The sequence below is a fragment of the Xenopus laevis genome, chromosome 7L (assembly GCF_017654675.1).
Source record: "Xenopus laevis strain J_2021 chromosome 7L, Xenopus_laevis_v10.1, whole genome shotgun sequence".
Classification (NCBI taxonomy): domain Eukaryota; kingdom Metazoa; phylum Chordata; class Amphibia; order Anura; family Pipidae; genus Xenopus; species Xenopus laevis.
The window spans coordinates 115,743,060-115,815,148 of record NC_054383.1 but is presented as its reverse complement, the minus strand read 5'-3'; the positions used below and the strand labels follow the sequence as shown (position 1 = coordinate 115,815,148).

The following is a 72,089-nucleotide window of genomic DNA, read 5'->3' as shown; positions in this document are numbered from 1 at the left end:
GCTTTCAGAATGGAAACCAATCAATCCTGCCTGCTTATTGGTTCGCTATGGTTTCCTAGACCTTATCTAAACTCTGCAACTTTTATTACTTTACTCATCACGAGTTACTCGATCAGGTGCAAATTTGGAGCTGCAATTACATTGATTTTGTATTACCTTTATTTCATGTGTTTTTTGTTGTTGATATCCATGTAATACAATGAGTGCCATCTGTCATTCTCTATAAACATGATATTAGTTCTAGCCTTGTTGAGGATGCCAAGTATCAGGGAATAATATTCACAAATGCCATAAAGCAATTTTTCTTTGTGTATGCGGTGGTATTTCCCTGCTACGGTGTCCAGTGGTCAGCTGTGTAATTGAGTTTTATTGCCGAGAACCTACTCCTGCTTCGAGAGTTGAGCTCCAGGGCACCAGTTAGGATATACTCAGCTAATAGCATGAAATGCTGATCTGCAAAAAGACACAATTTATGATATCCTATTTTAGTAAGGCACCAAGCCAGTGGCAATAATTGCTTCCCTCAACATCTGCCTTGATATATTTCATAGGTTCCTTCTTGATGCATTTCAGGAAAAGACTGTGCATTGTCATCCTAAGGCTTTGTATGAGCATTATTTAAAGCAATGGTAATAGTGGCTGCTTTTGACTGCAAACTCCAATTATGGCACTGAGTGTGATCTAAATAAAGGGAACATCTACACAACATTCCAGAATGCTCTACTTAGAAAATGTATCATCTGCTCTATCTCAGCGAAGTTCTCCATGGACAATATTAGGTGCTGTCTCTTTAGGATATAAAAAGGGTGTTTTTAATAAAGGAGTTTTATTCATGTAACGTTCACCACTTCGACACACTTTGTCAGTTCCCATCAGTGTGAAACTGCGTATTTATAAAGCTCCACTTAAGTCAGAGAGAAGTTTAGTATTATTTGGGGTCATAGTAATGGAAGTTTATGTAGAGTAGTTACAGTAATACGATTATTATTTTAGAAGCTCTTCAACAACTCTGAAAAATACCTGATGTGTAAAAAATTTACAACTTCACATAGAAGTTCTTCTTTCTTCTGTAAAAATTAATGAGATCTTGCCAGGTTTAGAATAGAGAAATTTCAACAATGTATTGATTGAAGATGATGAGACCTAATGGCTCTAGTAGGTTGGAATCGGAACCAAGGAGGAAGCTGTATACAGAAAAGTTTGTATCCTAGGGGTTAAGAAAGTTCGTAGTCAAAAGATCAGGCAGCAGGTAGTGAAGTCAACGTCAAAGCAGGAGGTCAGGAACCAAAGAATCAATGCAAGACAGCAATTTAGGAGCACCCAAGAACTTGAACAAGAAAGACCTATATTAAGGCATTGAACCCGGGTCTCCTGTGTCCTTTTGTTTAGAATTTTTGCACCGAAACACAACATGATGATGTCACCCACGCAATGCAGTGCAAAAACATCAGTGCACAACCATGGAGCCTCCATCTTGATGAAGCAGAGCTCACCACAAATGAGCATTCCTGACAGAAGACTAGAGCACGCCAATGTTCTTTAAGTAGGGCAAAATTAGAAAACGCAGTCAATGTTGAAGTTGCGTTAAAGGCATATTGAATTCAAAAATTCCAGGAAATTTAAAGTTTTATAAAAAGGAGGGCAGTACAGACGAGAAGTATTCATTTTCACCAACAGTTGTTCATTCCTTCTGAAATATCAGTTAGTTCAGTCGCCTTTTTCACTTTGGGCCAGATTGTGAGAAAAAGTGACAATCAATTCAATTAAAAGAAACAACTTATCTCATGGTTTATCACATGAAAACTCTGTTGAAGTCTTTGGGAAAAAACTGAAACTGAAAGTTCTCCTCAAACTGAATCTCGTCCATGAGTTTTCACATGATAAACCATGAGATAACTTTTTCTCACTGACTTGAATATGGCCCTTAATGTCGTTCCATACATCTTCCAGAAGTCATTGAGCTCTCTTCCTCAGCCACATCGTTGAGGAATGGAGGGCAGTTTTATACATTATCTAGGGTAGATTATTATCTGGGATATGGGATATTACTTGAAAAATTTAAGCACATCTGTTCACCCACTTTCAGAACACTATTGCCTTTAAGAAGTCCTCTTCAACATTTATCTCTAGTCTAACCATTAGAATATTCTACTCTTAAGGTGTCATAGAATGTTATATAGGGGCCTATTTATTATGCTGTGTAAAATGAAATTCGCCAGAAAACCATGTAAAAAGCTGTGTAAAATAAATGGCAAATTTATCAAGGTGTGTGTTATTTTACGCCATGTGAATGTCAGATTTGCCATTGTTATTTTACACTGCTTTAGACCGTTGTAAGTAAGTTCTGACGGAAGTTACTCAAAGAAAAAACATTACGCCATTTTTACTCTTTTTTTTTTTTTTACACGGAGATGTGTGGCAAATTATTCATCCTCCTCCCCCTCAGCCTAGATGCTACCCTGGGCAAATGCCCCTAAGTATTTACTTATCCCTCCATGCAGATTCTGTCCAGCGGAGTTCACGGGCGCCATCTTCAGCCGCTTCGGTAATCTTCGGAATGAGACTGTTGCTTCTGCAATTTTAGTTAATTTCGGCACATACGCAGTTGTCGCGAAACAGAAAATTGGGCCAACTACGCATGCGCTGCAACGCCGGTCTCATTCCAAAGAGAAGAAGATGGCTGCCCTGAACTCCTATGGACAGAATCTGCAGGGGCATTTGCCTGGGGTAGCAGCTAAGCTGGGGGGGAGGGAGGGGGTCTATATAAGGTAGGGGAGTAGGGGTTTTTTAACTTTAGGGTTTAGTTCTCCTTTAAGTGTTTTGTTCAGGCAGTTTCCCCTATATTTAGACACCTAAGTGGTCATTTGATTACCCTGACAGCTATTATCCTTTTGTCCTGGGTTTATTGTAATTTGATCTAGTTCATTGCTTGCCCAGTCGATGGTAGTGTATAAATGTTTAAAATGGAGAGCACTCAGGGCTCAGGGCTCTTTTCCTGGATCCCACCATGCGGGGAGGTGAGTACAGGGCCAGGTCTGAGCCGTGACAGACCCTAGTTAGGGAAAGTTTATCTAGTGGTAGAAGTTTTTGTAATAGTCGTTCTAGGAGCAAAGCTAGAGGCTTTTAGTGTATTTAGTGAGCAGTTTTTTGGCTCCAACAAAGAGAGTAGTCGGGGTTAGTTAGTAAAATGGTATCCGGGATACACTGGCAGCAAGTCACATTATAATCTCACACTTGTCAAGCCCACACAAAGGTGTGATACAATAGTATCAATGTAAAAAAGAGAATGTCAGGTAGGTGTATTGACCAATGAACAGTAAAGTGAGCCTAATCCTTCAGATGATGCTTGTGGGACCAATAACCAGCTTTCTTATTCGGTCTATATTCTGCTTGTAGAATGAGCACAGTCTCATTAGTCTGTGTGATTGGGGCTTTTGATTTGCATATAAAGAGTACATGTCTTCTACCTATTAATTCTTTTTTTCCATGTGTATTTCTATTGAATGGGGTGGTTGACATTGTGTTTAACGCAGCAACAAAGAGATATGATGTGACTGCTGAATAGCATGCCAAATTCCAGGTCTCTGTGTTGCAAATTTGCAAACAGCGTCTGAACGAGACTGCCAACTAATCACAAACATTTGAAAGGTATGCTCATTCTGCATATGCTGTTTCCATAGAATTTTGAATACCTGCCAGCATAGCGCAAATTCTCTGTTGCATATTGTTCATCAGGAATGTGTAGACAGACATTAAAGCATAAAGCCAATGCTGAGTTAAGTGCAGGGCAAATATTCTCTGTTTTTTTTTTTCCATTTAAGTTTATTACTTTTAAACATGCACATACTTTGGGTTTCCAAATCAAATCCAGCAATCTATCAGGGGCTACATTGTGCCATCACTATGCAGGATAACAATATATACCTAGCAGATACTGCTGCTGTTCATCATTAATCAATCATTTAATAGTTTCACTTGCAAAAAAGTAATGTTATGAAGGGAGACTTACATCAAGGAGGTACACACTCAGGATCACGTAGCACAGACTTTATTAACTGATCCCAAGAGAGACCATTAGCTGCTGACTACCAACAAGAATATCCTGCTAGTGGCCAGTTGTAACATATCATATTGCTACAGGCCTCATCAATAAAACTACCACCCTAGTCATGGGTCTTCAGGTGTCTATATATAAAATATGGTCTTGAGGATAATACGAACCTGTATTGCTGAAAGGTCCCAAACCAGTGACCTACAATCAGTGCAACTAGAAGTTTCTGAACCCCACAACAAAATCTTATTGTTAGTGGCAGTGTCAGACTGGGGGGTCAGGCCCACCAGGGGGTGCCCCCTCAGGGGCCCCACCCCAGCCACAAATCCCCCTCTGTCTCCCTTACCCTCCTTCATGAAATAGGGTGGGGGGGGAGGTCAGGAAGGACTGTAGGAGATGCTGGCTGTGGGGAGTGGGTCCATTCTGACCCTGGTTTTTCCCTTATCTGTTAGTCCATAGCAATCAGTTTACTGCCAGTGTGATAGACCAACAATTGCTATGTGCTGATTCTTTTGAGTTACATGAACTGGAGACAAATGTACTGTCTCCAAGATAATATTTTTAAAACTGGCCTATCAGTAAGGATCTACGTATTTGGCAAGGACACAAACTGATTGTATCTATCCATGATTTGGCCACTCCCTGATACAATGATCAGATCTGTGGACAATGCAGACCATTACCCATGATACCTTGTAACCTGCCTGATAGATATCTTGCTAGTCTTTATGCCAAGCACAGGCCAATAAGCAACTGACTATGGGCCAGATTCAATTCAGTGATACATGAAAGGTCATGGACGAGATTCAAGTTGAGATGCAATTCACAAAAATGTATCTGATGGTTTATCACGTGAAAACTCTTTTGAAGTCTATGGGGAAAAACTGGTACTGAATTTGGAGAAAAGTTTTTTCTCCTTGAATTAAATCTCATCTACGAGTTTTCACATGATAAACCAGGAGATAACTTTTTCTCACTGAAATGAATCCGGCCCTTTGTCTACAGAAATCGTGTTGGCAGCTGAAATCGCCCGTGTAAGGCTAGATTTAGGTGATAATGGGACACTGTCTTATTTTGAGCAGTAGAAGACTAAAACTCTTGATTAGCACCTCATTTGAAAGCACCATTTATAATGTCATTCCTGTTAAGGTGATCCTCACTTTGTGAGAATGGGAGAATGTATTTTGCGATGTGAGATCACTTGAGGATATGATATATATATAAATGGCTCTAGATTTTGCTTAGAGCGGAACAGATCAGAAGTGTGACAGTTGCATTACATAGAACATTTCTCTTTAATTAATTTAATGAAAAAGCATGGATGACAGAATAGATAGAGTCAGTGTCCTCTGATCTGTAACTAGTGGTACAGAAGTAATTTGGTGAGAATTATAATTTATTGTTCCACGCTTGCTTAACACATTTACATAAGTTATTGGAACAGTCAGACTTTATTGCATTGATCTTTAGATTACTCTGTGTGAAATTGTATGCTAGACAAAAAACACATTAATATGATTATTTAAGTAGTATTGGCCATGGTTCTGGTTGTCTAAGCCCTGATATTTGGTTTTAAAAGTATGGGATCTGTTGTCCACAATGCTCGGGACCTGAGGTTTTCCGGATAACATCTTTCCATAACTTCATAGCTTAAGTCTACTAGAAAATCATGTAAATATTAAATAAACGCAATAGGTTGGTTCTTCTTCAAATAAGTATTGATTACAATAAGTCTAATAAGTCTAATTACTAATAAGTCTGGATCAAGTACAAGGTACTGTTTTATTACTAAAATATTATTAAAAATTGGATGATTTGGATAAAATTGAGTCTATGGTAGATGGCCATTCCATAATTTGGCTTTCTAGATAATGGATCCCATACCCGTATATGTGGCTGGCCATATAGTATTTATCTGTATATTTGAATTATTCTAAAAGTGGGAAAGGGATAGAGTCCCTGCATTGTGTCCAACATGTGCATCTGGAGAAGGCTTGGACAAACTGAACTGTCTGTTGGCACATACCAGTTGTATTCAAAGGGATCACAGGATAGTCAGTCAAGGCTGCCCTTCTGATGTGAGCCATACATGGAAATGGTCAAGCAAATTGTAACTAAAGTCTTCATCTTTAATAGCCTTTTTCTTCAATGACCATCTGCCTCTTAGATCTGACCTGACCAATTTGGAGACTATCCCACTAATTGCACTTTAAAACTCCATAGGAGATGTTGCTTACCCAAGCTGACCTAAGCAACCATGGAGTTTAACTTCAACAACAGCAGAAAGGCTGCTGGTAGAACATCCTTGACACAAACACCTATGCTCTTAAAATAAGGATAAAAGCCCAATATAAGCATCTCTTTTTCACCCTACTCTATAGACACATTGCAAACACCCTTGCAAATATAAGGGAATAAAAAAAACCACTCCAACTAATGCTGAACTGAATAGGTTTAGAGACAAATCCAATCGTCTATATAATGTGCCAATTTAGGAGCATATGGAGAGACTGGCAGATGCTCGTTCCCTCCATGACTAATGACTTGCTGTTCATCCTGAAATGACAAGGAATGCATATTTCTCTAAATGTGCAAGAGCTGATCTTTAGCAGATGCAGCTACAATTAAATTTGGAACATTCAGGGAAATAGGCAATGAACTTTACGAAGGGACAGAACACAATTTGTGCATCAGATTGTTATAGATTGTACTTGTGCTGTGTTCCAGGAGATATGAAACATGAGGGATACTGGCATATTAATTTGGGTTGAATAGAATGAATGTATGGAATACTGTGCAGAAAAACTGACATTGTTTTAGACCAGGAGTTCCCATACTTAATTAATGCAGGGTCTGCTTTTAGTGATGTTTTCCCATTATGATTTACATCCATAAAAGCATTATTAGCATTCTGTGGAAAAAATATTAATGGAAAAATATTACTTACATATTGATTTATGAGAAATGTATAGTGTTATATTTAAACATTTATTTGTTATGTAACCTTAACGTAATAAATATCTGAATGAAAAGCATAAAAGAGGAGGATGATTTACACAAGCTGCATGTGGACAGTGTCTTGAGATCTACTGATCACCAACTCAAGGTCTACTGGTAGATCCTGATCTAACTTTTGGACACCCCTGTTTTTGACCATAAAATGGTCCATAAAGTGCTGGGTTAAGACTGTAAGAATGTGAATGATTAAATAGCTTAGATTAGACTGGATGTAACAGAATGGGACTGGACATGCAGGACAGAATGGGTTAGAATATTTCCCATAAAGAACATAGATTGAACTGTGTAGAATGATTCAGGAAGTGAAAGACAATAGCGGATCAACCGGATTCTATAAATGCCAGATGCATTGCATAACGATGTTTTTGTTAAATATGACAGATTGCTATATTTTCTTTTTTTCCAGTTTCTATTAGATGTGAGTTTAAAACACAAGGTTTTAGTTGTTAAAGGCCAAAGGATGAAGGTGGACAATGTTTGTTGTTTGTCAAAACAGCTTTGGACCATGTTTTATTTAGTTTTTTTGAACAAGCAGTTGTGTGCACTCTGGTGACAGAGAGCTTTTTGCCAATCAGATTAAAACCCAGATCTGCCTATGTTCGACATCTTTACAGTTGCCAGCCATACCTACACATATACCCATATACAGCCAGGTAGCATTGACTTTTTTTTCATAGTGCCTAATCTCAGTCCATCTTTAGGCACCTTGGGAGTTAGTCTGCAGAGACTAGGTCAGATTGCCCCATTGATAAGATTATCACTCATCAGAAAATCTGAAAAGAGAGGCTACTGCTGCATTTTAGATCCATTAACATTTACTCATTTTAGTCACCAGCTCTACCATTGGATAAATATTATTTGGCCATCCACATTGAAGGCCCAAATCATACAAGGCATAAGTCAGTTGTCTATCCTGACCATTGACAGTCAGCCTGATGGACATGGACAAATATAGTTAAGATCCATGAATCTTCCATGCCTAGAATACAGCAGAAATACAGGAAAGAAAGTTTCACCATCAGAAACGGAGGACGTTCTTTCTATCAATTTTATTCATACAAAGTAATGATGAGTGGCTTAGTGACTTCTTTAAAATATAGGTGGGATGCCTTAATTTAACAATGGTTGATTTCAATGTACTTTCAATGCCTCTATTAGAATTACATCTAACAGCTAATTATCACAAATAACAATTTGAATATAACAGGTCTTGTTCTTTGCCAAAGAGAGAAGAAAGAACTGACCTATCAGATAAATATATGTGTGTGTGTTTTGTTAAAAGTGTTATTTATTTCATAAGACAAAAGTTCACAATATTTCTTGTAGAGACCCTGAGATTTGGGTGTATTTATCTCAGGCAGTTTCTCCTTGGTAATAGGACACCTAAGGGTCCTTTAGTTAACTCAGGCAGCTATGTCCCTTGCTGGGTCCACACTAGTTCACAGAGATTGTCCACTAGAAGGCACTGTTTGTCAATATAAAGGGGTTTAGCACCATGTGGTCTGGGTCTGTCCTGGAACTTTGCCTCGCTGAGAGGTACTACAGGTCCAGCCCTGCCGGTGAAGTTAGTTAAGTGTAAGTTAGTGATAGTGAATACAGTAATAGTCACTCTAGGAGTGAGAGTCAGCACAGGGTAGCTAGTGAGCAGATGTGGCTCCAACGAGGAGAAATAGTGGGATTAGGACCCTGTGGTATTTGAACCACTAGAGCAGGGACTACAGTGGGTGAGTTGAGGACCAGATAGGGTGCCAAGACCCCAGGCTGAAGACAGTGGGTGAGGTGAGGACCAAGTCCGGTGCCAAGATACAAGACCCCAGGCTGAGAAACCCATGCTCAACCAGAGGGATAGTGCCCAGTGAGAGTGGTAACTGTTCCCCAAGTCTATTATTGCTGTAACTTTGATATACATTGAATATTAGCCCGTCTGCTATAACTTGTACCCCCTGGAGGGAATATTGCTGTTTGAAGCTATTCTATGATTGCTGTGAATATCAAAGTGCTTGTGAACTACTACCTTGCCACTTTTCTCTGTAAATAAACAAGTTATAGCCTGCTGCATTGATCTACACCAGGTACCGGGAGTTGCAGGGAGTTGCACGGGTACACTGGGGGTCCGGGGCACACTACAAGCAGTTTTAGCCTGGTCACACACAGCCTTAATACACAGCAAAAGTACACTCAAGGTTGTACTATATTTTTTCTCATCAGTTTTGGACATTTTGGCTATTGTTGTTACATAGGCATGGGGAATAACACAGTGTGATCTGTTGGAAGGGGTCTCCAGGACCGGGGTCCCAATCTAAGATAAGAAATCTATAGGATTCAGAAATGTCCAACCAGCCACCCTGTTGGTTGCATGCTGATGTCGACATTTGTGATGTATACTAGAAATTATCTGTAACGTATTACATAAAATATTCCGTCCTTTCTGTTTTGGTCAGCTTTGTACTGCCAGTCTACTCCTCTGATACTGTTGGGCTCAAAGTAAATTCCCTTTCTGCCCTGCTCCAAAATCCTGCAGATATATTGCAATACTTTGATTTGGGAGAGCGGCATTCATCAAAATGGTCACAGAGAACATACAACTGAGCGATTTCCTGCAAATGATCCTTGTTAAAGGCAATCTGGCAGATTTGCTTGAATTTTGAAGCAAGGCCAACTCGTTCAGTCATATCGATGTCTGAGTACTGATTAGCTATGCTGGAAAGCTAGAGAGGTTTCCATGTGAACACTACACTGCCGCAATATATAGTCTGGAAGATAAAGTCATGTGGAAAAATTGTTATATACAGTTTAAAATGAGTAATTCGAATTTTAGAACAATCTTAATGAATTTAATTTCATAGGAGATCATTTTCACATTTTTTATTACATTCATTTTTAATCTTGTTTTCTCTGTAACCCCCTCCCCCTACAAATGCTGCAAAGATATGACTTTAACAAAATAGGTCTTAATTTGTTTAACAGCTTTATCTCAGCAGCAATTTGTTTTTTACTTGCACTTTCAATAAATCTAATATTCCCTTTATGTACTTGGTTCCTTGAATAATAATTATTCTGTTCAGTTGGTCCACAAAAAAAGTTTGGCCGAATATGAATATGAACCAAGGGGCACATTTACTAAGGATCGAATTTCGAAGTTAAAAACTTCAAAATTCGACCATCGAATTTGATACTTCGATAGTCGAAGTATATTTTCGATCGAAAACTGACGTTTTTAATCAAAGTAAAAATCATTTGATCGACCGATTAAATCGTTCGAACGATTCGTACGATTTTACAAAAAAATACTTTGACTACTCAAAACTTAGCCAAACACTCAGAAAGTTTATAGGAGGTCCCCCATAGGCTAAACAGCAATTCGGCAGGTTTAAGGTGGCGAAGTTTCGATTTTCGAATGGTCGAATTTGTGAAGTATTTTCAATTTAAATCGAATTTTAGCCTAATCGATGGTCGAAGTACCTAAAATTACTACGAAATTCAAAGTTTTTGAATTCACAAATTAACTTCGGCCCTTAGTAAATGGGCCCCCTAATCTGACACCTAATTGTGAGCAAAATCTTAACATATTTTTGATGTGACTGTTCACCTTCAGAGAGCAAGTGTATTAAAGTCACATAGAGTTAGACTTTAAGGGTTAAAAGGGGTTGTTCACTTTTGCATTAACCTTTAGTATGCTGTAGAGAGCTATTCTGAGACACTTTGCAATTGGTTTTAATTTTTTATGTTTTGTGGTTTTTAAGTTATTTAGGTTTTTATTCAACAACTCTCCATTTTGCAATTTCAGTAATCTGGTTGCTAGGGTCCAAATTAACCTAACAACCATGCATTGATTTGATTAAGACACAGGAATACAAATAGGAGAGACCTGAATAGAAAGATGAGTCATAAAAAGTAGCAGTAATAATAAGGGGCAGATTTACTAAGGTTCGAGTGAATTTTCAAAGTACAAAAAGTGTGAATTTCGAAGTAACTTTTTGGATACTTCGACCATTGAATAGGATACTATGACTTCGAATTTACTTCGACTTTGATTCGAAGTAAAAATCGTTCGACCATTCGATAATCGAAGTACTGTCTCTTTAAAAAAAAAATCGACATCAATACTTTGCCAAAGTAAACCTGCCGAATTGCTATGTTAGCCTATGGGGACCTTTTACAAACGTTTTCTAAGTCTTTACACACCGAATAAAAATCCTTCGATCGTATGCTAAAATCGTTCGCATCCTTCAATTCGAACGATTTTTATTCGATCGTAGGATTGCCAAATTCGCTGAAAAAACTTTGAATTCGATATTAGAAGTTTTTCAATTCTATGGTCGAATTTCGAAGTTTTTTGTACTTCGAAATTCGACCCTTGATAAATCTGCCCCCAAATGTGTAGCCTTACAGAGCATTTGTTTTTAAGACGGGGTCAGTGACTCCCATTTGAAAGCTGGAAGGAGCCAGAAGAATAAGGCAAATAATTCAAAAACTATAAAAAAGAAAAAATGTCCAATTGAAAAACTGCTTAGAATTTAGTATTCTATATCATGCCAAAAGTTAAGGTAAATGTGAACCATTCCTTTTAGAGTTCAATTGAACAACGTCAATCCAAACCCTGGAAGAAGTACCAGAAATCATGACCCAAGGCCTTGATGCCTAATATTTATATTTTGATGCTCCTCTGTTTTTGGTGTCCATCTATTTTTGAAAAATGTATAGTTTTAAAACTAAAAAGGGGAAATTGATGTTTTTGGAAAATGATATCAAGAAATTTTCTAACCAGGATTCCTCCATCCCTTCCAGCTGGCCCTGTAATGCTGCTGTGGTTTTGCCTTCCTGACAATGCCCCAGAGTCCTGTGTCAAGCGAGGAGGAGAGGAGGAGCATCTCCGGATACCCTGGGGAAGAATCAGACTCAGACGGTTCCAGAGAGGACCCTGTCCCTGGAGGGAAAAACAATCCAACTTCTGCCACCAGCAATAGTGTCTCTAAGCCTATTTCATTATCTTCAGTAGCGGCGAGAAGAATCAAAGAAAGATCCATGTCGGTTCCAGACGACTCAAATTTCAGTATGATGGTCTTCCGTATTGGAATTCCTGACCTGCATCAAACGGTAAGCATGCCATGTTCCTTTAAGTTTATATAGTAAATGGTTAGGAATTCTATGTAGAGCACCAATATTTAGATATAGGGCAAGTGTCAATTAATGTCTTTGTATCTATCCATGGTATTGGTGGCTCCTTTCACATACATTTTGCCCAACCCGTGGCCCATCAGCTGGGATTTTACTGCAATTGCCAACACCCTCCAAGGGTGGGGATGATTAAAGAGTCCTTAGACTTACAACATTCAACAAATCCAAGGTGGCCCTGTCTCAGTGTCCTGACTTTCAAAGACCATCTCCAACCAGGGAGTTGTCAGTAACAGTGTTTCACAGGGATTTAATAATACTGAGGTCCTATTTGGGAGCCATTATGATCTTGCTATAAGTCTGCCAAAGAAATCAATTAGTGGTGGTAATTATGGTTTGCTATGTCTGCCAAAGAAATCAATTAGTGTTGGTAATTATTTTTCTAATTGAGCCATTAATATGTATCTAATGATGTTCTCTCTCCCAACAATGAATCACTAATATCATACCTATATCCCTGTTTTATAGACCCTAAATGTTATGCTCTATTCGGTTCTTCTTCTGCTTATCCGGTGATGATCCAAATGGCATGCATAGGCACATGCACCTTTAACTAATATATTCATAATGCGCATAAACTGTATTTGTTTTTATTAAGTTCCCAGCTGGGAAACAGATTGTGAAAAGATTCTCTTGGGAGACCTTTATAATTATTAAGATATTCTATTGCTTCTCTTGCTTATAGGACCCAATGGATCAGACAATATGTTGGTCTTTCACTACTGTTTGTTAAAAAAATATATGTTGTTCTTCTGCGGCCATGTTGCCCTTCTATATCTGGTCTGGCACAATCTTACTGCCAGAGTCATGGTAATATCCCTTATTAACACCCCAAAAATCTACCTTTGGTTTGGTCCTTATTCTTTATCATTTCTTAAATTATCTGTGGACAGCAATGAGATGAAGAAATGGTAATCATTGCAGAAACATATATGTCTGAAGCTTCTCTCTATTCCTCTTATTACAAGCATGGAACAGAAAGATGCTCACATTGGGTAGCCAATAACATTTCCCCTCTAGTTCCCACTCTTTTCCTTCTCCGTTTTCCAGCCTTATGTTATTGTGCTATCCCTGGGGTGGTCATTACCACGTTATGATAAATGTCTAACTCAGCACAAACAAAATCAAATGAATACTTTTCCCTTCGGACTGCCCCTTTCCCCCCCTTCTCTGTGAGTCAACCTCTCATTAAAGCCGACTGTTTACTGTACATAAAGGACTTTGGGGAGTCTACAGAAAAGACTTTAAAGGAGTGACGTTTGAATGCGTTAGGCATTTAATTTCTGCTGCAGAGGAGCCGGGAATGGCACGTTTTGTTTAATCAGCAGATCATTTTAGCTGATCTGTAAATCATCTTGTGCACAGTATAGGAAATAATTTAGTGTTATAGAGGGCCAGCTAAAAATCTAATTTTGCAGCATGTTCTTAAATGTAACACGCTTCCATAATGTAGAAACTGTCCCTAAAATAGCTCCTTCTACAAACAAATCCACAGGCAAGTCCTGGAAACCTTCAGGGCACCAGCTGTTAAAGAACTACAAATCTTCTACAACAGCCGGAACAACAAAGCTGCAATATTCTGAGCTAAAACTGGACATACATGTAGCAATACATTTTGTACAATTTTTGCTGTGTGTTCCAGACGATGATACATAGATACAAATTGTAATAATAGAATTAAATAGATGTAAGAGATGATTGTAGTAAAAGGAGTAGCCAGTTCTGCATTTATTCAACACAAATCGGGGGAACCCCAAAACCTTCAGGTTCCCGATAACCAAGCAATGATCCAAATGTCCTGGCACTTGTTCAGGAGTCCAATGCAAAGCTGATGACACAAAGTAGAGGCTCCATTTTATACTGGTATTGGGACCTGTTATCCAGAATGCTTGGGACCTGGGGGTTTTCAGATAACAGATGTTTCTGTAATCTGGATCTTCATACCTTAAAGCTGGCCATACCTAGGGAGATCCGCTTGTTTGGTGATGTCCCTAATATTGCGATATCAGACTGATCCAATTGTGGGCCCTAGGGTCCAACAATTGCATCTCAATGAGAAGAATACGAGTGGCCAGATTGAGGGCCGCATCAATAAACCAATTTCGGTCCTCGATCTGACTGGATTTTTAAAGGAGAAGGAAACCCCCTGGGGGCAAAACCCCCCTCCCCTGTGTTGCTGCCCCCTCCCTCCTCCCCCCTGGCCATCCTGTCCCCCTGGGCAAATGCCCCTAACTTGTTACTCACCCCTCTGTGCAGGTCCTGTCCACGGAGTTCACAGTCGCCATCTTCTCCGACACGCGTCTTCTTCCTGCTTTGACCGGCGTCTTCGTGACATTCGGCGTGTGCGCAGTAGATCCGTACCGGTAACTGTTCCTACTGCGCTAGAAACATAAGTTAACCCCTCACTTCCTTCACCTTCTAAGCTTTCATATCTTTTTCTACAAAAAGAAAAGTACCATCTAAAAATAAAAGGTCCCAGTAACAAATAAAAAAATAAATTGACAAAGCAACAGTAACAGCCCCAGCTGGGAAGTGACTTACTTACTTATACTACCCATTATAGGCTCATTATAACATCTATAACTAAGCGTCAACTAAAACTGATGTTGATGTATGACCTTAAAAATATACCCATATTTAAAGTGATAAACATATCACATAAAAATATAATCATTCAAGTACTCTACCAAGAGTCAGTTTGTGTGTTGAGATTTCCCAATTAAAACAGCAAACACAGAAAGAGCAAGTATTCCTACGAGTTACATTATTTTCAATGCCCACGCACTGTGAGAGCAATGATGCCCTGTGTGACATAGGTTGGACTGATGTGAATGACAAATAACTTGGGCGCCCCTGCCCTACTGTAAATGATAAGGATATTAGAAGTCACTGAGGGCTTGTTCTGTGAGCATAAGGCACAAGACTGCAGGCTGAGTTATACAGGGAACTCTGAGTATCACTCATGTATTATAAGGGATCATGTACCCCCTACTGTAAATGATAAGGATATTAGAAGTCACTGATGGGTTCTGTGACCATACAAAGGCACAAGACTGCAGGCTGAGTTATACAGGGAACTCTGAGTATCACTCATGTGTTATAAGGGATAATGTACCCCCTACTGTAAATGATAAGGATATTAGAAGTCACTGAGAGGTTGTTCTGTGATCATATAAAGACACAAGGCTGCAGGCTGAGTTATAAAGGGAACTCTGAGTATCACTCATGTGTTATAAGGGATAATGTACCCCCTACTGTAAATGATAAGGATATTAGAAGTCACTGAGAGGTTGTTCTGTGATCATATAAAGACACAAGGCTGCAGGCTGAGTTATAAAGGGAACTCTGAGTATCACTCATGTGTTATAAGGGATAATGTACCCCCTACTGTAAATGATAAGGATATAAGAAGTCACTGAGGAGTTGTTCTGTTACATATAAAGACACAAGGCTGCAGAATCTTTCACATATTTTACATTAATTACACTTAAGTGAGAAAAGCAGCTCTTTATGCACATAATTTTTTGCAGTTTTACCCCAATATATGAGTGGATGAGTTCAAGACCAATGCATGTTTACATGTGGCCGACATAAACTGCCGACATAAAATTAATCTGCTAGTGTATGGGGGCCTTAAAGGAGAACCAAACCTGTTATATTAAAATCCCCTACCCTACATAGACCCCCTCCCTGCTCCCCTCAAGCCTAGTTGTTACCCTCGTTAAATGCCCCTTACTCTTTATTTACCCCTTGTTGCAGATTCAGCGCATTGGAGTTCACGGGCGCTATCTTATTCTCTTCAGAAATCTTTGTGAAGTACGCAACGTATCGGTGCAAGTGCAGTTGGAGCAGTCTGCTGTTTTTTTAACAACTGCTCATTCGCCGAAAGTCACGGAAGATGCCGAAGTGCCGGCAGAAGACCCGAAGATTACAAAGAGAAGAAGATAGCGACTGTGAACTTCAATGCGCTGAATCTGCAACGAGGGCTAAGTAAAGAGTTAGGGGCATTCACAGAAGGTAACACCTAGGCTGTTGGGGAGCAGGGATGGGGGTCTATGTAGGGTAGGGGGGTAGGGGATTTTAATATAAAGGATATGGTTCTTCTTTAAGTCTACCAGAAAATCATATAAACATTAAATAAACCTCATTGACTGCCATTTAGGGTTAACTGTATTTTAGTTTGGATCAAGTACAAGGTTTTGTTTTATTATTACAGAGAGAAAGGAAATAATTTTTTAAAATTTTAATTATTTGGACATAATGAAGTCTATGGGAGACATCCGTTTCATAATTCTGCTCTTTCTGGATAACAGATTGAATCTGGCCCATAGGGCCAGGAGTAGAATTGGCAAGGTAACAGTAGCAACCTTCTTTTCCCCGTAATGTGATGGAAGCAATTTTGTTTGAAAGAAAGAATGTTAATGTTTTAATAAATAAACCAGTCCCATGTGACCATGACAGCATAGCACCATAAAAACCTAATAAAGCCTCACAAAGGAAATAGCTATCACCGTAGAACAGTAGCTCTGTTATAGACATGATCCAAGCCTCCAGATTAGTTCCTCTCCTCCTTTGTACAAGCAGTGACATTCCATATTCACAATCCCCTGTTGCTAAATGCACAAGAAAATCTATGATTTTTTCCAAACCAGGTCTATTTCATGTGGAATGGAGACATGCTGGGGATACTGACCTTTAAATACATAAACCCTGTAGATTTAATGCTGTACTTTTAGTCCATAACAAAGAGGTACAAAAAAAAAGAAAAATGCATTTCTTGGGATATTGAACAAATAGAGCCATTAACAGAAGTTCAGAATTAACCACACAACTGAATCGAAATAAAATGCTTTGAAAGTGTTTCCCACAGGTACATTAGCTGTTAGTGACTAAACTTCCTGCTTGAGTTAATGATCTCTGTAACCCTATGTGAATTCTCAGCCCCAATCAGGGCCTTTCTACCCAGATCATTTGCATATGTCATGGGTACCTACCCTGATGCAGTAACCCTGGAGGTATTCTACCCCTACTGTGCATTTATCTTGTGCTCTAGCCCAGTGGTCCCCAACGTTTTGTGCACCACGGACCAGTTTCAAGCAAGACAATTTTCACGAGGGCCGGGGGGATGTAGATGCGTGGGTTACAGGCTTATCAAAGAACAGGGCTTCAGGCTTACCTAAAAAACAACATTCTAGCACCCAAATAAATAAAAGGGGTTTTCTTATTTATCAAATAATTACTAGCACCGGGGAGGCAAGCTTAAATACAAAGTCTTTCTGGTTGCTCACCAATTACTCCTCTTGTTTCGGGTGCACTCCGTCCCTAACCCTGCACTTAAAATATAGTGCAGTTCCTTAGCCTTAGAAAGTACTCAGTAAATATATCGCTTTTTGGATCGGTGTCCTGACCCAGGTCCATTACCAAGAGAAAACGGTCTTATCAAAACCAGTAGTTGTAGCAGCGCACTCCGGACCACCACAGAAACCGCCAACTTCAAACTCCAGGTTAAAAGGGTATATATTTTATTAATGCATTTGATATACAAACAAGTGTCCAAGGTCTGACGTGTGTCGTGTCTACGCACTTTCTGTCCAAACAGTATTTTTTTCTGGTCGTAATCAGTAGAAAGGTTCCTGGGCTTCGCACAGCTATTGACATGGCAATGGCACGTCAGGGAGCTGGGATTGCAGGTAATTAGGGCATTTTTCATTGTTTTTATAGTCTGCAGCTGGGATAAGAGGCGGCCCAGTTCGGCACAGTCTGCGGCCCGCCACCTCTGCTCTAGCCCACTTTCAATAAACAATGTATTTATCAATGGCAATGAATTTTGGACTTCCTTGGTCCACTCCCCTTTAAGGTCAACCATTTGGGCCCTTCTTAGCTCATAATATTGCAGATATATGAAAACATCGTTGTTGCAGCCATTAAGCCATAGTTCCATGAATATCTAGGACAGCAAAGAGATTCAACCAAAATGGACTTCAACCAAAATGGTCTTCAACTAAAATGGACTTTAGGCTGAGTCTCCCGCCCCCCGTGATAACCCAGCTCCGTATTTTGTAATCCAGATTTGCTTGTTCTGGTAAGTGATTTGGCTGATAACTTTGACAGATGCCCCTGTATCAATATGAGCTTCTACAGGGTTGCCTTTTATTAGAATTATCTCCCATGGATTAGCAATTGCATATATATGACAAGAATCCTTTTCAGTAACTGAAAATAAGTATGTGCTGCCTGTATCTTAGCTACCACTGGTGCCACTGTGCATACTCTCTTTCCTGGAGATGCTTTATCAGGTACATGTAACTGATTTTTGGAACTGATCTGCATTCTTTTGCAAAATGATCAAGTTTTCCACAGTTCTGGCAGATTAACCCTTTTGCTGGATAGTTTTGCTGGTGAGGATAAGGACCACCACAATTAAAGCAGGTGATTGGGCTTGATGTTGTTTTGGTGTGATATGAGCTAAAGAGAATGAGTGATCTAGAATACTGTCATTTTGCTCAATCATTTTAACTTGATTCCCTGCTACATTGTTAATGTGGACAGTCTCTAGTAATTTAGATAAGGTCATAGTGGGGGTCTTTGAGTGCCTGGCATCTCAGTTTAGCTGATGTGCACCCCTGTATAAGTTGCATGCGAATTTCCTTGTCCACATCTTCAAATCAGGGTCGGACTGGACAATTGGAGGCCTACTGGGTTCCAAACCTCCGAGGCAGCAAGATGCCTTAATCACACATGATACTTATCAGTGCTATCACTTGGTAACTTTATTGACTGTCTAAACTTGGATTTGTTTGTTTGTTTGTTTGTTAGGGTTTATTTGTTAGGGTTGTTTTGCATCAAGCTTAACCAGATAAGACCATATGCTTGGTTAAACTGGAAGATTGGGCCTTTAGTGCTTGAGAACAGTAACTGCTTTTGGTGAATAGACAATAGCAAGCTGAGTCCAGTACAAGTCAGAACTAAGGACACATGGCAGGTAGAAGCAAAGAAGCAAAGTCAAATAACAGGCAGAAGAAATGACATCATGGCAATACCCTGCCACTAGTTTTGTCTGATTTTTATTTTTGGTTTAGCACTGATTTCCCCTAAGTCGAACTGCTTTTTAGATAAAACCCTAAGCATCTTTACCTGTCATTCTTTAACTCTACCTTTTAAAACTATACATCAGTATACTTATGTTTCTTTAGGCAAAAAAATAATTCACAAGTTATATCATTCTGTTTTCATCCCATTTTCACACCCATGGGAGGTCACCTCTACCCTGTGCTGAGGTCTAGTATCTTTTCATGCTACTCTGTGGCTCACTTTGGGGCAAAGTGCATGGGGCTTCTTACCTTAGAGAAACAGAATAAAACATTCAGATATTGAGCCAACAGCATGGAGGAGAGGGGAAAGGGGACTAGCATTGCACATAAGCTGGGCAAGTGAATAAGAAGGTCTGTTAGCCCATAGCTTAAAACTTTTTGAGCAAGGCACTAAAGCAGGCAGGGTATTTGTTGGTGAGGCTTTCAGACTGACTCAGCTTCGGTCGCCCTGCCTGACCTGATGTCAGAAATCATTCAAATATCTATTGAGCAAATTATAAAATCCCATCAGGACCACATTGGACCATTGGCTGTCTTCAAGTGTCTGCATAAGCCAGTATAAGGTCTAGTCATTGAGTAGGGTGCTATACTATCAGACCAGCCAAATCTCGACCAGCCCACATGTTACCATATCTGGAAAAGATCTGCTTTTTTTGTAACAATAAGATATTTACATGTACACCCAGATGTCCCTTATACAAGTCAACTGATGACTTTGTTTGAACCCTACAGTTTCTCTGGTCTTTTTCCCTATCATTGCTTCTATTTTGGAATTGTCATGCTGTTTCATCAATTGAGCTACCTGCCTCTTCTACAAACCTAGATTGAGCCCTGGGCTTCTTCATCGATACCCACACCCTTGAGTGTCTCTTCCCATTGATTACATTTACTTGCCTTTTGCACAGGATAACACTAATGTATAGTTACTATTAATTACCAGTCCTTTGCCAACTTTAATGGAGGGGTATTGATGGCCTGTGACCCTGGGACACAGCAAGACCACGTCTTGTTCTTCCTTTCTTCTTCATTTTCTGTGAATCTCCACAATTAATTGACCAGCTCTATTGCTCTTATCTTTTCTCTTTGTATCGATCCTTTTCCTTGATATGCGTCTCTTGTTTCAAGCGCTTTCCACTTACTGAAGAATATCAATTAACAAAATCAGCTTGCAATGTATTGCAGGCTCACAGAAAGACTCATTTTCTAAATAACTACTCCCAGTCTCGCCTTTTTAACTCATTTTCCATCCAACGCAGGCTAGCCCATACATTTACATTAACTCCTGCTGCCTAAGTGTACCCTTCAACAAAAGCAACCAGCATGTACTATATAAATACACATCGTGTAACCTGTTATTTTTAATCTCAATGGAATAAGTTGATCTTAATTTTCTGTATATTTACATACACCATCAACCATGCTTCTCATATAACAGAATTTGAAAGCATTCCGTTGTATGGAATTAACAGTAAATTATCTTGAAATGTTTCTGTTAAATCAATCAGTATTTAAGAGCATCAATACTTCCTTGTCTTTAAATGGATGTCCTGGGGGAATATCATATTACATTTTTCTAGGGTAGATAAATGTGGGCTTATATGGATTTGGAGGAATCTGGTGCTTCTAAAGCTTCTCTGGATAATGGGCATGGGAACAAAAGCAATAAGTGGTAAATAAGCTGTACGGATAATAAATGCCTAGTGTGCTGAGGTTGTTAAATTATGGCCATAGCTATTTCAGGTGCATGTCCCTTGTTAATAGCAGAATAGTAAAGAAGCTCAAAATTGGATTCCACTTGTTACTGATTAAGCCAATATTGTGTTTGTGTTAGCAAAATCCCAGATTACGCTGTTACAGTGCCTTAATATGCCTCCATTAAACAGAGACCTTAGTGGCACCTTTAAACACAGTGAGCAACTTTGGTGTTCTAAGGTTCACCATGGAAACTGTTACTACTGAGCGCAAGCTGTCATCTCCTTGGAAACCCGAATGCAGAAATTCACATGCAGGTATCTTTTCCGGTTTTTCAAAAACAAATGCATTAAAAAAAAAAAAAGGTAAAAACCATTTCTGAAATGTAAAGGGATATGAAAGGAGAAGATAAATACATTTACTTTTTAGAATAAATATAAATAAACAAATACATTGAGAAGATGAATAGAAATGAACTGTAGGTGCTTTCAACTGATGGTCACCTTCTTATTGGTTGTAGATTTAAATGTCCAGGCATAAGAGGCATTAAACACGACATCTTACTGACTATGGGGCACAGCAGTAGTCTGTAAGTCCAGGGAATAGTTACTCATTACTATAAATCAATGGTAAAAGTTCATTTGTAACCCCATACCTCTCCCAGACCCACTCTTCTACATAGGTTGACTTGAGTACCCATTGGTCAATACCTAGTATGTAGTCTTTGCGATCACATGCGCAAAATATAGACCTTATCAGGTAGCTATCAGGAAAGTAATTGCTTTGGTCTCATACAAAGAGGGTTGAATATTCAGTCAACCATGATAGTATTGCTGCCTGATGCCTGATGGCATGGGCATCTTAAATGAAAGCTTAAATTACAGAGAGGGTGCCAATTTGTAGGGCACCGAAAATTCAGCCAAATTGCTACCCATGTGCCCTGGTATAGTGTTCCTCTTCAAAAAAAATGTATCAAGCCAAGGTGCTTGGCTGAAAAGTGCACCATCTTTTTACATCTCTCAGCAAGTTCAGGCATGGGCTTCTGAATCAGGGGTCCCTGACCTTTTTTACCCACGAGACACATTCCAATATAAAAAAAGTTGTGGAGAAATTTAAGCAAGCAAAAAGTTCCTGGGAGAGCCAAATATGAGCTGTGATTGGCTATTGGTAGCCTCTATTTCAACTGGCACCCTACAGGAGGCTCTGTTTGGCAGTAAACACGGTTCTAATGCAATTAAACCTTGCCTTCAAGCCAGAAATGATAAAATAAGCACCTGAATTGAGGCCACTCTGAGCAAAAGGGGCTGGTGAGCAAAATGTTGCAAAGCAAAGACTACAGTACTTGAGAAATTAAAAAAGATGATGACAGCGACATGCTCCTCAACCAAGTACCCCAAGCTGATGCATTTTATAGAAAAGAAGCATCAACCAGGAGAAGAAGGTTATAATTTTAGCTCAGTGGGTGCCTAGAAAACTTAAAGTCTCTTAGTGATAAGCTTTTATTGTCCTAGAGTCCAAGACTCCTCTCCAACATGCCTTTCTTTAATCTTCAAATATCCAATGTCTGCAGGTTTGTCCTTGCTCTGATGTATTTTCTTTCTTTCCTGCAACCTTTTCCCTGTCTTGTCAACAAGATTTTTGACATCAGATACATTCCAGACATCTAAAGAATTCAGCTTTATGACCCTTGACATTTGTATTGTCACTAATGTTACAGGATTCCATTATATAATGCTGCCAACATTATCTTCTTCTCCACTACATGTTTGCAAGGTACAAGGTCACCAATGTTCAAGTTCAAGAAACTCATCTTCTATATATTTTTATCTTACAGAAATGCCTTCGATTCAATCCAGATGCCACAATCTGGGTTGCAAAGCAGCAGATACTGTGCACATTGAATGAGAGTCTGAAAGATGTGCTGAACTATGGTCTCTTCCAACCAGCGACCAATGGGAGAGATGCTAAGTTTCTGGATGAGGAGCGGTTCCTTCGGGAATACCCCCAATCATTTGAGAAAGGGGTTCCATATTTGGAGGTTTGTCATAGTTTGAGATGTTATTTGTTTTAGAAGTGGTGGAGACGAGGGGGGGGATATCTTGACGCCATTATTTAATGATACAGGAGGTCCTACCTATGACTGTTTAGCTTTCTTGAAATGTATTAAAGGAGAAAGAAAGCTACCAAAGCAGTTTATTGCCAATAGATTAGCCACAATAGTGCAAGCCATAACACTATATTTAAGTTTGAGTAAACAGCTCTAGAAACTCTCTCTGTTTCATTAGAATAGCAGCTGCCATATTAGCTTGCTGTGACATCACTTCCTGCCTGAGTTTCCCTGCTCACTCATAGCTCTGAGATCAGATTACAGCAGGGAGGGGAGGAGGGAGGGGGGAAAGGGAAGGGCAGAGGGAGAAAGGAGCAAACTGAGCATGCTCAAGCCCTAGCCCTGGAGGTTTAAGCTGAAAACAGGAAGTCTGATACAGAAGCCCATGTGTACACAATAGAAGGAAAGAAACGCAGTGTTTCTTTTGACAGAGGACTCAAAGCAGCATTACTTTAAAGGTTTACTGGTGTATTTATATAGACCTTTCTGATAAAGCTTACTTAATTGCAGTCTTTCCATCTCCTTTAAAGGGTTACTATTTCTCCCAAATTTAATTTTTTTTATATTTGCAGCACATTTTTATGCAATTTTAAAGGAGATGGAATTGTAAAGTCACGGGGCACCCCCATTGGCCCTAATCTATTACTGCTTACCTTAGGTTGGCAATCTTTATGCCACAGCCATTTTGCTATAATGCTACAGCCATATTACCCCAGGCACCATCTCCACAAGTTCAAGTATGCGTATGTGTAGTAGGGGAAATCTTCCCCAGTCTTAAAAGAATGTCTTCAGAAAAGTAGAGAACATGGGAGCCACGAGTCCCTTGTTTTAATTTACTTTACTTGCAGGCTCTTTTTAATAAAATGGCATTGTCCTTTTTATAAGTTTCAAATGGAGAGTGTCTGGGGCTGGGGCAATTATGGTGGATACAAACACAATCCTTGCATGGGGGGGGGGGGGGCTCGTCACAGAAAGATTAAAATATACATAGAAATTTGTGGAATATAAATACTTTTCTACTAGTTCTGATGCATTTTATGTCTTCTTTCTTCACTCAGTTCCGCTATAAGACCAGAGTTTACAAACAGACCAACCTCGATGAGAAGCAGCTAGCCAAGCTCCACACCAAGGTGAGTTTCTATTAGCCAAATCATTTATTGCAGCCTTCATTAATAAAAAAAAGATAGATAGATAGATAGATAGATGGTAGATAGAAGCATTATTATTGTAGGGGAAACCATGAAGCATTATTTGCCACTTTCTCTTGCATGTCATAGATCCCCTGGCTAGTGGCTACACTTAATTGCAAGTTGACATCTATGGATTTAAGATGTGGATGAGCTCTCTGTTTTAATTTAGGTCCTGTTCTACTGAAAACAGAATAGAAAGAAACTGTAAATGATGAGATGGACTTCACATCATTTGTAGTTTTCTAGATACTGGGATTGCAGATGAGCGATCCCACCATACCTGTATAAATATTTTGAATGTTTGCTGAGTGTCAAGTATTGTAAATCACAACAGTTCCCCATTAAGCAACAGATCTTAGCCTTGCCTGCTGAAGAGCTGTTTTCAAAGACATATATACAACTTAATCTATTCTCGCAGTTAGAAGCAGAATTTATAATCTGTAGCAAGGTCAGCCTTTTTTATGTCTTTGTGAAAAGGTCCTTGTGCTCTCTCCCTCTCTTTCTATATATAGAATATGAATAATCATACATATAGTTATGTGTACATAAAGGCACATACCGTAGATACATGTTTTTCACAGAAGCTTCAGTTCAGTATTTGAGAAATGTATTTATGCATTTCCCCTATATTAATAGGAGTTTAATATTCCTCAGTGGTTCCCAAACTATAAGCATGAAACCTGAACACTATTTAGAGTGAGGGTTGGAGAAAACTCTGATTTGCTCTCCTATGCGAACCAATGACGAACTACACTAAAGATCAACTTTACCAATCCTCTGATAAATATGTTTTGGGACTAAGGATGAATAACTGATATATATGTAATATAATATAAGCTAGGGGTGACCAAAGGTTGATTAACAATGAAAAAGACAACCACTACTGTTTAGCCACCAGCATAGCTATAGAGCAGTAATCCCCAACCAGTAGCTCGAGAGCAACATCAATCCCTTGGATGTTGCTCCCAGTGGCCTCAAAGCAGGGGCTTATTTTTGAATTCTTGGAGGCAAGTTTTGGTTTTCATAAAAACAAGGTGTACTACCAAACAAAGTCTCCTGTAGGCTACCAGTCCATATAGGGGCTACCAAAAAGCCAATCACAGCCCTTATTTGACATCCCCATGGACTTTCTCATGCTTATGTTGCTCTCCAACTCTTTTTACATTTTAATGTGGCTCACAAGTAAAACAAGTTGGTGGCCGCTGCTGTAGAGCTGCTGACCCCCATGATCATATTGAGGCCTAGACAGTGGGGTCTACTTCCTTTATAGTTGTATAGAAATCCCCCCACCCCAACTGCTCTCCTATCTGATACTCAACTGTAGTAGAAAATAGAGTTCTGTAAGTGAAAATGTGCAGGTGACACTCAAAATAAGCTCTTCCTTGACTATACTTGATGATAGGGCTTTCTTACAGAAGTTTGCAAAACATTGGGGTTGCCACCCCCCCCCCCCAGTAGGTCAAAAATAATGAATAGGGATAGGGGGGCAAGGCTGAAGGCCGACTATGATATTTGAGAGGAAAATGCTATTCTAGATATTGTTTGAAGACCAGCCTGAAGGTTGGGTGGATATCTTGGAATTGTAGCAGGATAATTGACACAATACTGTTTTCATCTATTTCTGACTTTGTTCTTAGGTATGGTTAGGGTATGGGTATTGCTTTTGGCTGCAGGTTCCACTGTTTGATAATATCTTTCTAACAGACTTGCTGCCAATAGTTTTAGTCTCCTTTAGTTCCTCGTGGAACATCAGCAGATTTCATTACTGTAGATATGTCATGTGGCAATTATGCTGGAATTTTTGGAAAGAATAACCCCCTGGCTTTATTCTCAATTAAGTCGTCTAATAATGCTGAAATTCTTGGAAAGAATAACTCCTGGCAGTCTTCCATAATTGAGAAGTGTGTATTGAGGCCACATATTTCAGTTTTAGAGCCGGTAAAGCTGGTAACCCCAGATGAAATGTTGCTCAAGCACACTTCCCTGCCCTCTGGTGTCCTTTGGTTAATGAGTTCCATTAAATGCAAAAGAAATTCGAAGAGCTCCTTGCTCATTTCCACTGATTCAGTACCCTGGTTTCACCCATTTAAGATTTTATGAAAAATAAAATGACAGTAGTTACAGGAGTGTGCCCACATTACTGGTGCATGCATGATTACTTTGGCTCCTCGGGAGGAGATTTAACCCAAAGAGGTGGAATGCAATGTTTTATCTTAGCTATATTAAATCAAATCCCTTTAGCTTATGTTTTAAAGCATAGAATGGCATGGTTACTGTGTCTATGTAGTGCTAGCTGCTGGAGTACATGTGCAAAAGTCCACTTAGGCCTTTTCAAATTTGCAGCTGAGCCTCATAAGTGAAGATGGACTGACAGTTTAGGAATTGTTGATCTCCTTAATGCTCTTGAGTCCTCATTTTGCCTTACTGAATTGTTCCAGCTCATGGCTGCACTCCTCAAATAGCTCAGTTTTATTTCAGCCTTGTCACTCAACTTTCAAGGCACAAGGTTCCAGAATAAGCTGCAATTCCTCTCTCTGCCCTTACTATGGTCTAGGACAAGTCACAGAATTTCCATGTTGTTCCTCACTTAAACCTAAACTGTTAACTCAACAAGAAACAGACTTGGGGGCAGATTTACTAAAGGGTGAATTGTCGCCAGCGACCGATTCACACACTTCCCACCACTTTGCCAGGCACAAATTCTTTACCACTTAAGTTTGAAGTTTCGTCCTGGGCGGCGAACGCAGGCGACTTTTCACTAGCGATACCTCTTTAGTGCGAGCATTTTATAGCTAAGATTCACTTACGTTCGTTTATGCCTAGCGAAAAGTCGATGTGATCTTACGCTTAGATCAATTAGGGCGGGTACATTAAAGTTGTATGGACGTCTTTATTAGAGATGTTGGTGCAAATGCTTAAAGTGGTCACTTTTTATTACAAATGTCCAAGGAACCTTAATAAAGACAAAAGAACATATAATGCTCTAGACATGAGCCTACTGTAAAATCAATGTTTCATGGCCCTCAAATGTCTGGGGAAAAATGTTAACCCAAAAAAGTTCAGGACTTTGCAGGCAATCACACTTAAAAAAACAAAAAGTCGCCAGCGTTTTTGCACTTTAATGCATTTTTGGCAGACAGGATATGATGAAAGTGACATGAGATTGAGGAAGATGTAGCTTCATTTATCAGGTCTGAGTTGGTGAAGTCAACTCTGGCGAAAGAGGTAATGCTCAGTAAAATCCGCACTTTAGTGAATCGAATTGTCGTCTAAAAAGTCGTTAGCATTAGCCACTTCGCCCTTTAGTAAATCTGCCCCTTGTAGTTGTTAGGCCTCTCTCTCATCTCTTGACTTGCCTGTAATTCTGTATAGCCCAATGTGGACTAATAAGTGGCTGAAATCCTTCGAGAGTTGGGAAGCGAGAAATTTACTGATTAAAATGAATGTTACCGAGGCAAGAACCTGGCAATTGGGAAACACTTGGGCACAGCATAACTATCATTATGCTTGATAGATTAGATCTTTAGCGTATGACGAAGGGGAGGCACGCTTTAATTGTGGCCCTGACAATATGTGCCGCATACAGAGAGCAGGAGCAGCTGTTCCCTGCACACTGAGCTGCTTGTAAGTTGTGCTGTGATATTCTCCTATTGATTGGTTTGAATTAATATCTTGTATCTGCTGAGTCTGAATAAAGGCCCTCAGCCCTGTCTAAATACCCATCAAAAAAAGAGGCACAAAATAGGGTTGAAAGGCCAGAGAAATCTAGGAAAATATCTGTCCTTTAGAGAACATTCTATAAAAATTCAGCAAATACAGACAAATTGCTCTTGTACAACTGTGCTAGTTGGAAAGTCTCCGTAACACTCATTCTTTACTTCTTACCTTAGGCTGGTCTGAAGAAGTTCTTGGAGTATGTGCAGCACGGTTCTGCTGAGAAAGTGGCCCGCTTGCTGGACAAAGGCCTAGATCCCAACTTTCATGATTCGGAAACTGGAGGTAACTGCAAACACGGAAGCTCATTTGTAGAGGATAGCAGTTTGTATTTTAGCCATAATCAAATTTTAAACCCACGCACCCCTGTTGGCTTCATATTTATTATAACAGAGAAGCAAAGGCATGCACTTTATCATGAGATAATAGAAACAATGGTTATAAAATCATGTCACCTAGATTGTTGATATTAGATTCCTGACATAATGGAAAATTAAACAGGTTCAGTAATTAATATCCTGTCAAATGTCAAGCAATTAGTGTGAATGCCATGTATACTGTCAAGTTGGGGGGAAGAAAACTGCCATTTCAAGGTCATGAAGGTGTGTGTCATTTTTAAAGGGATCATGGTGACCTCCATTGCAGCTCTACAGTTTTCATGTATGGCTGCAGTCAATCTTCTCTGTGTTCTTCAGAGAATCAGGGGACAGTTCTATCTTGGGCTCACTTGCCTATTCATTAATATTTTTAGAACCTATGACTGTCCATGGAATGTTCAAAGGAGGACGTTCTTGCCTCTGAAACTCTGAAGAATCCAAATGTAATTTATAAAGAAAAATGCAATAGGGCAATTGCAGGAACTTGCCCCTTAGTTTCATTCAGGCAGAACTTCCTCCCCAGACCTGGTTGTGCTCTGTATATTTGTCACCTGTGTCCTTTGCCACCCTGTAACTTGTACATATGAATAAAATGAAATGAAAGTTAGGGTATAGATTGGGGGACCCCCTCCTGCCTCTCATGAATACAGTGCTGACAAATGCAGGCTGTGTTGCATTCAACGAGAAAGGTTCCGTTCTCTGTGCTCCCAAAAGCTCCAATTAGTACCGTATTATTATTATTATTATTATCATAATCGCATATTTATAAAGTGCCAACATATTTTGCATAGCTGTACAATAAGGGGCATAATTATCAAGTGTCTAATTTCGAAGTCAAAAATACTTCAAAATTCGACCATCGAATTGAAATTTATATCGAAATATCGGAATTTATATAGAAGTCTACGGTTTTTCATCAATGATGAGTGATGGAGACCAAAACTGTACGGCATATTCTAGATGGGGCCTTACAAGTGCTCTATACAGTGGAAGAATGACCCCCTCCTCCCGTGAATCTGCCCCTAAATGTGTGTATACATTAAACATACAAGTTTACCTAGAAAAACAACCAATAACTGACACAAGATGTAAAGAGGGCCCAAATGAGACATATGGTGGAAGGATAGCCAAGCAGACACCAGCTATAAAGCATACTCCTGTTTTAGAAACAGAGACATCTCTTTTTTATTTACGACAAAATTCATTATTCAGAATAATAGATGTTTGGTGCTCTAGCTGTTGGCAATTGACAGTTTCCTAGAAAGCAACAGCCTGAGGGAGTCAAGTTGCGTTCCCCTACTTTTAAGGTTCATTGCATGCTTCTCAGGTTTATATAAATTCATGAGGTTCTCTTTCAGGAATTCAGTATTCATTTACAGTATCAGCAGAACAGAACCAAAGAGGTCAATAGAAAGTTATGTCACGGGTGACAATTGAACAATAGATTAGCAGAGTCGCCGTTACACTTGCCTGCAACCGTGCAGCTCAATAGAATAATAACGTCATCAATGGTACTACAGTTTAGCCGGCAGGCTCAACTGTATCAAGTCGACCGGCAAGCTGGCAAATCAAATGTCGTATTAAACTAGCAATAGACAAGGAAGCAGGTTTGTGCTCTGTTAACCTTTATCCAAATGTATAGATGATATATACTTAATCAAGAGATCACAGGACAAAAAAGGGTAACAGGCTAAGAGTCACACAAGAAGTGAGTATTTGGAGTAGAATCACAGGGCGATTTCTCGCCAGTTAGGGATCGAGAGTGTGTAGGTTAGTGGCAGCCTAGTAGAGTCTGTACTGTAGTGCTGGGGTGCTTCTGTCATGAGGTAAGGTGAGAACCATAGTGGGGCCAAGTAGTATAAGGCTATATTGCTTTGCCTTCTTGCTCATTTCACTTGTTCACCCTCCAACTGCCACACCAGCTGTGCCCATGGCTCTTGCCTAACCCTATTCGAAGCCCTGGTAAGACCCGTGGGCTAGGTGGAGTAGAGGAGCACAATATCATTCTTCATACTAGCCATCTTGCCCAAATAATGTCTGAGGGCAGGTAAGGGGATTGAGGCAGAGGCACGAAGTAACAGATACGTGTTTGGTATTTCAATCTCCTGCTTTCAGTCTAGCAGGATAAAACAAAATGTCATTTTATATCTCTGTATAAATAGGCTGAAATATATACATGCATATTAAGTGCCAGTGGCATTTAAATAACAGTTGCTCATCTTTGGCACAGTTTTGACAGTTTTGCTGCCCATAGCATCTCATTAATTGGTGCTGTTTTTTTCCCCCTTAGAGACCCCCTTGACACTGGCTTCTCAGCTTGAGGGAACTGTGGATGTCATTAGGATGCTGTGCCTGGGAGGTGCCCACATCGACTTCCGATCTCGGGATGGCATGACGGCTTTGCACAAGGCTGTTTGCTCCCGCAACTACAATGGCCTAATGGTATGGTATTGTCTCTTGAACTTGCTGCTCAAGGCATGTTGTTAAAAACCGTGGCAATGGAACCTGCATGCCATACTGTAAATACATAGGCACATCTTTCATACAGCCAGTGCCTTAAGATGGCCATACACGGGCTGATAAATCTCAGTCCCTCCAAACCGATTCAGCAGATTATTGGTCCATACATAGAGCCCTTGGGGGGGGGGGGTTTGACCAATATCTGCCTGAAAATTGGTCAGATATCATATCATGCTCTTTGCAATGCTCCTAATATAGCCCCTATTAGCAATAAGGGATCATTTACTAAAGGCACTGGCATAAGTGCAAGAGCCCTAAAGCTCTCGGCCCCTTAGGACCCATCAGCTGAACACTTGTGCCTGTAGCATTTGCTGAGCTCTGCACCTTTTCCTGGATTATAAATGTGCAGAGCAAAGCGCTTACAGGCACAAGGGAGTTTCACTGTTGTCTTGCAGTTCACCCTTTCCATCTGCAAATGAATAAATTGATCAGCCATATAATGACCAGCCATATAATTTTGTGTGATCCCAGGCATTTTGTGCAATGATAGTATGGTCATGCACCTCAACAACAGCCAATCACCTGTGTGAAATTGTCCTATACATGGACACATCGGACCCGCTTCCCAATATTATGGTGGGTTGGAAAATGTTACAACAAGCTCTAAATTTGCTCATAGAATTACAGCAGTTTGTACAACATATACAAGAAGTGGCTATTTAGATATTCCAACTATACAGAAGTCCCAAAAGCCTCCCACCAGCACACTAAATAGTCTATGAGACCTTACAGCAGCCCCTCTGGCATTTGCCAAAACCCAAAGATTGATGACCCCTGTTATGTTTTGGGCTTCTGTAACAACCCAAAATGCCTCTGGAGATCCCCCAGTAGCTCCCTATCTTGTTTTCTGCTGATTCCTAGTCACTTGCTTTACTTTTGAAGAGTGAACAAACCAGCTGCTTGGTGTCCCTGTGAATCAGGAGTAGTAAAGCAGATATAGTAAAACTACAATTCCCTTCATCCCCCAATAACCAAGTACTATATGTAGGTACTCAAGTTGCCCTTGCCTGTTGTAAATTGCCTGGAATAGAATGAGCTGTAGGAAAGGTTTGGTGTAAATGGGTCTCATTTATCAAGCTCTAAGCTGTGGATTTATTCTGTTGTGACAGTTGTTTTACCCCAAGAGAAAGCTGTGGAATATACATTGCTGTACAACTGGTGTACTCAGTATCCTTTATCCACTCACCCTACTGGTATCAGTGATTGATATCACCTGCAAACTGATATAAGCAGCAATGATTATTGTTTAATTCCATCTGTCCCCGTCACTGTCACCCTGGGTGATTTATACATCAATAAGAGCTTTCTGGTCCAAGTGAAAGTAAATCTGCCTGTCAGACAATTGTATCAGCCCTGTAATGTGCAATATCAGTGTCAGATGAGCGTGCAACACAGCTAATCCTTGGTGCAAACTGCTTCTTATCACAGATTCTGCTATAAAAATGTATAGAAAATTTATTTATTGCACCATGTACCATTAGTAAAATTAGTAAATAGGCTCCTCCATTATATGGCTTAGAGTTGAAGTATGAAAATAGTAGGATAAACTGACTGTCCTTCACTTCATTGGCAAAACTGGTTTGTCCAGCCAAATTTTTAATTTTTTTTTTTTAGAAAAATGACCTTGCAGGGTCACGATAACATGAGCTCGTTAAATAGGGCTTGCATCTAACATACTTTCAATTACAGAAAATGTAAACCTTAAACAGAAATTAATGTTAAATCAATTAGAGCACTTTTCTAAGCACTTTTGCAATTGACATTCATTATTTTTTTTCTAGTTTACATGTTATTAGCAGTTTTTAAGATGCCAATATGACAAATTTGAAAGAACAGCTCCACCTTCTGGCCATTTTGGTTAGCTGGCTACAGCTGCTCCTTATCTCAAAGCCTGGCAGCAACTTGGATGTTGTGTTTACAGCGCTCATGATCTCTGTTTGAACAAAGGATTCTATTTATAGGTTAGAGTAGTAAGTTTACTGAAACACTAACCAAATTTCCATTAGTGCCTTATAATTGGAAAAAAGAAATTAGGAAAGTGTTTGCTAGAAGTATACACTGGATTAAAGGCAGGAGGCTGTGTAATGTGATGCTGGGATGCTAGAATGGCAATGTTGTCCTCTGGTACTTGAGTAAAAGGAGTGTGTTCCATTGTTAATTACTTCTGAGCTGCAAAATCCACTTCCATTAAAGTGTTTGTATACAGCACCAAGCATGGTGTTTGCAAGAATTTTGTTAAAGAGCAATGCAGTCACTGCCTGCAAAACAGTAAAGGCATTTGTAATTGAAGCGTATATATTTTGGGTATTGGGCATTGCAGTGAGAAGGTTACTCATTTACACAATCAGAGGCATGGTGGATAGAAGTAGATAGCAGTTCTATTCCAGCCAGGGCACTATCTGTAGGTTCTCTCCATGTCTATATGGGTTTCTCCCAGGTACTCTGGATCTCTCCCACTCTCGCTGGTTAATTGGCTCCTGCGAGAATCGACCCTAGTGTGAAAATGATAGGGACCTTAGATTGTAAGCTCCACTGGGGAAGGGACTGATGTGAATGATGTATATTCTGGCAGTGATGTATTAGATCAACCGCACTCCTGTAATTAATTTACACTGCAATAGTGGTGCTGGCCCTCCGTTGACCTGGCAAGGTCCCACAGCAAAAAAAGTTATAAGTATATTCTGGCAGAACATGTTGGTGCTATATTAATAAAGGATAAAGAATAGACTTTATGAGTGCATGCATTACTCACAGCCAAACCATTAGTGTACTGGGTTACAGTTAACCAATTAGGAGACAAGGGGCAAAGGCCCTGCATATTCTCTGTCATCCTAAAAGAGGATAAATGTGAATGGCTCACGTAGCCCTCTATACTCAGTACATGGCTTGTTAGCAGCTAAGAGTACCATAGTGACTGCGTATATATCAATTCTGCCTTATGTCATGTCAGTTAATAAGCCTCAAGACTTAGGTTAAAAACATATAGTATGGCAACCTACTTAGCTAGGGGGTATTTAAAGGACCCCGGGTGCTGCCTGCCTACAACCTCTGGCCTTAACTTGTTGGGCAATTTGCAAAGTGCAGAATAACATCATATTTTGTTTTTATGACATTTTGCACCTTTAATTATTATTAATATTATTAACATGTATTTATATAGCGCCAACATATTGCGTAGCACTGTAAAGTTAATGTGATTATACAACTAAATCACATGAATTATATACATAGAACATTTGGAGTTACATACAGTACATCACAATCAATACCGGCCCTATGCAGAAAGAGCTTACACTCTAAAGGGAAGGGTAATACACAAGGTATGGGAGTGGGCAAGATCGAATTAAGTGGGTGAGAAATGTGGTTGCATTTGGTAGTTAAGCAGAGTGAGGGTAGGCTTCTCAAAAGAAGTGCGTTTTAAGAGATTTCTTGAAAGCAGAAAGGTTGGGAGAAAGTCAGACAGACCATGGGAGAGAGTTCCAGAGGAGGGGTGCAGCCCTTGCAAAGTCTTGAATGTGAGCATGTGAGGAGGTAATGAGAGAACAGTTGAGTAGCAGGTCAGTAGAGGAGCGTAGTAAGTGGTTGGGTGAGTATATAGAGATGAGTTCAGAGATGTAGGGTGGGGCAGAGTTATGAAGTGCTTTGAATGTCAGGGTCATTAATTTGAAGTATATTATGAAAGGTAGCGGAAGCCAGTGCAGGGATTGACAGAATGGCGAGGCAGAGGAGGAGCGGTTGCTGAGGTGTATGAGCCTCGCAGCAGTGTTCATTATGGACTGGAGAGGTGACAGTCTCTGGAGGGGAAGGCCAATTAAAAGAGAGTTACAGTAGTCTAGACATGATATGACAAGAGAGTGAATAAAAATTTTGGCAGCATCTTGGGTGATAAATGATCGTATTTTGGATATGTTCCTTAGGTGGAAGTGACATGATTTAATAAGTGACTGGATATGAGGAGTGAATGACAGGGCAGAACCTAGGATAACCCCAAGGCACCGGGCCTTAGGAGAGGGATGATAGTGGAAATGTTAGCTATGATGGACACTTCCGGGATGTTACTGGTGTTAGTTGGAGGAAAGAGAACCATTTCAGTTTTTGAGAGGTTTAATTTGAGGTAGCGTTGCAACATCCAAGAGATAACGAACAGGCAGGAGGAGACGCGAGTTAGGAGTTCTTTGTTGAGATCAGGAGATGAGAGATAGATCTGAGTATCGTCAGCCTAGAGGTGGTAGTGGAAACCATATGAGTTGATTAATTTGCCAAGGGAGGAAGTATAGAGGGAGAATAGTAAGGGTCCCAGGACAGAGCCTTAAGTAACCCCAACAGAAAGAGGTAGGGGAGAAGATGCTACTCCGTTGTAGGAGACACTGAAGGAACGATTGGTGATGTAAGAAGAGAACCAGGACAGGGCTGTGTCACGAAGGCCAAGCGAATGGAGTGACTGGAAACTGAGAGGGTGATCTACAGTGTCAAATGCAGCTGAGAGATCAAGCAGTATTAGTAGTGAGTGATTATTGGCTTTAGCGGTTAAAAGGTCAAAAGTTAGTCGGGTCAGGGCAGTTTGAGTGGAGTGTTGTGGCTTAAAGTCATATTGTATGGTCCAGCAGGTTATTGTCATAGAGGAATGAGGTTAGTCGGTTCTAGACTAGGCGCTCAAGTAGTTTAGAGATGAAAGGTAGCAGAGAGATAGGTTGGAGGTTGTCAAGATTGGAGGGATCAAGAGAGGGTTTTTTTTAAGAATGAGGGTAACAAGAGAATGTTTTAGTTGAGAAGGAAACAGTCCAGTTGAGAGCGAAAGATTAAATAGGTGAGTTAAGGCTTTGACAAGGATTGGTATTGAGGAGACGTTTTGAGGGAATTGGATGAAGTGGGCAGGTGGTAAGGTGAGAAGGGGCCAAAAGCTTTGAGACTTCATCATCAGTGACAGGGGTGAAGGAGCACAGGAGAGACTGGGGAATGTGGAGGGAGGGTGGTGGAAGTCTAAGGGGGTTGAGTAGTGGTATGTCCCTTCTGATAGTGTCAATTTTGTTTTTGAAGTGCTCAGCAATATCAAGCAGAGACAGATGTGCATGGAGGGGGTGGAGAAGGGGAAAGGAGAGTGTTAAAGGTGGAGAAAATTTGTGCTGGTATTTTAGAAAGGGAGTTAATGAGTGAAGTAAAGTATGTTTGTTTGGCTTGGAAGAGGCTGGTGTTATAGGAGCGCAGGGCAGATTTGTAGCTCCATAAGTCTGATTCTGAGCGGGATTTCCGCCAGCGACGCTCAAGTGCACTCGAGTGTCTTTGGAGTGCTTTTGTATGAGCAGTATGCCAAGGTTGAAGTGGTTTGGGTCCAGCACGTTAATTTTTGTAGGAGCAAGCTCATTAAGGGCAGTGGTGAGAGTACTATAGTAGACAGAGGTAGCCACATTAGGACATGAGATGGCTGAGATATTAGAGTGAAGAGAGTCAAAGGAAGAAGAGAGATGTGACACGTCTACAGCTTGCAAGTCACGGTAAGTACGTGTTTGGGGAATAGCAGGGGGTGAGGAGGGAGTTAGTGAGAGTTGAAATGTGAGCATATTGTGATCAGAGAGGGGAAATGGTGAGTTAGTAAAATTGGTGGTTGAACAGAGTCTGGTAAATATGAGATCCAGAGCATTACCATTGGAGTGAGAGGGGGAGTCTGAGCACAAAGATAAGCCTAGGGAGGAGGTTAGTGATAGAAGGGTTGTTAATGTTGTTAAGGGGTATATTAAAGTCACCTAATATGATGGATGGGATGTTAGATGAAAAGAAAGTAAGGAAGCCTGGCAGCAAAGTTGTCCAGAAATTGTGCAGTTGGTCCTGGTGGTTGATATATAACAGCAATGCAGAGTGAAACAGGAGAAAAGAGCCTAATGCAGTGAGCCTCAAATGAGGAGAATGATAGAGAGGGAACAGGTGGAAGAACTTTAAAAGTACAGCGGGAAGAGAGAGAGAAGCAAACCTACCCCACCTCCAGCTCTGTTACCAGGTCTGGGAGTATGAGTAAAGGTGGCCATACACGGGCCGATAAAAGCTGCCGACAGACCGAGTCGGCAGCTTATTGGCCCGTGTATGGGGCCCCCGACGGGCTTCCCCGATCGAGATCTGGCAGAAAGTCGGCCAGATCTCGATCGGATGGGATTAAAAATCCCGTCAGATCGTGGCCGCATCTGTTCGTTGATGCGGTCCCGCAATCCGACCGCCCGTTTGCGTTCGCTAGGATCCGATCGTTGGGCCCTAGGGCCCACGATCAGATCAGCCCGATATTGCCCACCTCAAGGTGGGCATATCGGAGGGAGATCCGCTCATTTGGCGACATCGCCAAACGAGCGGATCTCTCCATGTATGGGCCTCCATAGGACAGGGCAGTAGGTGAGGCAGTGTCGGTAAGAGAAAGCCAGGTTTCAGTAAGTGCGAGTAGGTTAAAGGAATTTGCAATGAAATGGTTGTGCATAGCGGTGAGTTTGTTGCAGACAGATCTGGCATTCCAGATTGCCCATACTTAAATAAATAAGGCCACTGGGTAATTAAAACTTGCATATCCTTAAAGGGATGGTTCACTTTTATGTTAACTTTTAGTATGTTATAGAATGCCTAGTTATGAGCAACTTTTCAATTGGTCTTCATTCACTTTTTATAGTTTTTTTTAATTATTAGCTTTTTTCTTCTGACCCTTTCCAGCTTTCATATGGGGGGCACTGACTCCATATAAAAACAAATGCTTTGTAAGGCTACAAATGTATTGTTATTGCTACTTTTTACTAATCACCTTTCTATTCAGGCCTCTCCTATTCATATTCCAGTCTCTCCCTGAATGAGTTGTACAGGCTGATACATTAGATAGCTTTAAGAAGGGAGCAAGTGAGGGAATACAGGGTTATGGGAGATAGCTCATAGTACAAGCTGATCCAGGGACTGTTCAGATGGAGTCATCTTGGAGTAAGGAAGGAAGGTTTCAGATGGGTTTTTTTTTTGCCTTTCTCTGGATCAACTGTCAGTTAGGCAGGTAATATATACAGACTTAAGGTTGATGGACGTGTTTTTTTTTCAATCTAACTTACTATGTAATTTTGACTCCAGCAACCAGTTTGCTGAAAAAAGAGCTGCTGAAATAACTCAAAAAACACAAATAATAAAAAATGAAAACCAAATGGAAATTGTCTCAGAATATCATTCTCTACATGACACTTAAAGTTAATTTAAAGGTGAACAACACCTTTAAGGGCACCCTAGTGCAGTTGAGAGGATTTTCAAAGGATCCAGAAAGATCAGACCAGGATATCTACATTTATTAGATTGATTGATTAGATTTATCAATTTATACAGATATTTACTTATTTCCCTTCCATTGACTTCAATCTGCTTGTTTTTTCTTTGCTTTGGAGTAGCAGATGTTTGGATCACTGCTTTGCTTCTCATTGTGCCTAACTCTCTCCCCTTTCTGGGCTGAGAAGTGACCCTCAGTATCTGCACCCCTGCAGAGATCATATCCTCAGCATCATGGAAAAAGCAAGAGCCGTTGCGGAAATTCTGCCTGAATTTCCATTTATTATTGTCGGCCCCGTGGGTAGGAAAGATCCATGCACAGCTAATGTAGATTTAATCCAAGCACTCCATGTCTGGCACAGCAGGGACACTGTTTTTAAAGAGAGGGGGGTCTTGGCTTTGGGCACCGCATTCTGTTATGCTATGCAGTATCTGCATGTGAAGATGTAACCCACTAACTCAGTATATGGGCCATACCCAGGGTGTAACGAAGCAGACCCTGTTGTTTCTGGGGGGGGGGCAGGAGTGTAGAGGGCCCAGTAAGGCCCTAATTAATCAGCAATTTCAATATATCTCTGTAGACTATGTCAATTTAGCAATGTTTTGGGGCCCTAGATTGAATTTTCTGGGGGACCACTAACACCTAGTTGTGCCACTTACAGTATATTATAGTATATAATTTAGTTGTTGCCACAATACAACTCCCAGCATTAAATTTAAAGCAATAGGGGTGCTCGGAGTTGTAGTGCACAGACAATTAAAGGGCACTACTTTACAAATAATTTAGCCTGGGAAGTCCATTTAGTCCAGGGCCTAATCACCACTAAGTATCACTCAGATGCTGGCATGCAGCTTAACAACAACTATATCAGTGGAAGAGGGTAATTGTCAGAGGGGGGTAGTTGTTGCCATGGCAACATTTTAGGTATATGATGCCCTCCTTTTCTCACAGAAGAGACATAATATAAAGCCGCATGATTAACACACTATGGAGTAAAGAAAAAAAAAAGGGATTTGAACTCCGCAATGTCTTTTTCAGCCCAACTCTAAACAATATCTACCTAGTTGCCATAGGAGCAAATGAGAATAAAGCATATTGAGGTCAGTTGTAACAAAGAAAAAATAGAAGTTAGATAGATAGAGTTAAAAAGAGATCATACATCTCGAAATGAGCTTCATCTCTCCACTTCCATAACATTCTCCGGGTAGAACATGTGACAGGGCCCGAGCTGTTTTTCAGGGGGGTCCAACAGAAGCAACTGCACTCAGCCATAGTCTCTGGGGAGGGACTGTAGCTGGGGGACAGCAGGTATAGTAGGGAGAAATAGTGTCTATAGTAACAGTGGGATAATAGTCTCTGGGAAGCGAGTGTGACTGTGGGATAGCAGGTATAGTAGGGAGAGATGGTGCCTATAGTAACAGTGGGATAATAGTCTCTGGGAAGGGAGTGTGACTGTGGGATAGCAGGTATAGTAGGGAGAGATGGTGCCTATAGTAACAGTGGGATAATAGTCTCTGGGAAGGGACTGTGGCTGTGGGATAGCAGGTATAGTAGGGAGAGATGTGTCTATAGTAACAGTGGGATAATAGTCTCTGGGAAGGGAGTGTGACTGTGGGATAGCAGGTATAGTAGGGAGAGCTGTTGCCTATAGTAACAGTGGATAATAGTCTCTGGGAAGGAACTGTGGCTGTGGGATAGCAGGTATAGTAGGGAGAGATGTGTCTATAGTAACAGTGGGATAATAGTCTCTGGGAAGGGAGTGTGACTGTGGGATAGCAGGTATAGTAGGGAGAGATGGTGCCTATAGTAACAGTGGATAATAGTCTCTGGGAAGGGAGTGTGACTGTGGGATAGCAGGTATATTAGGGAGAGATGGTGCCTATAGTAACAGTGGGATAATAGTATCTGGGAAGGGAGTGTGACTGTGAGATACCAGGTATAGTAGGGAGAGCTGTTGCCTATAGTAACAGTGGATAATAGTCTCTGGGAAGGAACTGTGGCTGTGGGATAGCAGGTATAGTAGGGAGAGATGGTGCCTATAGTAACAGTGGGATAATAGTCTCTGGGAAGGGAGTGTGACTGTGGGATAGCAGGTATAGTACTGTAGGGAGAGATGGTGCCTATATTAACAGTGGATAATAGTCTCTGGGAAGGGAGTATGACTGTGGGATAGCAGGTGTAGTAAACACATACATACTTTAAAGAAGAACTAAAGCCTTTTTAACAATAAGGTCCCCTGCACAGCTCCCTTTGCCCCATTCCTAACCACATCAACCTGACATGTGTGTGAAATGCAAATCTGCAGCTTGGAGGCATCTATTTTTATCTGCATAAGGCACCACAGCTGATCACAAGCACTGCCAATGTAGACCAGTGTTTTTCTTCAAATAGTCTACCCACATTTTGTTGTTAAGATGTACATTTTTTTTCATGCAGACCCTGTTAGACCTGGGTGGTTCCCCAAATCACAAGGACCGCCGAGGCTTAACTCCGCTTTACCATACTGCTATGGTTGGAGGTGATCCCCGGTGTTGTGAATTGTTGCTCTACAACCGAGCGTTTATTGGTACGACGGATGAAAATGGCTGGCAGGAGAGCCATCAGGTAATGAGGATTAGTCCTGTCACTTTAATTAAACATAATTCATGATCATTATATTAGATGTTAAAAAAAGCGCATGCTCATATAGATTATGAACAAAAGAACCTTCAGGCTATTGTTCTCCTGCTTTGTCTGTCCCGCAGGCTTGCCAACATGGCCACTCACAACATCTGGAGCATCTGCTGTTTTACGGTGCTGATCCTGCTTCCCAGAATGCTTCAGGGAACACGGCTCTGCATATCTGTGCCCTGTACAACAAGGTCAGTAGCCACTCCATGAAGATCCGATCATCAGATTTATGCAAAATGGTGCTGATAACATCCAGCGATGGGCAGTGTGATCTACAAGGTCTTTGCTTTCTACTTTCAACTATATGAGTGGTGTCTCCATCTCTAAAGACCAACCAAACCTGTCTCCACTGCCTTCATTAAAGGGATACTGGAACAGGAAAATGTGTTTTTTTTTTCAAAACACATCAGTTAATATTGCTGCTCCAGCAGACTTCTGCACTGAAATCCCTTTTTCAAAAGAGCCACCAGTTTTTTTTAAAATATCTAATTTTGGAATTTGACATGGGGCTAGACATACCGTCACTTTCCCAGGTGCCCCCAGTCTTGTGACTTGTGCTCTGATAAACTGTAGTCACTCTTTACTGCTGTACTGCAAGTTGGAGTGACATCACCCCCTCCCTCCCCCAGCAGCCTAATAACTGGGAAGGTACCAGCAGCTCCCTAATACAAGATAACAGCTCCCTGGTACATATAAGAACAACACTCAATAGTAAAAAAACAAGTCCCACTATGCCTCCTTCAGTTACAGGGAGTAGAAGAAACAACAGCCAGAAAGCAGTTCCATAGTGCAGCACTGGCTCTTTCTGAAAGCATGTGACCTGGCAAAATGACCTGAGCTGGCTGCCTACACACTAATATTACAACTAAATTAAAATGACACTTGTTGGTTCAGGAATAACATTTTATATGGAAAAGTGAATAATTTACAGTGTAAACAGTGTCACTTAGAATTAAAAACTACACCATAAAAATCATGACAGAATCCCTTTAAGCCAGTACTCTATGCATAACCACAACATTGGTCATTTACTTCATTAAACAAGGGGATAATGCCTCCTTTCATCAAGGTCATGTCCATGTCTATCTAGATGCATCAGTGCAAACTCTATCTATGATATCCAACAAATGTGGCTGTTAGCATGCCGCACTTAGATTGTAAGCTCCATAGTGCAGGCTTTACATTTCTCCTTCGCCTATTAAATATGGCCTTGTACCTATATATATATATATATATATATATATATATAACAAACAAGGGAAAGTTGTGCTCACCACTATTTTTTAAAAACATTAGGCGGGGGTGCAATGAGGCTGTGACCACAAAATACATATAGTCAAATACAAGAGTCCTCTGCACTCAACCCATTATCAATATATTTAAGACAGCGACATTTTCTGCATACTGCTACTAAAAAATGCCTTACCCTTTAAACAACACAGGGATTGTTTGTCCATATATTGCAATATATTTAAGCTGGCCAACTACGTCAAAGTCATCCCATATCTGGCCAGTCCTATGCTCAATTTTATCTGATTCATTAAGAATTCTATTGCTTCATTATACATTTTACAAAGGGACTAGGTTTTACCTGCAACTTACTTGCTGCTTTCATATATATATATATATATATATATATATATATATATATATATATATATATATATATATATATATATATATATATATATATGTTAATTTATGTAACTGGCTGGAAGCATTGTATCTCCAGCCATCAAGTGTATAAGCGCAGTACAACATTTGGCCCTGGTAATGACTCCCACTTAATCCTAATGATGCAAAAACACTGCAAGGTGAACCGTAACTTAAATAGCTTAAGGTGGCCATACACAGGGATATTCAATCGTTTGGCGATGTCACAAACTAGCAGATCTCTCCCCGATATTCCCACATTGAAGTGGAGCTTTTGATTCAACGACTCTACAATTTACTTCTGCTATTTCCGCAATCTGGTTTCTAGGGTCCAAATTACGGTACCCTAACAACCATGCACTGATTTGAATAAGAGACTGGAATATGAAGAGGAGAGGCCTGAATAGAAAGATGACTAATAAAAAAGTAGCAATAACAATAAATGTGTAGCCTTACAGAGCATTTGTTTTTAGATGGGGTCAGTGACCCCCATTTGAAGCTGGAAAGAGTCAGAAGAAAAAGGCAAATAATTAATAATTAAGACTAATTGAAAAGTTACTTAGAATTTGCCATTCTATAACATACTAAAATTTTACTTTGGGAACATTGGGAACGTTTATTACTACACAGGAATCATTCTATGAATTACCTGTCCGTTTCCCATTATATTCCTTTCTATTCATTTCTTGCTGAACTATTGTACCTTTCTTCCCTAATTCTGCTTTCTTCCCTTCCTTGCTGAACTTCCTTTCTGTCCTAGTTTTCTTTCCCATTAATCCTGTTTCAAGTCTTTCAATATCTCCTTTAACTTCTTGTTTCCTTTTTTGCCTTCCCTAGTTTTTGTTTTCCCAGAGTGTATCATTTTTGTTTCCCCTCCCAACTACCACCAGTTTCTTCTCCCTTCATACATGTAATGTTTCCTCCTTTCCTCTTCCTTGCTCCCTTTCTTCTTTTCTTCCTTCTTTCCATAACTTGGCTTCATAGAGACTTCTGCTTGATGGGTTCTGTCCATCTCTAATAATTTTCTAAATTGCGTTTCCTTTCCTTGTCTTCCTAACTTACTTCCTAACCTTACTTCTCAAAAAGTGTGTCTTTCCTGCTTTACTTTCTATCCTATTTGTTTTCATTTAAAATCTTTGCCTGAGAGAAGGAATTCTGTTGCCCTCTGCTGGGGAAAATGCCTACAAACTCTATATTAATATTCTGAAAATCACAAATGAGAACAGTGTGTATTGAACTTATTTTTTAAAGAAACCACTACAAAGTGCAGGTACAGATGGAGCAAATTTCATGTAGACATTCGGCTCAGATGGCGTGTCTCGTTGCACTATATAATTTCATATAAAAAGATCCATTTGCATCATCATGCTATTCAGCAATTAAGACAGAAATGGGAAAGTGTCTTTATCCTATTTTTTGTATGTCTTTATATCAAGTTTGGGATATTTGCAGCAAGATGACTCTTGTTTTATAACCCCGATATTCTGTAATTGTTTTCTCTCTCTCTTTCCCCAAACCTGCAGGAAAGCTGCACCCGAATTCTGCTGTACCGGGGTGCAAGTAAAGACATAAAAAACCACAGTGGGCAGACCCCATTCCAGGTTTGGATCATCTTCTGTCTTTGGGGTGGTGGTGGTTAAAAAGTTCCTCTCCAGTAACACTGTTCTTGGAGCAAAGGTTCTGATATGTATTGTAACATCTACACATTGCACATGGGCTTCTAAAGTAAAAGATTTAGAAAGTGCAATACCTATAGCACTTTATATTGGCTTTATATTGGTTATCCATGGTCTAAAGACCCATCGGACAAACCCTTTATCTCTTTTGGTGCACCATAAGCTTCTTTATGCTCTTCCTTCATCCAGAAGGTATCTCCTAAACTATTAGTGCAATATCTATCGACCTTCAATCTTTAGGAGATATGGAAGGGTTATATTGCCTATCCATGGTCTAAAGATCCAACGGACAAACCCTATATCTCTCATCCAGAAGGAATCTCCTTAACTATGATATTGGCAACATATGTTGACTGTTATCTTGATGGCCTGTCCCAAGCTGATGAATCCATACTGTGCTGTGCCCATACAGTGATACCTTGTGCAGTATTGGCATTCTGTTACTGACCTTCAATCACTTAAATATCTGGAAATATTTTCTTTGTTCATTTCCATAACCTCCTTGTTTCCCTGGCTACACGATTCTGCATAATTTAGGATAATTTGTCACAGCTCAGTGCTTTCTCGCTATCACAAAGTTGCATTCATGCATTTCTTGTTTAGTTCAATCCCCAGAGTTTTCTTTTCTAAACACATCCCCTTTTTTAATTCTCTGTCTTTGTTTTCCTGACTCCTTTAACCCTCTGATTTACCTTTTCTGCAGGTTGCAGTTATTTCAGGAAATTTTGAGCTGGGGGAGTTAATAAAAAGCCACAGAGACAGTGATGTTGGTGAGTATGTATCTAGTATAGGGAGGGATAAGGGAATGATAACTGCTTAGCAATTATGTGGGTTATGACTTAATTTCAGACAACCTATCACTTATCTAAGCAATCAGTGACGGCACAATGATGGGATTGGCAGGGGACTGGCGTTTTAATGAGATGCCACACCATAAGGTGCTAATAGAATATCTCTTATTAGTTAGGAATGCTGTCAGATTTAAGGGAAAGCTATAGGGAAGGTTTGTAACACAAATATATTAAAGAGGGTCTTAACCAGTTCTAGTGAGCACCCCAGTTCCCTAAGGAAGATTATCTATGAAATGAGGTCACATTAATGAATAATACTCTCTGTTTCTGTAGTTCCCTTCCAGGAATCTCCTTCCTATGCAATGCATCGTAGGGAAGGGGGCAAAGCGCTGTCGGTGCCCCACGTTCTTCATCGAGCCAACAGCGACAACAGCCTCTCAATGCCTGACTGGATGGTCTTCTCAGCATCTACTGCCAACACTGTCACTCTACAGGGACAAAAGGCCTCAGGGGGAACTCTTCGCAGCTCCAGTAGCCCACGTGGTGCTCGAAGCCGGTCACCTTCAAGAGGCCGACACACAGAGGAATCCAAGAAGCAGCCACGTGGACGACCCAGGTAATCCAAGTTACTATTTATATTCAAAATCCCCCAGCTGCCATGATGCAGCCCATTGCACTACATCTATGTCTAAAGTGACCTTCTTTTTTGTATGAAGGGGAAGACTGAAAGTCATATTGCCCTCTGAAAGAGGAAAAAGAACTGAGATAATGGCCAGGGCTTTAAAAAGATTCCTCAGCACAGAATGTTCTTATTAATGTGGTATTAAGGTGGCACATTGGTGACGCAGTGCTGGGGACCACACATCCTGATTGCATGTTCCCCAGTGTTCAGGACAGTGTCAGACCGGGGCCTACCGGAAAAGATACCTCAGGGCCCCCTGGGCCCTCAGCCGCAGATGAAAAGGCCCCCTCTGGCGCCCTTCCCAAGCTGCAACCCCCGCCCCCATCTTTTTCTTCTTGCGGTTGTGGCAGGGGCCAGGTAAGGAGGTCAGAGGTCATGGTGCAGGGCGAAGGTTTGGGCTTGCGGGGCCCATGAAGGCTGGGACCCACTGGATTTTTTCCCAGTGACCCACCGGCCTAGTCCAGCCCTGGTTCAGGATATGGGAATTAGATTGTAAGCTCTCCTGAACCAGAAACATGATCTCTCTAAATTGCTAAAGCTTTCTAAAGTCCTTAAACTAATGTCATGCTGACATTCCCCCTAATACACCCAACATTAACCCCTGTGGTTAACATCAAGTCTTCAGAGTAAGCATGGATAGCACAGAAAGCCTTTATCTCTGGTGGGTCGGCACATTGCTAGTTATGCATGCATGAATATCTGGAATACATTAAACATGAGTTTGTTTGCTGAACATCCCAGGCTCTGACTGATTGACTATTAATGAGATCTACTGTACTGTATGGCTGTGTCACATCATTTATTCTCTGATAGAAATGCTTTTTTTGATTCAAAGTGCTCAATCTATTGCTTCCTTTCAGTCTTTTCAAATACTTTTTATTGAGTTTTGGAATAAGCAAGCAGACTGTTTGACAGAATATATATATATAGCACCGAAAATTGCATGCACGCCATGTTATGAATTGTTCATCTTTTATTGAGCAAAACAGCTTTTCGGATGCATATTTACAGCTTACATATATATATATTTATAGATGAATAATATATATATATATATATATATATATATATATATATATATATATATATATGCAGTTCCAAAACAATGATAACATTATAAATTCTAAATTAACAAGAAACTAGTTATGGAAAACATTTGACGTGTCTCTCTTTTACTATATCTGAACTCAATCTCACTAAAAGCCCTCTAACCAAGATCCAATAGTAAGTAGACTATGTGAATGGCGAATGTGAACAGCATTGTAGTCAATACTTCTTTGTTTTCAGTCTATGTTTCCCAGGAATCTATGGATATATTGCTTCCTATATGAAGGAGCCATGGAGGAGTAGACTGTGACCAAAAAATGTATTATTATCCTTTATTTATAAAGTGCTGCTATACTGTATTCTGCAGTACTTCACTATGATTGTGCATCAGCCCAGTGGAGCTTACAAGCTAAGGTCCCTATCACATGCGCAGACAGCAGATTCAATGTTATCAGGAACCAGTTAATCCGCCTGTTTGTGTTTGGAGTGTGGGTCGTAACTAGAGTACTCACATAGACACAAGGGGTACATACAAACTCCTTGCAGATAGTTCTCTGGCTTGAACTGAATTTGGGACCAAAGTACTGCAAGGCAGCAATGCCAACCATAACCCTGTTGATATATAAGAAGTAATCTACTATAAATATAATGACCTCATACACCCACTCTGGCCAAGGCATTTAGCGGACAGTCAGATGTGTGGCGAATAGGTAGGATGAATGAGTCAATTCATGGATTTTCCTAGGGAAAAGGAAGCCCTATGAATAGCCAATGGCAGATAGTATTGGTGGAGCTCCTCTTTAGAGGTGAGAGAGGTTAGTAAGCCTGGGCAGCCTTAGCTCCAATGAGGAGGATTGTGGGGAATAGCACCTTCTAGGCAGACCTTTGTATGGGACCTATCAATCCATATATCTATTGGACAGGTTAGGAATCCCTTTAGCAAACTGGTGTAGGTGTTCTCCTGATAGGTTTCCTTTATGGGTTCCCATTATGATCTGATCATTGGTGGGGGCCAGATTATGGAATCAACCGTTTTGGTCCAATGAGTTGATGCCAATAATGGCTACTCTTGTTTGGCAAGATCATACCCTTAGTGTATGCCCAGCTTTAGTGGGTGTGTACTGAATCCATTGGTGCCTGTAAACCATTCCTTGTTGGAAGATGCCGCTCAACAGTGTTCTGCTCCTATAGCACCTCATGCTCCAGGGTGTTACCTGAACCTACAGGCCATATCCCCAACTGTATGGCCAAGATGGTCTATGGCCCATAATCCTCCTCACTGGAGCCAAGGCTGCCCATGCTTACTAACCTATCTCTCATCTTTGAGGTGAGTTCCACCAATACTACTTGCCATTGGCTAGTCCTACACACTGCTCATGAACACATGGAACTTAGAATGCCACAGAGGAACACAAATTACCACTGTCATGGGTACCCACCTATATAACATCTGAGCCCTTCATAATTGTAATAATAAATTGTAATAATAAATGTAATAATAATAAATTGTAATAATAAATGTAATAAATTTTCATTTATTATTACATTTCATGATATTAGCAGTTGGTGACTAATATTGTGGAATGTGTAACTGGAGCACCCTCTGCTGTTCTGTCCAGGCAAGTGCTGGACATGATGACAGAAAGTGTCTCCAGAATCTAATCTGCTCGATTACATAGACTTCATCATCACACTTTGTCACATAAACCTGCCTGAACAAAATGACAAAGGGTGCTTGTGCCATATTAGCAGTGTAAATAATTAATGTCAATTGCAAGAGAGTTTAGAGGAAACCCAAGTTTAAATCCTTGATACTGGGTAAAATAAAGATCCATTGCTTTAGAAGAAACTGATGCTCGTGTAGATGTCTTCAGACAAGAGCATATATGGGTTTATAAGGACTTTTTCTTCGTACAAATACCCTTTTCAGTATTATATGGTTTTAGTTTATACCCCTCATTTATATATTTTTGTGTAGTTCTAGTGGTTCTACCAAAGATCCCCCTGCTAATGCGACCTCCAATCATCGCTCAAAACGCAAGTTGTACTCGGCAGTGCCAGGGCGCACGTTTGTGGTGGTGAAACCTTACCAATCGCAAGGCGAAGGAGAGATATCCCTCAGCAAAGGAGAAAAAGTCAAAGGTATGTAAAACCTAAATTCCCCATCTATAGTCTTGCAATGGGAGGATGGCTTCATATTAATCCTTCTGCTTCAAACATGCACGAATCCCCGTGTCTGTGTAACTTTAAAGGAAATGTTAAACCTCAAGATAAGTGAACATAAAATTGCTCTGGGCCCTCTTTGAAGCACTTTAGCCATTAGTGATCATTTATTTTTCAAGACTTCAAAATATTAGCAATTTTACGTTGCTGATATGATGAATTTGAAATAACAGTGCCACCTGCTGGTTCAGGGGAAAATTTCAGAACATGGAACTCTTCTGGTGTTGCTCCCCTTAGGAAAGATCAGAGAAACATCTCTTCCCTGCAAATCTGCCAACTGTGCGACAGTCAGGGGGGACTGTTGCACAGTTGGCAGATTTGATCAGCAGGTGGCGCTGTTGTTTCAATTTCATCATATTAGCAGTGTAAAACATGGTAATATCTTGAAATTTAGGGAGAAATATAATGTCAATTGCAAAAGAGCTTTAAAATGCATATAAAGGCAAAAAAATAAAATCCCATTTTTACTTTCTTTAATGAAAAAATAAACCTATCTCCTATATACTTTAATTAAAAAATGTGTACCGTTTTTATAAGAAACCTGACTGTATGCAGTGAAATTCTCCCTTTATTTACTGCTGTGGATAGGAATTGTCAGACTTTCCCTAACTGCTGAGCAGGGAAACAATCATACTTATGAACAGCAGGGCGAGCCCCCCACTTACTTCCCAGCCAGCAGAACTCAAGCAGCTTTGTTTATGACGATCCCTAAGCAGCCCAGACCACACTGAGCATGTGCACAGTCTTAGTCTTGCAAAGATGTTTAACAAAGTTACAAGATGGTGACCCCCCTGTAGCCAACTTTGAAAACATAAATCATTTGTTTGATTAGGCTTGTGGTGCAGTAAGTTCATGTTTATATTTAGTATACAAAATACAGCATTTCTAGCCTTATTCTATTTTAGACTTTACATGCCCTTTAAAGACAGCTCTGAGCAATATCACATCAATTTCTAATTCCTTTAATAAGTCTGTATGATGAGGCTTCTCTATTATCTTGTGGGTGGGTGCTGGGAAGTGTGCTTCAACGACAAGATCGAAGAATTATCAACATTAATATTTAGAGTTCATTTTGCTACTCTGTTTTGTTCTAATGCTGCCAGTTTAGTACCATACTATTTCTTTACTCTTAATATCTTGCCCTGATGATAACATTTACTATTAATGGCTTGCACTTACTGCTAACATTTTGCCGCTCTCTTGCCCTTTTATACCTTTTATCAGGTTCACCCCAAGGACCAAAGCTCATTTAAATTTACTGTGCAACAGTGCCCTCTAGTGGCCTAATTGTTATAGTTTATATCATTGACCTGCATTCCACAGAAAGCACAAGTCTTGAGAATAGAGAAGCTGATATTGCGTTAGCCCTGATATGCCCCAGAATTATACCACTACAAAAGACAGACATGTGGACTTAACTGTGAGCACTTGAGCTTGACATCTTTTAGTGGGCTACTTGTTAGTGGGTGTATAAAGCAGAGACATGGATCAGTTAGCAGAGCCGGGAGGGATGTGCTGTTCAGCTCTGCAGTGTTCTAATGCCAATTATTTTGTATCTGGCTGATGCACCTAACCTATTATATCTGCCTTTTATCTCTTTCTACAGAAAAAAAAATAGATTTAAATAAATCATCAACTCTAATGAATATCAGATGCTGGGCTAAACTAATTGCTTTTACCTTTAGAGTGCAGGCTTTGATGATTAATTTTGTAGAAGTGCTCCCCCCTGGTTTTACACATAGTTAGTAGCATTGATCTAGAAAAGGGGGTCCTCCCAAAGCTGTACCAGCCCAAGGCAATCACAGCCCTTTAGCAGTAAAGATCTGTGTCTCCAAAGATGCCCCAGTAGCTCCTCATCTTCTTTTCTGCTGATTCACTGCACATGCTCTGTGCTGTTGTCACTTACTGAGCTTAGGGACCCACTCACAATATACAGTACACATAGAATAGAAATGTCACAATATAAGGCTGATTAGTAATTAATACAGATAATTACTACATGGCAACACAGAAACCAGTAAAATTAGCACCAGAATTTAATAATCAGCCCTGTAGCATCAGCTTATATTACAGACCAACCTCATTTTCTGCTTGTTAATTAGTGACGACCCCTAACCTTAGCTTCTCAACAGCTGCTCAGAGCCCACTGAGCATGTGAGTGTCACAGACACTTTCCAAGATGGTGACCCCCTGTGACAAGTTTGAAGTCCTGGATCATTGCTGCTATTGACAAGCTGAAACTTTAGGCTGGTACAATAAGGTCAATATGTAAAATATTAAATTTTTAACCATATTCATTTTTAGGGTTTATTTCTCCTTTAAGAACAGATCATCAATTACATTTTCCTCCACAAGGGGGTGGTATTGTATTGTTTTAACAATAGGCCATATTCATTGTTAATTACTGCTGCTAATTGCTAGAATCTTTAGTATTTATGGACATAACAAACTCACAATTATGACAACAGTACTAGAATTGGACAGTACCTGTTAACCCCCTTCTTCTTCTGTATTTGTATATCCTTCTGTATTCTTTTTTTGCTTATATCTGTCTCCTTGTAAATGTAGGCCAGGCCGCTATGCTTCTTTTCCTATAAGCTGCACTATTTTTCAATACAGTGTCAGAATAGAAATCAACATTTTGGGACAATGTAGACTTTGCCCAGTCTGCCTTAAGCACATTCAATAATGCCCAAACACGCTCCCCCCAAGTTACTCAGAACCCTTCCCACATTCTTGTAAGCCACAATTCTTGAGCATGTTGCCTAAAATGGAACCATTGTCGGTATAGCTTCTTTACTCTATAGTTCCAATAAATGCACATTTTCAGCCAGCTTGCTAAGACTTTCCTGGCATATTCAGAATGGTTGGCAAGTAGGCCATGAGCTTGTACAGGGCACTGAAGGTTAAGTACTGCAAATTTAACATAAGTCTACAATGCTCAGATCCCTATGCATGTGGACATCACCATGGTTCTAATCCTACTCTTGTGCTACTGAAGCAACTAAAACAGCCTCTAGGCCTCACATTGGCTGTTGGCTCTCCGTCTTGGACATCTTAGGGCCTCTTGTCCCTCAGTAGGTGACACCTTCACCAGGATCTAGTTCTGCATCTACCATTGCCTGGGTCCGAGAAACTGGTGGTGTAAATCCGCTCCTGCCTTCAATAAGCCCAGGATGCCACCTATCCTAACATCATGCAGGGCTCCTATCTGCTCTCCCACTATCTCTGCTCTACAGTCTTCACCTAATGGACAATAGGTTCTATATCACCTACTTTACTCATTAGGGTGCTCCATCCTGGACATCTTAAGGCCTCCCAGGGCTACATCTTCGATAGGCGACACCTTCACTAGGATCTGGTTCTGCATCCACCTTTAGTTGGATCCAAGAAACTGGTTGTGAATCCTCCCCTTCCTTTAATATGCCCACAATGTTATTATCCTAACAACACCCAGTGCATCTACCTGTTTTCCCAATATCTCTGCTCAACACTTCATGCCCAATAGGTTCTAAATCACCCACTTTCATCTTTAAAGTTTTTACTCCTTAAAGTCATCTCAACCTTCATCAAATAGAACCCACAGAGGTACTGCCATAATGTCTTTAGTACAGACTTCCAACCACATAAGTTGTTTCTGGACTCTTCTTCCTTTGTGAATTCTCAAAGCAATGCCCCTTCTTTTCTACAGTTCTAAGTGTGGGAGAAGGAGGATTCTGGGAAGGAAATGCCAAAGGTCGCACCGGCTGGTTCCCGTCAGACTGTGTAGAAGAAATACCTACAAAACCACAGGAAGGAAAACAAGGTATTGTAGCTTCACTTACAATGGTATCATTTTGCCCGAGTCATTAACAGTCTAATGGTCTGAAATAAATCTATTGCTGAATGCACTGAAAAAGTATCTCTATAAAACTCACTGCGGGGAATGGGAAGTGTATGAAGAGACACAGGGAAGCTTTAGCCGCTCCAGAAATTAAAGGTAAATACACTCTGTTTGGTTGCTTCTTTTTAAGTATAGTACAAGTATTGGACCTATTATCCAGAATGCCTGGGACCAGGGGTTTCCTGGATAACATATCTTTCCTTAATTTGGATCTTCATACCTTAAGTCAAGTAGAAAATCATGTAAACATTAACTAAATCCAACAGGCTGGGTTTTCTTCCAATAAGGATTAATTATATCTTAGTTGGGATCAAGTATAAGATCCCGGAATACATTTGGCGTGAACTCCGATCCCTGAATCTGCACCGAGGGGTAAGTAAAAAGTTAGGGGCATTTGCCCGGGGTAGCAGCTAGGCTGGGGGAAGGAGGTAGGGGTGTCTATGTGGGGTGGGGGTAGGGGTTTTTTTTAATAAGGGTTTTTTTTTTCTCCTTTAAGCTGGTCATACATAGACTGATGCTAACTGCCAGCAAATCTAGAATGTCATCTGGTTGTCAGCTTGTTGGTCTGTGCACGTGGCCAAAACATCCGCCTGCCTGTCCTATGTCCGATTGAGTATAGGCAAGATATCGATTGGGCAGGTGTGAGATCCTGTTGGTTGGGGATCAAACTGGGTCTAAAATTATAACAACAGTGTCCCTATAGTAGTCCTAGTAGAAGTCACCACTCACCAATGAAGGGACTGGAGGAGTCAGTAGGTAAGGGGCATGCGGAAGGAAATTATTATTGAGTTAATAAATTCCATATTTATTTACAACTAATCAGATTTGCTTGGTAAATGCGGCCAGGTTCTTAATAATGCAAAAGGATGTATTTCAGTTGTGTGAGTCTACTCCCACCGAGTGGCTGTAATGATGAACTACATCTCCTACTGATTGTGGATCTGCTTTTATTCAATTAGCTTGGGAACCCATAAATGCAGTATAGCAGTATTGTCTAAAGCTGGCCATAGACGCAAAGATCCGATCGTACAAATCGAGGATTCGTGCGATTCGGACTGTGTGTGGAGAGTCCCGACATTTTTCGTACGGCAGAGATCGGTCGTTTGGTCGATCGGACAGGTTAGAAATTTTTTGTCGGCTGCCGATAATATCTCTGCATGTATTGCCGATCTTACGATTTTCAGTGGGAGACTGTCACTAGCTTTGGTCGGACATAACTTTCGTATGATTGCTGTCAGGGGCATCACTTTTTTAGGACAACTGTTTTTTTTGACAACTGAATACTGTTGACTTTTCCACTGGAAATATAAGGACCCTAAACAAATAATAGCAAAGCAAATACTTTCAATATAAGTAGTAAGAAGTCACTAATAAAAAGATCACTCCAGGGTACTTAGCGAGCTTAGCTCTGTGATTGCCAAACCTCTTTAGGTCATATTTCAGGATTCATTGAGATCTGGCATAGTGCAGAGTGACTGGCGAATTGCTAATGTGGTGCCTCTATTCAAAAAAGGATCCCGTTATCAGCCTCAAAACTATAGGTCAGACTACAAAGAGCGGTGGTAAATGGAACATTTCTGTGGCTACTAAAGCAAATAAAGTTTTGTCTTGCATAAAAAAGGGCATTAACTCAAGGGATGAAAACATAATTATGTCTCTTTATAGGTCCCTGGTAAGGCCTCATCTGGAGTATGCAGTGCAGTTTTGGACTCCAGTCCTTAAAGAGGGATATAAATGAGCTGGAGAGAGTGCAGAGACTAAGTGCAACTAAATTGGTTAGAGGGAGGGAAGACTTAAATTATGAGGGGAGACTGTCAAGGTTGGGGTTGTTTTCTCTGGAAAAAAGGCGCTTGCGAGGGGACATGATTACACTTTACAAGTACATTAGAGGACATTATAGACAAATAGCAGGGGATCTTTTTACCCATAAAGTGGATCACCGTACCAGAGGCCTCCCCTTCAGACTAGAAGAAAAGAACTTTCATTTGAAGCAACGTAGGGGGTTCTTCACAGTCAGGACAGTGAGGTTGTGGAATGCACTGCCGGGTGATGTTGTGATGGCTGATTCTGTTAATGACTATAAGAATGACTTGGATGATTTTTTGGACAGACATAATATCAAAGGCTATTGTGATACTTAACTCTATAGTTAGTATAGGTATGGGTATATAGAATTTATGTGAGAGTAGGGAGGGGTGTGTGTATGGATGCTGGGTTTTCATTTGGAGGGGTTGAACTTGATGGACTTTGTCTTTTTTCAACCCGATTTAACTATGTAACTATGTAACTCCTAAACAGTGTCCTTACCTGACCTGCTGCCTCCAATGTTTAGCCGACTGTATACAGGGTGGGACTGGACATTGGGGGCCCACTGGGTTCCAAACCTCTGGGGCCCCCCGGTGTGCATGTGTGACCCTGACTGTATACTATGTATATTTATATTTACTTGATATATATTATGAATGTGTGAATATTAAATAAACTTTGTTTATCGTAAGTCCTGTGAGTACAACTTATTTTAGGAGGGATATATATATACATACATATATACTGTAAAAATAAAATACACAAGAGCCATGAATATCCTGTAAATTATATCCTAATAAATGGAGCTTAGTGATGTCATTTCTGTCACACAACTCACTGATACTTAATATAATAATTAAAGAATTAAAGTACCGCCTGTTGCAAAATATGAGGATAATACAAGTCACCTCGGACTTCCATGAGCTGTATAAAAACATTCAGCCCTTGGCCTCATATTTTTATATGGACATGGAACTCCTTGGTAACTTATAATTTCCTTAAACTTTTCCAGGAGGAGGTACTTTATTCACTATATAACTCACTGCCCTAGTCCATGGCTCAGTGTTAATTAGGGATGTAGCGAACAGTTCGCCTGCGAACTTGTTCGCGCGAACTTCGACCGTTCGCGTCCGCCTAATGTTCGCGAACGTTTGGGAACGTTCGCAATTTGAGTTCGCGACCATTCGACCGCTAAAATCGAACGATTTCCATTCGTTCGACTGATTTCCATTCGTTCGAACGATTAAAATCCCTCGACCGTTCGATTCGAATGAAAATCCTTCGATCGAACGATGAAAATCCTTCAAACGTTCGAATCGAACGAAAAATCCTTCGAACGTTCGAATCGAACGATTTAGCGGGTGTTCGAAGTTCGCGAACTGTTCGAGAACCGTTCGCATTTTTTGCCGGTGTTCGCGAACGGCGTTCGCGAACACGAAAACGGCAGTTCGCTACATCCCTAGTGTTAATGTCTCCTCATGACTATAGAATTCCTTCAGCTTGGCTCAAATGCACTTAATCATCAAGTGCTAAAACTTCACCTACAGGTGAGTGCACTGTGGGTCCCACCTTCCCCAGTCCTATTACTCCCTCAGTTTTAAAGGGGCAGTTCACCTTCACAAGCAGAGTAGTGTCTTTCACTACTAAGTCTGTCCCACAGCAACTGTCATGGATACATTAGTTGCTGATATTTATCTGATGCTGGAAAGATATGTATCAACTCATGTTTCCATTTTAAGTCTTTTATAATTCCACAATTTGCTTTACTGATCTGACACGAGAGGGAAAAATATAGAACAAATTCATTTTTTAAAGATACATTTACAAAATAAAATCCGAAAATTCATTATTTGGGTGTACGATCTAAAAAATATGTTTTGCTTAGAATGGCTGTGTGGGTAGCGTAGCGCTGGCAGGGGCAATTTTTTAAAAATAAATTACTGTTATCCCCAACCGGAATTCGGGCTCTATTAGCCTGCACTTTTGGTTGGGGATAACATTTTTACCCAACAGGTGCCCTTTAAAGGGCAATAAACTTTCAATAGCAAAACTGTTATAACACATAAAACATTGCACTAAAACTGTGTTCAGACTTTCATAACCTGCCAAATTTTGTAAAATGGACATGGTAATTAGGGGGTGTGGCCATAAAATGGGCATGGCCAAAAATTATGCTGCACTGCGCATAACACAGGTATTTGTCCCTCTTTTAATTTTTCAAATGTTGGGGGGTATGCTTTCAGACCTTTTGTGATGGTTTGATGTTACAGTTGCCACCTGTCTGGTTTGGACCCGGTTTTCGGAGATGGCTGTCTGGGTCAAAACAGCCCGCCCGCTTTTCCTAATTTTCCTAATTATATTTCAATCACTTCAAAGGAGCCCATAAAGTCCTCCATCTAATGCACCTCTTATAGTATTAGTTGTATGTGCACACGGGGGGGGGGGGGGGTCCACTCAATTCAAAGGAGTGACTTTGAACATATTCATGTTTAATCCATATCTTGTATTGAAATGCTTAATGCTTAACTCTACACCTCTCACATCAGTAATATCTCCCAATAAGAGTCACATGACTGGCAGTACTTACCTTGTTCACATTCAAAGGGCATGTAAAGGCAAAAAAATAAATCCCATTTTTACTTTCTTTAATGAAAAAGAAACCTATCTCCAATATACTTTAATTAAAAAATGTGTACCGTTTTTATAAGAAACCTGACTGTATGCAGTGAAATTCTCCCTTCATTTACTGCTGTGGATAGGAATTGTCAGATGGTCCCTAACTGCTCTGCAGGGAAACAATCATACTTATGAACAGCAGGGGGAGCTCCCGCCTTACTTCCCAGCCATGCAGAACTCAAGCAGCTTTGTTTATGACGATCCCTAAGCAGCCCAGACCATGTGCACAGTCTTAGTCTTGCAAAGACGTTTAACAAAGTTACAAGATGGTGACCCCCTGTGGCCAACTTTGAAAGCATAAATCATTTGTTTGATTAGGCTTGTGGTGCAGTAAGTTCATGTTTATATTTAGTATACAAAATACAGCATTTCTAGCATTATTCTATTTTATTCTATTCTATTTTAGACTTTACATGCCCTTTAAAGGAGAAGGAAAGCTATGGAGGCATTTTATTGCCAATAGATTAGCTGCAATAGTGCAAGCTAGAGTGCTATATTTATTCTGTAGAATGTATTACCATACCTGAGTAAAAAGCTCTAGAAACTCTCTGTTTGTTTAGAATAGGAGCTGCAGTATTAATGTGGTGTGACATCACTTCCTGCCTGAGTCTCTCCCTGCTCTGGGCTCAGATTACAGCAGAGAAGGGAGGGGGCGGGGGAAGAGGAGCAAACTGAGCATGCTCTTGCCCAGGGCAATGAGGTTTAAGCTGAAGGCAGGAAGTCTAATACAGAAGCCCATGTGTACACAATAGAAGGAAAGAAATACAGTATTTCTTTTGACAGGGGACTCAGAGCAACATTACTTTGGGGGTTTACTGGTATATTTAGATGGGCCTTTCTGATAAGGCTTACTTAGTTTTAACCTTTCCTTCTCCTTTAAGGATACTGACACTTTAAAAAAAAACACTGTGACCTGATTTTCTAGAATAAATTTTTACTTTCAGAATTTTTTAGTTGTGCAGCCACAAAAAGTTCTTGCTTTTTGTGGGAGTTTGACATAGAAGAGGCTGTACCAAAATTCTGGCTTTTGGGAAACAAAGTGTAACTTAACAGGAAGATGCAATGGAAAGGAAATTGAGTTCTGGCAAATACATGCAAATGGTGATGTGCCTGTGCCTATGATTAAACCCTTCTTCATTTTACATCAGGTTATTGCCCATTATTGGTCTCTGCTTCTGGGCTTCCATGTTTGCTACCTGTCATGATATTTTGGTGATTTTGGGATTCAGATGCAACTTGCCCTGGCCTCAACACAACAACCCAAGTGTAAATCTCACGTGTTGTTTCCTTCCTGTAAATACACTATAACATTTAGCTATAACCATAAGATACAGTATATAAAAATCCAATTCACCCCCATACTATCTTTTTTATACTTAGCTCACTTTGCCTGTGTCCCTGGCTTCCTCCAGTGTCATTAACATTAAAATGTCAATTTCCTGAGCCAGATAAGATTTCTAAGTGCCAGTATTTCAGCGGTGGGATGGCCATTTAGCAACACAAAGGGAAAGAAACCCACACCTTCATATCCAGAGAAGCAGGCGAAAATTATATAGTCATTTTCTCAGGAAATGTTCCTTAATTTAAGAGCATGTTATTTCACTTATTACAGCAAGTGGCTGCTGCTTTTAGCCATATTTATACATTCCAGGACTGCGAGTACATCATTTTTCATATCAACCCACTTGCCATGCATGAAATTTAGTAGGATTTGGGGGTCAGTGACAAGTCAAGAGTTTTGAAGTTTAAAGGAAATGTAAACTTTCAAAAGAAATGAATGGAAAATAGCTACACATGCTCTTCTAAAGACTTTTTTTTTTATACTTTTCAAGATATTAGCAGTTTTTAAATGGCTAAAATAATAAGTTATAAAAACAGTGCCACCTGCTGTTTATGTTGGCTTACTAAAGACTAATTTAATGAGGAAAATATTCCTAGGATGCTGCTCATCTTGGAACTGACCAAAAAGTCTCTCCTGGTAACTGTAGGAGTCGAATTTTTAGTTTTAAAACCGGAATGTCGGCTCTGCTAACGCACAGGGTTATTTAACTTGCAAGGGGCAGACATGGGGTCACTTCAGTTTCCCTGTTTAACTAGATCGATTGTGATTAAAACAATGGCAAAAAGTATGTTTAGCAAAAACACTATTCATTGCACTCAAGCTGAACAAAGGTTATACTGTCCCTTTAAAAAAGATACAACCAAAAACGTTGCCGGTTTTGTTTAGGCCAGGGAAGAATCCGCTGCCTCAGTGCTCTTCCGCTCCTGGTGTGCCTGCACCCAAAAGCATTGTTTCCGCTCGGGTGCAAGTAGACGCTGTGGATTTTGACGTCCAAATGTGCCATTTTGCATTTTGCACGAGTTGAAATGGCAAGGGGAGCAGCAAGGCAGTGGATTCTGTGCCTGCAGTGAATCCACATTGATAAACATCGCGTGGCCCCAGCCTTACAGTAGCTTCAGTTATTTTGTTCGTCCAGTAGAGGCTACTCTTCAGCAAACAATGTGTTGCTTTCATTTCAATATTATTTCAAGGCATAAGATATTACAAGTTTTTAGATGGCTAATATAATGAGTTAAAAACAACGCTACCTGCTGTTTATTTTGGCTTACTAAAGACTAAAGGAAGACAAAAGGTTTTGTGATGCTGCTCATCTTAGAACTGACCAAAAAAGCCTCTCTTGGTCAGTGTAAGAGCCTAAATAACAGTTCTAAATTTTAAATTTTTAGCTCTTCTAGTGCAGTGAGTTATATACCTCGCAAGGACCAAACATGGGGTCACTTCTGTTTCCCTGTTTGCTCTGTTTAGCTCAAGAAATAACACAATTCGTGGATTTATGATTAAAACAATAGGCAGAAAGTACAGTATGTTCAGCGCAAGACCTATTCATTGCACCTCTGCTAGGGTTGCCACCTTTTCCAGAAAAAAATACCGTCCTTCCTATATATTTATCTTTTCTCCCTATTAATAACATTGGGATCAACCATTATTTTTACCGGCCAGGTCGGTAAAATACCAGCCAGGTGGCAACCCTAATCTCTGCTGATCAAAGGTTATACTGTCTCTTTAAAAAATGCAACGAAAAACTTGTCCTGTTTTGTTTACAGTACTTTCTTCATCCAGTAGAGGCTACTCTTGAGCAAACAATGTGTTGCTATTTCATTTCATTTATGGATGCACCGAATCCAGGATTCGGACAGGATTCAGCCTTTTTCAGCAGGATTCGGATTTGGCCGAATCATAATTTGCATATGCAAATTAGAGGCAGGGAGGAAAATCACGTGACTTTTTGTCACAAAACAAGGAAGTAAAAAATGTTTTCCCCTTCCCAACCCTAATTTGCATATGCAAATTTTTATTCAGTTTGGTATTCGGCCGAATCTTTCGCGAAGGATTCGGGGGTTCGACCAAATCCAAAATAGTGGATTCGGTGCATCCCTATTATTATTGCAAGGTATAAGCATGTCCCACACCTTTACTGCCCCCTCCACAACAGGAAATAAAGCTCATGGGAGATCTCGATGTTGGAAACCACTGTATAGAACTTAGTTTTATTTGTTGTAGTGATTGTAGTAGTAGAAATAGGCTTATTTTTTAAACTAGAGGTACTATATCCCTTTAATTTGTAGTCTGCATTTTGACTACATTTAGGGGGTTATTTATTAAGGTTCGAGTTGTTTTTTCCACCAAAATTCGAGTTTTAAAGGTTTTTTTTTCTTTTGGTGGAAAGTCACATTGTCGGGTTACAAAAATACTCGAATTTTTCAAGATTTATTACAGTATACCCCGACCCTGGAAATAGCTTCAATCTGAAAATACACTGAAACCTGTCGAGGTCATACAGAAGTCATTGGGGCATATTGATCAAAGAGTGAAGTTAAAGATCGCACAGTCCTCTAGAGTGAAATTCCGCCACTCTCCATTCATTTCTATAGGATTTTTAAAAGAGTATTTTTCAATGGGTGAAAGTGAAAGTTCATCCTTCGATAAATACACCTTTTAAAATCCCATAGAAATAAATGGAGAGTGGTGGAATTTCACTCTAGAGGACTGTGGCCATCTCTAACTTCACTCTTTGATAAATATGCCCCATAGACAGAGGTCCCTTGAACCATCTGAAGTCTTCATGATGTTCGAGTTTTTTCCCAGAGGATTTTGCCTGAAAACTCAATTCAATTGAATCGAGTTTTTTCCTGCCGAAAACTTGATAAATTTGAGTTTTCGGGTTGTTAACCCCAAACTTGCTGAATCAAAGTTTTTTACAATTGAGTTTTTTCTTAAATAAGAGTTGTGAGTTCATTGGGGGTATAAAAAAACTCTAAAACCCTAAATAACCCGCTAGAGGCACACAGCTGTATGTAGTTGGTCCTCAGTGTATTTACTAGGGATGCCCTGAATCCACTATTTGGGATTCGCCAAATCCCTGAATCCTAGGTGAAAGATTCGCCCGAATACCTTACTTAATCCGAATCCTAATTTGCATATGCAAATTAGGGACAGGAAAGGAAAAAGTGTGAAAAAATTCTTCTTTTGTGACAATAAGTCATGTGACTTCCTTAACTGCCCCTAATTTACATATGCAAATTGGGATTCAGATTTGAATTTGAATCCTGTTGAATAAGGCAGAATCCTGTCCGAATCCTGAACCAAAACCTGGATTTGGTGCATTCCTAGTATTTACGTTCCATTTACTGACTATAGTTGTGTTGAAAAAAATAACAGATTGGGAGCTTCCCTATTAGGAGGATATGGATGCTTCACAAATACTGAGGTTATTTACAATTCCCAGGCCCGGATTAGTGGAGAGGCCACCTAGGTAGCTGAACTTGGAGCAAGGCCTCAATTACAGTTGTGGGAAAAGTACTCTGCATTATTGGCCCTTGCATTCGGAAATGTCCCTTATTGTTTTGTAACAAGGTCAATAGTATCTAATGGGACCTCGAATAGTCACCGCCAAAAATCAATGCAGTGATAGCTCCGACGTTGTTAAAGGTCAATCATTTATAGACATTTTTAATGCACCTCTGTCAATGGAGACCTACCTTTTTCCCATGAAGCAGCAGTTGTGTGATGATTTAAGGCTGAAACTCCAAACGTTTCTTCTTAATCATGTTGATTTTGGGGTGATGTAAATATTTGCTGGTGCACCAAAATTAAAGGGGTTGTTCAGCTTTAAATTAAAGGGATACTGTCATGGGAAAAAAAAATTTTTTCAAAATATATCAGTTAAAAAGAATTCTGCACTGAAATCCATTTCTCAAAAGAGCAAACAGATTTTTTTATATTCAATTTTGAAATCTGACAAGGGACCAGACATATTGTCAATTTCCCAGCTGCCCCAAGTCGTGTCACTTGTGCTCTGATAAACTTCAATCACTCTTTACTGCTGTACTGCAAGTTGGAGTGATATCACCCCTCCCTTTCCCCCCAGCAGCCAAACAAAAGAACAATGGGAAGGTAACCAGATAACAGCTCCCTAACACAAGATAACAGCTGCCTGGTAGATCTAAGAACAACAATCAATAGTAAAAACCCATGTCCCACTGACACATTCAGTTACATTGAGAAGGAAAAACAGCAGCCTGCCAGAAAGCATTTCTCTAATAAAGTGCAGGCACAAGTCACATGACTGGGGGCTTTTGGGAAATTGACAAAATGTCTAGCCCCATGTCAGATTTCAAAATTGAATATAAAAAAATCTGTTTGCTCTTTTGAGAAATGAATTTCAGCGCAGAAGTCTGCTGGAGCAGCACTATTAACTGATGTGTTTTGAAAAAAAAACATGTTTTCCCGATTACAGGATCTCTGTAAGTTGTAGTATGATGTAGAGAGTGATATTCTGAGACAATTTGCAATTGGCTTTCATTTTTTATTAGCTGTGGCTTTTGAGTCATTTAGCTTTTTATTCAGCAGCTCTTCAGTTTAGAGTTTCTTCAATCTGGTTGCTAGGGTCCACATTACCTAGCAACAATGGATCGGTTTGAATAAGAGACTAGAATATGAATAGAAGAGGCCTAAATAGAAAGATGAATGATAGAAATAATAATACATTTGTTGCCTTACAGAGCATTTATTTTTGTCGGTGACCTCCATTCAGAAGTTAGAAAAAGAGGAAAATAATGCAAAAACTATAAAAAAAGATAAAATGACAACCAATTGAAACGTTGCTTAGAATTAGCCATTTTATAACATACTAAAAGTTAATGTAAAGGTGAACCACCCCCTTTAATAGCATCTCCAAGGGCTTCTCCCGAATGTCTGCCTGTCCTTTCCTATTCTCTCCATTGCTAGTCATGACTACATGTGTCATTACAACTATGTTGCAGCAGTCAGTTCTTCCTTAGCCAATACTTCAGTTCCTACAATTCCTTGGACACTTCTCCTTGTATTGCTTCTTCTTTACAGGCCTGTTAAACACAGAACATGTAAGAATTGTGTAAGAAATGGAGAAGGAAGTGGAACTTTGTTCCGATGGACTTACTAACCAGCTTTTGGGTTCTGATGTAAACTAGCAGAAAACTAGGGAGTATTAATAGTTCTGGGAATAACACCATCAGCAATGTCACGTCATACAATATAATAATAATACTCTGTACATACATGACATTTTCTGCATGATTTCCCTGAATCCACGTGAAATATATTCATTTATTCAGAAGAAAGTGCGCAGGTAGACACACAGGGTTGATCCAGAATAAGATCATGCAATTCCCGATCATTCACTTGTAGTAAACAACTACCACTTCTTCCCACACAGATTAAATGATATTCTATCATGTGCCACTTCTGTCCTTAGCAAATGTGAGTAATCTGTTCAAGGAGAGACATCATAGTTTACCATTATGGAAACTGCACGGAAATACAGTTGTGTGATGTTCCCTGCCCTTGAATTGAGCTCTAGCGATGAGCGAAAAATTTTCGTCAGGTTTCACCACGGAAAAAAAAAACGCCCATAGACTCCAATGAGTGAAAAAAAAATTTTGCATGTCAAAACAATTTGTTGCCCATATACTTCAATGCATTTGGCAAGTTTTTTGTGGTTTTGTGAATTTTCGGCAAAGCGAAATGGGTGCTCAAAGTTTTGGCTTAAGTGTCTTTACATTAGTATGAATTAATGAGGTCACAACTGCAGACAATTTTGCAGAAATGCATTGGAGTCAATGGGAAGGTGAGTTTACATTGCTGTTAAAGTGTTTTAGCTCTGCAATTACATATACATTGCTTGGCCTTATTACTCAAGTTCCGTTCCACTGTGTTACAAATCTTCTTCATAGAAAAATATTCTAGTCGTCATATCCTTTCTCCCTGTTGCTCAGGCCAGAAATTCAATACATCTCATTGGTTGCTCATTGGCTCCCATAAGGATGACATTTGTAGTTTAATTTCCGACTGCATAGCCAAACTCTAGCACGGATTTGCAAAAAATTTTGCTCCTGCCAAAACTGCGAAAACTCGGTTCTGAGCAAAAAACTATTCATTAATAAGATCATGTTAGCTCTTGATGAGATCACAGTAGCCACTTACAGTAACAAAACTAGGTGGGGACGGGCCCTGGTGCGGGCTGGGCCCGCCCCCACCCTCATCCGTGTAATTTTTCAATGCGGCAGCAGACTAATCCAGCCGGCTGCAGCCCGCACGATCTGCCCTGCGGGGGTGCGGACCCTGGACCAGTTGCACCCCTTGCTCCCCCGGTAGTTACGCCCCTGGCCACTTAGATACGTTTGTTTGAGTTTGTAGCAAGTTTTGATGAGATTACTGTAGTTCTTGATGAAATCACAGTCAGCGTTGGACTGGGGGCCCCAGGCCCACTGGGGCTGATGCTTCAGGGGCCCCAAACCCCCTACAGCCCCTACCTGAGCTACAACCCCCTCTGCCGCCCTGCGTGTACCTTTTTCTTCTCACATCTATGACACAGAGGCCAGCGGCAGTGGGAAAGGCTTCATGCAGAGAGCGGGTCTGGGCGGCATGGCCCATGGGTTTTTTCCGGGTGTCCCACTGGCCCAGTCCGACCCTGATCACAGTAGCTATTGACAAACTCATAGCAGATATTGCGCTGAGCACAGAAGATATTGCTAAGATCACTGTAGCCATTAATGAGATCACAGTAGCTATTGATGAGGTCACATGATGAGATCACAGTAGCTTTCGCTGAGAATACAGTAACTACTGATGACATGGCAGTATCTCTTGATGAGATTTAGCAGATATTGCTGAGATGTCAGTAGCTACCTACAGGGCCGCTCCTGCCATGAGGCAAGGTGAGAATGTCAAAAAGCTGCCACTTTAAGAACCAAATTTCCAGTTTTTAACCTATAAGTTTGGAGCAGCTTTTTATGAGATCACTGTAGCTATCAACGAGCTCATAAATATTGCTGAGGTCACCGTAGCTATCGACAGATATTGTGGAGGTCACAGCCGCTATTGATGTAATTACAGAAGATATTGATGAAAAATAGAGCAATTCGAACGTTTTCACAACAATTCGAGCACTTCGAACATTTTCACGAAAAAAATCTAGCAATTTGAATGCTTTCACGAAAAAATCGAGCAATTCGAATGTTTTCACGGAAAAATCGTGAAAATCGGAAATTGACGCTGGCGAACTTTCGCAGGAGATTCGCAAATTTATCTGCCAGCAGCGATACGCAGGAATTTGCGGCAAATTCATGCTAGAAAAAAACTTTGAATTTCGAATGTGTTTTTGTGGCTACTTCGACCATCGAATGGGCTACTTCGACATTGACTTCGACCTTCGACTTCGATTCGAACTAAAAAACGTTCGACTATTCGACCATTCAATAGTCGAAGTACTGTCTCTTTAAAAAATACTTCGACCCCCTAGTTCGCCACCTAAAACCTACCGAGGCCAATGTTAGACTATGGGGAAGGTCCCCATAGGCTTTCTAAGGTTTTTCTGATAGAAGGATAATCCTTCGATCGATGGATTAAAATCCTTCGAATCGTTTGATTCAAAGGATTTAATCGTTCGTTCGAACGATTATTCCTTCGATCGAACGATCGCAGGAATAGCGCTAAATCCTTCAACTTCAATAGTCGAAGGATTTCAATTCAGCAGTTGAGTATCGAGGGTTAATTAACCCTCGATATTCGACCATAAGTAAATTTGCCCCTTTAACTGTTAGTGATGAGAGAATCTGTTCACAAAAACCAGGTGAAAATGCACAAAAATCACTGAAGTCATGGGATGTTTTTTCCACAATGACTTTCTGGTGGTGACTTTTTTTGCAGATTTCCACGCAAAATACGCAAAATTGTGCTATGAATTGATACCTAGCGAAAATTTTCAATCATCACTAATCACTGTAGCCCTTGATGAGAATGCAGTAACCAATGATGAGATTGCAGTATTTCCTGATGAAATTTAGTATATATTGCTGACATCGCAGTACCTACTTATGAGTTTGTAGAAGATTTTGACGAGATTACTGTAGCTCTTGATGATACCCCAGTAGCTATTGATGAGCTCATAGTCGATATTGCTGAGATCAGAGTAGCTGATAATGAAATCACAGGAGATACTGATGAGATCAGTGTAACTAGAATGGTAAAGGTAACCCAATCTTAGATTTTTTTAAGTTAATGCGAAATGACGAAAATTAAAGGGAAAAGCCGAATGGAACAATATTATGTTGAAAAACCCCAGGCCCTAAGTATTCAGCAACAGATCTCACACTATTGGGCTTATGTAATAAAAGGCATTATGTTTGCCCAGGTGCAGTAACCCATAGCAACCCATCAGCAGGTATAATTTACTGGTCACCTGTTTAAAAGTCAACATCTTATTGGTTGCTATTTGTTACTGCTACCGGGCAAACTTATTGTGGCTCATTTATAAACACTGGGCAAATTTGCACTTGGGCAGTAACCCATGGCAACCAATCAGATGATTGTTTTCATTGTTCAACCTACTGCTAGCTGAAAAAGTTGGTTGCTATGGGTTACTACCCGGGTGCAAATTTGCTCAATGTTTATAAATGAGCCCCAGTGTCTTCTATTAAACATGGGGGTTAGTATTTTATATTGTATTCTTTGTATAGCCCACGCCGGTTATTATTTCATAATAACACTTTTTTATTTAACTTTTAAAATACATCCTGATTATCAGGGGCGTAACTATAGAGGAAGCAGACCCTGCGGTTGCAGGGGGGCCCAGGAGTGTAGAGGGCCCAGTGAGACCCTAATTAATTAGCAATTTTAATATATCTTGGTAAAATAGGCCAACTTATAAATATTTTGGGGCCCTAAAATGAATTTGCTATGGGGCCCAGTAACAACTAGTTACGCCACTGCTGATTATTATTTTTGAATAATTATAGAATAAGACACTATAGAAATGTATTGGCTATGATTTCAAGCAGCATTTTATAGTATATGATATCAATATATATGGAATCCATTATCCGGAAACCTGTTATCCAAAAATATCTTAAATAACTGGAAGGCCATCTCCCATAGGCTCAATTTTTTTCTGTAATAGTAAAACTGTACCTTTACTTGATCCCTCCTTGGATATAATTAATCCTTATTGGGACCGAAACAATCATTGTTTTTTTAGTAGACTTAAGGTAGGTATGGAGATCCAAATTAAGGAAAGATCCCTTATGCAGAAACCCCCAGGGTTTCAGTGTTCACCTTTTCTTATTATTAAAACTTCAAATCTCATTAATTATTGGTCTGTTGAAAATGTTTGAATAATACAGAAAGAATAAAGTGCTGGAAGCATATTTTAGCATACCATGGCTTCATCCAGCATTGATACATACACTAAAACCTTCTCTCCCTAGAGGTGTGTCCCATGTTGGAAAATACAGTATGGTCCTCCTGCCTCACTCTCATTTGTTTGTGTCTTGCCAGAGAGCCGGAGCGATAAAGCCAAGCGCTTATTTAGACACTACACGGTTGGATCCTATGACAGCTTTGATGCCCCCAGGTAAGAACCTCCTGCTCTACTTGACTCTCTGTTCCATCTGTCAGCAAGCCGTGTACATATACAATCTGTCTTCAAGGGCATTGGTAGCTGTGATTATTGTTAAAATTGATGCCAAGGGAGGTCAGTGTGAAGCAGGCGAGTCAAAAACAACAAGATCAAATCAAAACAGTGAAGTGTGCACTTCAGAAATACAGAAATGTGGAATTTGGAGGACTTGGCTTCATGTGATCTGGATACAGATTCAGCAGATATTTGTACCAAGTGCTGTGACTGTTACTGTTTTCTTGCTGTTCCATTTTTGTAAAACAAATAGCCCTTACATTTTCAAGGATTGGGGTTCCAATGGTCCACATGAATCTTTAAAACACAAGGCCACCCTTCAAGCTATCTTCCTCCATTCTTCACCCACCCTCTTTATTCTCCTGGTATCTTCACTTTACATTCATTCATCTATCATTCCCTTCATTTCTCCTTTTTGATCTCATTTAGAAATAAGGAATGAATCTAGTATGAACATGAAAGGCACATTACTGGGTCCAGGAGGGCATCCTAACACCTGGGACCACCTGGAAATAGCCCTTTCATTTTTGAGGGTTGGGGTTCCAGTCGTCCACAGGAATCTTTAAACCAAAATGTATCTCCACTCTACATTCTTTTATCGATCATTCCCTTCATTTGTCCCTTTGGATCTCATTTAGAAATAAGGAATGAAAAGTATGGACATAAAGGGCAAATAACTCGGTCTTGGAGGGCCCACTAACACTTGGGGCCACCTGGAAATAGCCCTTTCATTTTTTAGGGTGGGGATCCAGTGATCCACAGGAATCTTTAAACCAAAAGGTTACACCAAATGGTTTTCTTCCTTTCTTCACCCACCTTCTTTATTTTCTTGGTAGTTCCACTCTATATTCTTTTATCGATCATTCCCTTCATTTGTCCTTTTTGATCTCATTTAGAAATAAGGAATGACCCTAGTGTGGACATAAAAGGCAAATAACTGGGTCTTGGAGGGCCCACAAACTGAAAATAGCCCTTAAATTTCTGAGGGTTGGGGTTCAAATGATCGGGATCTTTAAACCACATAGTCATTCATCAAACTGATTTCCTCCTTTCTTCACCCAGCTTCTTTATTTTCCTGGTATCTCCACTTTACATTCTTTTAACTATCATTCCCTTCATTTCTCCTTCTTGATCTCATTTAAAAATAAGGAATGAACCTAGTTTGGGCATACTTACATCTGGGACCACCTGGAGTTTTCTTGGTTCCATGTGTTAGTGGACCAGGTGTTAGTCACATTATATTTTAACCGATGCGACTACATCCGACTTGTAGGATGAATTTTGTTAATCTAAAACCATCCTACAAAATCTCCTGTGGAGTTTAGCCCTATGGATCAAACCAATTTCATTCACCAAGCCAAGGAAAGCCTTAAAAACACTAGTTTTTCAGTTCTTGCTCTGTGTGGAAAGTGAAGTAGCCTGGTCTCTTGGTTATCATGATGTGACCTGGTGACACACTGGACTCTGGTGCACTGTTTTTCTGTCATGAACCTGTCAATGTTCCCAATTTAGAGATTCCTGAAATGTATACCAGTGGGCTTACCAGCAAGTTGGGTTTTCAAGAGATTGGATGTGTCTTTATTGTTATTGCATTTTGATGAAATACTGATTGATACAACTTGGTGTGCTAATGTCATAGTAATACCAATGTACAGAAGTAGAAAATTAGGTGGAGGAGGCATAGCAGGTCACCAGTTTTGGAGATCGTTGATAATTTAGTAACTACGTGGTCGCTAGATAAGGATTGGTAGATAAGGATCTCTATAATTAAATGATCTAACATGGTGCATGCAATTTAAAGAGGTTTGTATGTAACCCCTGCAGAGTTCTCATTCATTTTCAGGGTTCACATGCTATAGTACAACCCCTGCACATCCATGATGTCTTCTATAAGCATAGAATGTAGCAGCATTGTGCTTTGAAGGTGAACCTCAGCTCTTACTATTATGGTACCTGTGCTCATGATCATGGCGTTTTTATGGCTAACCCCCTTGTGACTTCCTCATGAGTATGTAAATTAGTTTACAGCAGGAGTCTCAAAGGGTTGGGTTCTCACTTGGATTTACTGAGATTAGCACATGCACACAGCCATGCACTTACTCGTACTTTATGTCTGTCCATTGACATTGTTGGAGACAGAGGGCAGAGTGGGGTGATCGTGTGGGGTGGGCGCTTCACACTCTATTTTCTCTGAGCATGCCGGGCACAGGCGTTAGTGCTCAATCAGCCAAAACAGAAGATATAATAAACATTATACTGACTTACTGGGGTGTATTAGGTATCTTACCTTGTAACTGAGCCAGAAAATACAGTAGCGCAGTCATCGCAGATGCCAAGTCAATTAGAGACTCAAAACCATAGCAAAACAAAGTGTAGTATTTCAGCAGGTCAAAAAAAGAATATTTCTGCACCCACGTTTCTATAAATATAGTGCATCATCTGTGCACCACTTCATCATTCTGTGCTGGTTGTGCCCACTTAGTGGACAAGAAAGACATAAGATCTGCTTCATTTAAGTAATTACATAGTTAGTTACATAGTTAAATTGGGTTGAAAAAAGACAAAGTCCATCAAGTTCAACCCCTCCAAATGAAAACCCAGCATCCATACACACACCCCTCCCTACTTTTAATTAAAATTCTATATACCCATACCTATATTAACTATAGAGTTTAGTATCACAATAGCCTTTAATATTATGTCTGTCCAAAAAATCATCCAAGCCATTCTTAAAGGCATTAACTGAATCAGCCATCACAACATCACCCGGCAGTGCATTCCACAACCTCACTGTCCTGACTGTGAAGAACCCTCTACGTTGCTTCAAATGAAAGTTCTTTTCTTCTAGTCTAAAGGGGTGGCCTCTGGTACGGTGATCCACTTTATGGGTAAAAAGGTCCCCTGCCATTTGTCTATAATGTCCTCTAATGTACTTGTAAAGTGTAATCATGTCCCCTCGCAAGCGCCTTTTTTCCAGAGAAAACAACCCCAACCTTGACAGTCTACCCTCATAATTTAAGTCTTCCGTCCCTCTAACCAATTTAGTTGCACGTCTCTGCACTCTCTCCAGCTCATTTATATCCCTCTTAAGGACTGGAGTCCAAAACTGAACTGCATACTCCAGATGAGGCCTTACCAGGGACCTATAAAGAGGCATAATTATGTTTTCATCCCTTGAGTTAATGCCCTTTTTTATGCAAGACAGAACTTTATTTGCTTTAGTAGCCACAGAATGACACTGCCCAGAATTAGACAACGTGTTATCTACAAAGACCCCTAGATCCTTTTCATTTAAGGAAACTCCCAACACATTGCCATTTAGTGTATAACTTGCATTTATATTATTTTTGCCAAAGTGCATAACCTTGCATTTATCAACATTGAACCTCATTTTCCAGTTTGCTGCCCAGTTTTCCAGTTTAGACAGATCACTTTGCAAAGTGGCAGCATCCTGCATGGAACCTATAGTTCTGCACAATTTAGTATCATCTGCAAAAATAGAAACAGTACTTTCAATGCCCACCTCCAGGTCATTAATAAACAAGTTGAAAAGCAAGGGACCTAGTACAGAGCCCTGCGGTACTCCACTAACAACACTGGTCCAATTAGAAAATGTTCCATTTACCACCACTAAATGGAACATAACTGTATTCCTCACAGGCCAAGGAACTTTGCCACCCAAGGCAGATATAACAATCTGTGCCCCCCAGAGTGAAAACACACAATTACACCCTGTCAGGAAGAGTTAGTGGCATTCACAGACCAGCT

The 72,089-nt window shown here is 40.2% G+C and overlaps 1 protein-coding gene across 1 annotated transcript; it reads left to right on the top strand.

Moving 5' to 3' along the window:
* The first annotated feature begins 11,896 nt into the window (after positions 1-11,896).
* Positions 11,897-68,489, top strand: LOC108695901 (SH3 and multiple ankyrin repeat domains protein 1). The gene is made up of 14 exons (XM_041569075.1): positions 11,897-12,166; positions 22,862-23,065; positions 24,193-24,264; positions 28,215-28,323; positions 30,706-30,857; positions 40,642-40,809; positions 40,950-41,066; positions 44,052-44,129; positions 44,908-44,974; positions 45,329-45,611; positions 48,703-48,866; positions 52,639-52,752; positions 68,186-68,261; positions 68,378-68,489. Exons 1-14 carry the CDS (start codon positions 11,897-11,899, stop codon positions 68,487-68,489), a joined length of 1,986 nt encoding a protein of 661 aa, XP_041425009.1.
* Positions 68,490-72,089: the final 3,600 nt, after the last annotated feature.

What these genes read in the sequence shown, in the direction of transcription:
- LOC108695901 (XM_041569075.1), top strand. Translation starts at nt 11,897, where the DNA reads ATGCCCCAGAGTCCTGTGTCAAGCGAGGAGGAGAGGAGGAGCATCTCC. An exon ending in TCATGATTCGGAAACTGGAG is followed by an intron (nt 28,324 to 30,705) that starts GTAACTGCAAAC and finishes TTTCCCCCTTAG; the next exon opens with AGACCCCCTTGACACTGGCT. An exon ending in ACCACAGGAAGGAAAACAAG is followed by an intron (nt 52,753 to 68,185) that starts GTATTGTAGCTT and finishes GTGTCTTGCCAG; the next exon opens with AGAGCCGGAGCGATAAAGCC.